The sequence below is a fragment of the Epargyreus clarus genome, unplaced genomic scaffold (assembly GCF_041222505.1).
Source record: "Epargyreus clarus isolate Ecla_fem2 unplaced genomic scaffold, WU_Ecla_fem_2.2 ptg000009l, whole genome shotgun sequence".
NCBI classification, from domain to species: Eukaryota; Metazoa; Arthropoda; class Insecta; order Lepidoptera; family Hesperiidae; genus Epargyreus; species Epargyreus clarus.
The window spans coordinates 11,363,605-11,435,693 of NW_027332217.1; the positions used below are offsets into that span (position 1 = coordinate 11,363,605).

The 72,089-nt window shown below is 35.0% G+C and overlaps 4 protein-coding genes and 1 non-coding gene across 5 annotated transcripts; all 5 read right to left on the reverse strand.

Annotated features, from left to right (window-relative positions):
- Window positions 1-15,107: 15,107 nt before the first annotated feature.
- Window positions 15,108-17,323, reverse strand: LOC140744996 (uncharacterized). Its single transcript, XM_073076735.1, has 4 exons — window positions 17,161-17,323; window positions 16,402-16,532; window positions 15,878-16,033; window positions 15,108-15,336 (listed from the first exon to the last, which is right to left on the reverse strand). The coding sequence occupies exons 1-4, from the start codon at window positions 17,172-17,174 to the stop codon at window positions 15,185-15,187; spliced, it is 453 nt and encodes a 150-aa protein (XP_072932836.1). The 5' UTR covers window positions 17,175-17,323; the 3' UTR covers window positions 15,108-15,184.
- Window positions 17,324-17,680: 357 nt separating this feature from the next.
- On the reverse strand, window positions 17,681-17,752 carry TRNAE-CUC (transfer RNA glutamic acid (anticodon CUC)). The gene has a single exon. It is a non-coding gene; the product is annotated as a tRNA-Glu (tRNA).
- Window positions 17,753-21,572: 3,820 nt separating this feature from the next.
- LOC140744995 (protein takeout-like) lies at window positions 21,573-30,857 on the reverse strand. The gene is made up of 5 exons (XM_073076734.1): window positions 30,699-30,857; window positions 26,573-26,789; window positions 23,513-23,643; window positions 22,532-22,684; window positions 21,573-21,774 (listed from the first exon to the last, which is right to left on the reverse strand). Exons 1-5 carry the CDS (start codon window positions 30,763-30,765, stop codon window positions 21,623-21,625), a joined length of 720 nt encoding a protein of 239 aa, XP_072932835.1. The 5' UTR covers window positions 30,766-30,857; the 3' UTR covers window positions 21,573-21,622.
- A 7,358-nt stretch (window positions 30,858-38,215) lies between these two features.
- Window positions 38,216-42,491, reverse strand: LOC140744997 (protein takeout-like). Its single transcript, XM_073076736.1, has 5 exons — window positions 42,403-42,491; window positions 41,599-41,815; window positions 40,710-40,840; window positions 39,827-39,979; window positions 38,216-38,442 (listed from the first exon to the last, which is right to left on the reverse strand). The coding sequence occupies exons 1-5, from the start codon at window positions 42,467-42,469 to the stop codon at window positions 38,291-38,293; spliced, it is 720 nt and encodes a 239-aa protein (XP_072932837.1). The 5' UTR covers window positions 42,470-42,491; the 3' UTR covers window positions 38,216-38,290.
- Window positions 42,492-47,488: 4,997 nt separating this feature from the next.
- LOC140745115 (circadian clock-controlled protein daywake-like) lies at window positions 47,489-51,053 on the reverse strand. The gene is made up of 5 exons (XM_073076888.1): window positions 50,990-51,053; window positions 50,485-50,701; window positions 49,511-49,644; window positions 48,513-48,665; window positions 47,489-47,643 (listed from the first exon to the last, which is right to left on the reverse strand). Exons 1-5 carry the CDS (start codon window positions 51,039-51,041, stop codon window positions 47,489-47,491), a joined length of 711 nt encoding a protein of 236 aa, XP_072932989.1. The 5' UTR covers window positions 51,042-51,053.
- Between the last annotated feature and the right edge of the window lie 21,036 nt (window positions 51,054-72,089).

Genomic DNA, 72,089 nt, shown 5'->3' on the forward strand with positions numbered 1-72,089 from the left:
ATCTCCTAATAGAGGCACTACACCTCTGATATTACATGTTTCTCTACTCCTATTCCGAAGGTTGTAGATACATTTAATTGCAAAGTAATTGTATATTTAAACTGTATAAAGGATGTTTAGAAATGCGATCATAGTAAAATGACGTATGTGAATAACTTGAAATGGGTGCCGTGTAAAATTTGGTCGATATTACAAGTTTTATTTAAATTCATTCGTAAAGCCCCTTTTTTGTATACCAGATGTGTATGTAATATTGTGTCGTTTGACCTATGATTACAATTTTTCGTGTCAAACATTGTAATTTATTCCCCGACACTTTCAAATAACATTGCGCTCATTATAACATTCCCACTACAATACCGTGATGTGGTCTAACGCTTGTCACTCACTTGTTACTAATAACAAAGTTTATGCATGCATGCACGCGAATTTTACAAGCCACGCCCCGTTCATGGAAACAATACTAGCAGTTTGAGGGTTTCACCTCATTTATCAGCACATGTTTGATATAAAAGTACTATACTTTTTCAAACTTTTAATAGGATATTTATTCCTGTTATAGGATTAATTTTCGAATGTCCGAGATATTTAAGGAAGTTCTGAGCAATATTTCATGGTTATTTAGTCTCCGATTTATGATGTGCGTTGGTTGTCAGTCCATGTTAGAGTTTGAATGAGTAGACAATGTTGTAAGAATGTTACACATACATGCGGGTTTGGATTTAATCCATGGGTCAGATGTCGATTATTTAATCTGATATTAAATTGTCTACTGTGTTATGGTAGAATTGTGTATATAGAAGAGATTTAAAAATCTACATATGGTGCGGGTTTATCAGGGACTAATTATAAACAAGAACGTAGCAATGCACGAAATGCTAAAAATGTGTTTATGTTGATAGTACACCCCTTTGTAACATATTCAGTTTTAAACAGGAGAGTTAGCCCTTGTAGTGTTCTGATTTAAGGGTTTGGTGAGACAGATAATTTAAATAACGCAGTCCTCAATCGTAGCAATGACTCTGTACCTTAGGAACTACTCCAATCATATTAAGAATTGATAACACAGGCCTTTGGCGAAAGTTGGCCATACATGAACAGGTGCACTGCATGCTCATTTGCATCATTATCCGTTCTTTTTTAATACGTATTTCGATTTTGCCATATTAATAAACGATAACTGATTAAAAGCCATTTGTCTTTGACAAATAAGAGTAGACCCCACAATTTCACAGTTCGAATTTAATGACACGTTTCGTGCGAATGCACACGGAATGGTACCAACTGTCACAGGCAGCGATCACGTTCTGAAATACTTTAAAAGCAGTGATAGCCTAGTGGTTAAGAAACGCGGCCTCTCGATCGAGGGGTCCGAGGTTCAAATCCCAGGCACGCACCTCTGATTTTCAAATTTATGTGCGTATTAGAAATTAATTATCACTTGCTTAAACGGTGAAGGAAAACATCGTGAGGAAACCTGCATACCTGAGAGATTTATAAAAAATCTTAAAGGTATGTGAAGTCTACCAATACGCACTTGGCCAGCGCGGTGGACTATGGCCTAATCCTTCTCATTCTGAGAGGAGATCCGTGCCCAGCAGTGGGACAGTAATGGGTTGATGATGATGGTTACGGCTAAACTTTGTACCTTTCATTTGCACTCGCATAATTTTCATAATAGTTTTAAATGAAAAAGCCTGAAGTGAATTCTAGTGATTTATATTTTCTTCTTATTTAATGTTTCGGCTTAGTTTGTTAAAAGTTTTATTTTATAAAGTTAACCAAACTTCTGAACTTATTCATTATGCCTCAGATTGTAGAATTAAATATGTTTCTGCTGTTTTTACCTGCTTAGTAATAAAATAAATATTATCTTCAATAAATCTTCCTTGATTCAAAACCCGCGTATTTTAATCGGTCTGAAAGTGAAAGATTCCAGGTTCGATCCGTGCCCAAGAAAATATTTGATTTACGAATTCGGACAATATTAAAACAAAACGTCAGAGCGAGATTTCGAATAATGAATATATATGGTACTTTTTAAACTTTAAATTGGGAGAGATATGTCCCTCCACTATAAATGAACGCAACAAACTAAAATAGGTTGTATACGTATTGATTATTTTTTGCAAATACAAATGGAACAAACTAACAGACAGCTATTCTGGGTATTTGTGATACACTGAATTTTAGTCCACGAACATTCATGTAAGAAGCATTATTTTTAAAACTGTGATTTCTTAAAATTTAATTCACATGAACGCTACATATTATTTGCTCTCTATAATCTTATATTATCTCTTATTTAAGTGGATTACACGTCAATTTGCTATCACAATTTCATAAAGTGTACAATCAGCTAATATTAACCTCCTAATAACTCCAAAGGTTTCAGTATTCGTATCGGATTTTTCCATCGCTTACTTCAATTAGGTTTATCTATTATCGGATAAGTCGATGCCGGTCTGGACCCTCCAAATTACTGATGTAATTGCTGATGCTGTGCTCAAGAGAAAAAATGTGACGTGTCATCGTGAACACGAGGAAATGACAATTTTAGGCAACGCGTAGTTTAAAAATAAGGATTCCTATACAAACGTTTGTCATGCAAAAAATGTTTGGTTCTCATTAGTTCTTTTGGTTTTTTGGTCTTTTTTGCGCAGTTTTTGCTGTTACAGCAACTTGGTTGAGATGACCGGCTATTTTTGTATGATGTAATGTTATTGTATTTGTAGTTTTGTATTTGATTTCCTATTCTGAATCAATGAATGTAGTTAATTAGCTTAGCAAATGTGAAACATAATTTTCTTAGATGGATTTTTCGTCATGGATTTATGCCATTTTTTTTCGATTATTCATAACATTTTATAGTATTTAGCAATAAAAGATACCTTTATGTATGTGAACTGTACAAGCGGGAAAACCTACATGTCATATAACATTGGACATGCGGATTCCCCCTCAAATTTATGGGATAACGCGTAGATTGATTACATAACATTTTGTTTTAAGCGTTGGAAATTTTCTTTGAAAACCTTGTATATGAAATTGCTTCAGTTGATCATTTAAGAGAAAATGTTCAAATAAATTTACTATAATAGACCTAGAGTAACAAAGTAAAAATTTCTAAGGAGAACAAAAACGTTATCTTACAGGGTTTCTTAAGAAAACAGTTTTGTCGCTATCGAATCAGATAAAGTTCCCTCACAATTTCCTCGAAACAAAACGGCCTATTCGTTAGTCATTTAACAAGAGTGACGTCACGCAACGGCCGCGGCACGTGTCGATATCCCGCGATGGGGACCATTTGCGAAACGATTTACAAAATGTAACTTTGGTTTATAGCTGACTGATTTGATGTCACGAATTGAATTTGTGTTCTCGTATAGTGAGAAACTGTTTTTGTTACATTATAATTGCATTACATTACTATTCCATTACATTGTTACATTTTTTTATATATATATATTTTAGCCTAACGATAAAGCAGACGTGCTACCTGATGGAATGTAGTCAACGTCGCCTATGGACATTTGCAACACCAGAGGAGTCGCCAATGCATCGCCGGCTTTGAAGGAGAGCTCTTTTTGCACCTTTTTTGTAGAGCCCCATGTCATAGCGCTCTGGGAATACCTCAGGAGGAAGTTTTATTAATATGATTGAGCGAGAAGAAGGTATAGTATGGATTTAATCTTATCTCTTTACATGGTCATGAATTTTTCTTTGTCGATAGTAAGTCTGAAAAGAAAATAGCTGCCATTATGTCTGAGACTATTATAAAGAACTTTCAAAAATAGATGAACTTTACGATATTTTCTGATACAATTCGTTTCCAATTCGAAAATAAACACTATACAGATATCTAAGTTTTGTTGGGATACTGGGATTCGCACCCAAAATCATTCAATCGATCCGATCTACCTTAAATAACACAGGTCATTTGTTTGGAGTTTAAGAGCGTATGGTGACGTCATGTCGCGGCACGTGCCACGTCCCGCGATGGAACATTTGCTGAGCGATTTACGAAACGTACTAGCGGGTTTATGCTTGAGGGATTTAGGGTACCTTAGTGAAATTATAGACTCGATGTTATTAAGGGTATACAGTATACATTATTAAATATTTAGAATAAGTTCAAAAGATGATGAAAAACATTGCTCATGGAATGACATGTTCGTTTGCTACTTTGGACAGAAAAAAATATATTTGCTAATAGATGTTGAAATAAGTACCTAGTGATAGTAGTGTAGTAGTGAAGTACCTAGTGGTTGAAAGTCGGGCTTTCAGTAGGAGAATCCAAGGCTTTAAACCTCAGACACAAAACCTCGGAATTTTCAATGTTTGAGTATTAGAAGTTAATTATCACTTTTGTAACTTGGCGAAAGAATATCGCTAGAAAACCTACCAGAGAGTTCTTAAAAAAAGTGTGTGGAGTCTACCAATTCGCATTTGGCTCGCGCGGCGGCTTATGGTCTAAACTGTCTCATCCCGAGAAGAAAACCGTTCCCAACAGTGTGTCAGTAATGGGTTGACGACATAAAAGCAAATATCATGACTACAAACTAAACCCACTAACACTACCTACAAGGTAAAAATATTGTTAAAGTGATAAAATTATACGGAACTTGTAACACAAGATGTAATTTTTTGCTAGTTGTTATCCATTTTCGTTGTTACCGAGTCCCCTAAAGGATAAATCAGTGTCATTGATTGGCAGTTAGCAACGCCCCGGACGATATGTCTCCCCAATAATTGTGGGTTCACGTATTTTTTGGGGTACATTTAGTAGGTGCATTATGGTAATATGTGATTTTAATATATTAGTGGTTGTTTGGGAACATGGTCTGTGAAATCAGAGTGGTCGGATATTTATTTTGTAAGCGAAATCCAGAAATAATAATTGTGTACATTTTGTTACTATTTTCGATTTTTGCTTGCGATTATTGCGGCAAGCTTGGAATAGGTTTATTAATCATAAAAATCTAAAGCGCACAAAATCATTAAACATTAAATAAAAATTCATACAAATGATACCTAAACAAAACTTAACCAGATAGTGACTAGCTCGTTTTCAAACATCCAAACAGTTCTCGGAGCAATTTAGAAGGAATTTAGTAATAATTCGAAGGAGCAGAGATTCAGATAACATGAAGCATTCCGCTTAGTCAGCGCGCCTATTACATCGTATCGTTCGTTACAGATTGCATCTGGAGGTAATCATCTATTTGTCAAAATAAACAGCGGTGTCCCGAACAGATATACTTTTAAAGGACGTTACATACCTCAACGTGTCTTTTTGGGGAATATTTTTTACCGTTTGTGCGTATGTGGAGTTGTAAAAAGTTTTTTTACCATTTATGAATTTCAACAAATGGTACACATTTACACAAAGACACAAAAAATTGTTATTACAAGTGTTAAAATTTACAATATTAGGTAAATATTTTTCTCACAGTTGTGTTTTGAAGATTTAGTAAATATAATTATTTGAGCAAGAAAAAAATAAAATATAATAATTTAACATCATATTTGAATTATTTACATATTTTGATATTCACACATATATATAACAATTCTTGTATTGACAAATTTTGTGGTCAAAATTCTCTACGAAAGTATGCCATCAGATGTAAACCACCCTTACGCAATCCCACTCGACTCTAATGATAGAACAATGGTTTGGGAAAATTATAAGCCTGTCAGTAGAAGCCGACATACGACTTTTTACTGCGACTTTTCGATTGATTGATTAAAGTCGCATGTCGTTGAGATTTGCATAACTTTAGATAAGCAGCTTACACATGCTTGATACGGTATGATTAAGATCAATCAAATATTACAGTGACTTATAATCCTGTGATAAATTATTAGCAATTCTCTGTAAGACGGCTTGCCTTGTGTTTGTTATTTGCTTTACAATCTTCATTTATAACTCTTTCAAATGAATAATGAATGCTGGTTTACTTATGTAGTATCATGCAGATCATATGGGGTAAGTGACAACTACCGGCTATTGACATGTGTGATAAACCCCAAAAAAGATTAGAGTTTATGCGCTGCTACTCTTGAGGATAAAGTTACAATGCCTCATATAAATGTACCTCACTTACCGCTCCCTCCAAACCACCAAACACAGCAGTGCTTAATACCTTTGTTATAAGTCCTGAATCAAACCACTTATGGTTCTTTTGCCTAAAAGTCTTTTTAGACTTTACCCTAGTACTTATATTCTATAACCTTTTACCTAGTGTCGCTGTTAGTATTATTATTATTATTATTATTTTAAATAAGTTTTTTGAATGTAAGAATTATGCGCCGCAAAGCAATAATGTATGTTTACTTGGTTTTAATCGCAGTAAATTTATAATATGTTTTTATATCCTTCTGCTGAGCACAAGTACCTACCTACAATTCCTTTCAGTAGTATCTATATTGTTATGTGATAACCATCTCGACTTTTTATTATGATTTTGTAATCAATCCAATGAGCGTACCTAAAACTTTTCAATCTTAGCATATATTCGAAATAATTTAATTCCGTTTCTAATAAATACGATTCCGTAAGGAAAATTTCACTGTGAAAATGAGAGACATTTAAAAACAGTACATTCTATTATTCAATTTAATTCTGAGTCGTAAAACATTCTCGCAGTAAATCGTATTATCCGAACATGAAGCTGTCATCGCTGACTAAACGCTCTCCGTTGGTATCATATTAAATCATAGACTTAGTAAAATGTAGAAAGGTAATCACACCTATTTCTGCTTAATAACAGCGGTTTCAAGCGCTGCTATGTTCTGGTTTGAAGGGTAAGGGAGACCTACTTTTCCGAGGCATTCCACCTTTGTCTCCAGGTGTAGTGGCGCATCTGTGGCCGACCTCAGGTAGGAATCTAATCTTATCTGGCGAAGATCACAGACGTCCATGGGCGGCAGTAGCCACTTACCATACGGTGGACTGCATGCTCGTCTGCTACTCTTATATTATTATATAAAAAAAAAACAGGAATTTGGGCATCACTGTAGCGCGCTAGTGCATTCGCGTAATATATATGTTGGCATAAATTTTGATTCCCCAAACTTGTACTGTAGCGTATTTATTAACAAACGACGGTGCAAAACTTAGTAAATAAAATTGTTTCTTAAACGACAATGTTAATGAAAACACAATAAAGATAATCAAACATTTTTAAATCAGCAATTTTTATTATCAACTTTGCCACATGAATCAGAATTAATTTCAAAATATTATTAGAACTGTGATTTTAAAATCGCGGTCGGTTACGTCGGTCGCTCAGTAACATTTTTATCTACGCATGCGAATTTATAATTATTTATTTATAACTAACTCATTATGTCACTTTAAAGATAAAGTTCAATCAACGATTACTTCAACGTAACATACAAACTTTATAATTTTAAAAAGCGTGCAAGCAAGGGGTACTTAAATGTGTCACCATATAAATGCATACTTTTTAGATCTTCAATATTTTTCAAGCTCTTAAATAATATAAAGAGAATGTCTATTCTATATTCACTCTGCTTTTATACCATAAAAGAACAATTATTTCAAATCTTCACAGAGGCGAAGCATAAAAATGTCAGCGACGAAGTGAATATTTGTAACATATGGCTGCATTTCAGTTTCGGGAGACAAAAACAGTCGGCTTCATATCGAATTAGCGTCAAAACAGTATGATATGTTTATGATGTGAGTCTAACGGGTTTATGGGAGTAATGTAACGTTAGCGTTAGTTATTATGATATTTGAAGTTATAATTTGAAGCTATAAAGCTTTTGAATTGTAGGATAAGTTTGAAGTAGTATTCCATTGTAAGAGATGTAAAGACGATGATCTGTTCTGCAGACACAGATTTCTGCGGATTTTTGACTCATTACAAAGATATGTAATGATGTATATTATTTTGCTATTGTTGCCTATGCAAATCAGTAATTCAGCTCAGATAAGGGTCTAACGTGTAGTCGCCCCTAGAGGCGTTGATACCCCTGAGGACTAAGTTAGAACGTCTCGGATAAGTGTTAGCAGATTAAAACAGGAACATAGCAGCGCTGAACACAGCTAGCCTAATAATCCAAAAAAAGTTGTGGCGGTGGTACCTCCAGACTCGAACGTCAAACCATCTTTCACATTATAAACTAATGATATTAGGAATACAATACATTTTTGCAGTTGAATAAACTTATTTTGTTCTTAGTCATATAATGGTAACAAAAAATACATAATATAACAAAACTTTTATTTATTATAAAAAACTTGGATTGTTTAACAAAAACTTAGATTTAACAAAAGGGGCCTCAACGGAAGACGCTGGCGCGCAGACGCATTCACTCGCGCGGCTCCAAAGCAACTCTGCTTTATTCTCAAAAACACGGCGCAAGGCATAAGCTCAGGCGCATGCGCGGTATCCTTGCACATCGTACGATCGCTCCTGATTGGTCAGGCGCCGGCAAGGACATCGTACGATGTTTGGGGATCCGTCGGGCAAATCGAACCTTCCTTTTTTAAAATAATAAAACCGAAAAGTGTTCCCGCGCTACATCCTCCCCCTATAGCCCTACTTAGCGCCCTCGCAGTTGGGCTAGCATTCCGCGATTAATCGACGAGGCCTACCGCGCCTACGCTTTTCCCTCACTGGAGGTTCGATTGGACCTACAAATGGCGTTAAATGCGAGACGTGATATCTACCTATCTCATCATCGCTACGCGTACTTTGTAGCACGTAGGATGTGGGGCTTACTTTACATTTGATTTTGTATGGGCCGTCGCGACGTGGCACAAACTTCACGGACTGTCCGCGACCTACCTCGTTCTGCCCCTGAGTCCTTAGTAAAACTAAATCTCCCACTCGATACGCGGGCGGCGTCCTTCGTCCCTTATCAGCGTTCCTTTTCTGGGTATCCTGCGCTCTCTCATGGGTATCTCTGGCGTCTTCCAACGTGCAGGCTATCCTCTTCAGGTATGGAGTAATAGCTGGCACAAAATTATCATTCTCAACGATAACTCTCATATCCGACGCAGAATCTGATGGTGCTCTCAGCTCTCTCCCAAAGGTAAGATAAGCTGGGGAAAATCCGGTGCTAGCAGTGATCCCAGAGTTCATAGCGAACCTCACCGACGCAAGATGCAGATCCCACGTAGAATGGTCTTGACCTACGAGTATGGCCAGCTGAGGTTTGAGGTCTCTATTTTTCCGCTCAATCGGGTTGGCTTGAGGATGATAATATGGAGTGAGTGACTGAGTTATCCCCAACACGTGACAAACCTGCTGCATCACCCCACTCACGAACTGCACACCATTGTCACTGATTAGACGACGTGGCACGCCATACCTAAGAAACACCTCGTTGGTCAAAGTTAGAGCGCACTCGGCGCTGGTGGCCTGCTGCAGTGGAAAAAGTTCCACCCAACGTGAACTTACATCTTCCACAATCAGGATCCATCGATTCTTCCTAGACGTCTCAACGAGGGGTCCGAAGAGATCCACAGAAACTACTTCGAATCGTCTGGACACGGCCGGAGTTTGCAACAATCCCGCCGGCTTCCTGTTATCCGCCTTATATCTCTGGCATAGTGTACATCCTTTTATATAATTAGTCGCAAATTTGCGCATGCCGGGCCAATAAAACCGCGCGCGCACTCGGTGCAATGTTCGCTCCACACCTAAGTGACCTGCTGTAGGTGCATCATGTAAATCCTCCATCACTTTCGCGCGCTCATGCTCTGGCACTACTAGACACGCTTCTTCATCTTCGTCGGACTCCAAGCTGTACCTGTATAAAATGCCGTCAGATATAGTGAAACCTTTATCTGACCAGGGTCTCCCCCTTGAGGGTTCGTCAGCTTCAAGATCGTCGATGATCTTGCACACCTCTGGGTCCTTTCGCTGGTTTTCACGGACGTCAGCTTTGCTTCGCCTCGGCATATCTACAATTGCCATATACATATCGGAGTCCGGATCTTGCGCACATGCTGGGCGTGACAGCGTATCTGCCACTACGTTAGACCGACCGGGCGTGTATTCGATGACAAGGTCGAACTCCTGCAACACCAGAGCCCATCGAGCCAGTCGTCCGCACGGTGACCGTTGGCTCATAAGCCAGCGTAGTGGCTGATGATCTGTCCGAACAGTAATCTTCGCTCCTTCTATATAGCCACGGAACTTACCTACAGCCCATACGACCGCCAAGGCCTCGCGCTCTGTCGTCGAGTAATTTCGTTCAGCGCTAGTAAGGAGTCGGCTCGCATACTCTATCGGTCTTTCGTCAGGGCCCTCCCCCTGCATCAAAACCGCACCTAAACAGTATGCACTGCTATCTGTGCAAAGAATAAAAGGTTTCGTCTCATCTGCTTGTCGCAGAATTGGAGCACTTACCAAAAGATTTTTAATATGCTCGAACGCTTGTTTTTCTTCAGCACCCCACTTCCAGGAGCTGGTCTTCTTCAATAGGTTCGTGAGGGGTCTCGCCACCTCTGCGTAATTATTGATAAAACGACGAAACCAACTTGCAGTTTGTATAAAACACTTTAACTCTTTGATATTATTTGGGCTTCCCATACTCTCAATCGCAGCAGTCTTTTCGGGGTCCATTTGGATACCTCCCGGAACGATCACATGGCCCAAAAACTTTACCTGATCACACGCGAAATGGCTTTTCTCCCTGTTAACACGCAGCTTGAACATTTCCAGTCGCTCGAAAACCGCTTCCAGATCTGCTAAATGTCTCTCGAAGGGCCCAGGAGATAGTACTACCAAATCGTCCAAGTAAGCAAATAGTTCAATACCTTTCAGGTTAGATCGAAAACGATCAATGAGCCTCTGAAATGTAGCTCCTGAATTACGCAATCCCATTGGCATACGTTTAAACCTATACGTACCTAATGGACTCGTAAAAGCTGTCTTGTCTTGATCTTCAAGTGCCACGTTCACCTGATGATATCCCGACCTTAGATCTAATGTCGTCATGAAATTACTAGTCTTGGCTGCATGCAGTATGTCTTCCATGCGAGGGAGCGGGTACCGGTCTGGCTCGGTGACGGCATTGAGTTTCCTGTAATCAATACACAGTCTCCATCCACCCCCTTTCTTCGATACTAGTACGACATTAGAGGCCCAAGGGGACTCACATTCCTCGATGACGTCATCTCGAAGGAGCTTCTCTAGTTCGTTCTGTAGAGCTTCTTTCCTATTTTGGGATAAACGATATGGCGGCGACGCGATTGGCTCCTGGTTTGGCTTTACCTTTATATGATGTACTGCGAACTCCGTTGCAGGTCCATTCAGGGCGAACTGCGCGGTTCTTCGCTGTATAAAATCATCTAAAGTACGTCTCTGCCGGTGAGTAAGTTTGATTCCCTCATCGGCGCGCAAGGAGAGATCTGCGGAACTGGCGAACATCAATTCTTTCGCGGGGGCGTTCCGCGAGTGCTCTTGCCTAAAATAATAGTGACGATCGGGTTCGTCCGCGAATATCCACTTACCCTGCGCAACGTCCATCACTATACCCGCACGGGACAGAAACTCGATACCAAGGAGTGTCCTAGTATTATCGCCAGGCAGTACCAAAAAATCCGTCTGTATCTCGCGACCTTCTACGGTCACTGTAACGCTGGCTTCCAATAACTCCCGTTCTACTCGAGAGCCATCTGCTAAACGTATCCTATATTCGACATTCCTAAATTTTATGTTAGAGTCTAATAATATTTTATACAGGGACGGACTGGCTATGCAATGTGTAGCACCAGTATCCATAACTGCCACACCTCGACGACCCATAACGCTAATATTCAATAACGGTTGAATAGCACTCTTACTTGTAACGGTACTAAAATCGACATCAAAGTAGTGTTCGACGTCAGACTCGCATCTGACGTCGTACGTGCACTTGACCTCTGACCTTCCGTCGACGTCAGAGTCCTGTACGCTGTCGACCCTATCATTGACGTCAGACCCGTGTCTGGCGTCGGACGTACACTCGAAATTATACCTACTTTTGACGTCTAACTTCTGTACATGATCAAACCTACCAACGACATCGGACTCGTGTCCGGCGTCGGACGTACATTTACGGTCACATTTACGCGCGGTGTCCGAACCTAACATTTTCGTTCTCGTCGCTTCGACAACAGCAACGTGGAAATCTGTGGGCTTAGCGTTATAATTATTACACACGTCGCATTTCGACCTAATCACGCCTACTTTCCCACAACCATAACACTTAATTACTTTATTCGGTCCACCTACTCGTGACTGATTAACACACTCATCTACTGAATGCCCGAATTTTCTACAAGCGCTGCAACGCGGTCTCCTTGTATTACGCGGTAACTCAGTCGAATCAGTAAGCGCGGGAAAACTTTCATTGGACTTACCCGAGGTTCGCTTTGCACTTGCCTGACTGGATTTTACTTCTCGTGCCGCGTCTTCCGCTACCCGTGCCCTCTCAATCAAATGATTTAAATCTATCACACACTCGCGGGGAACACGTTTGCGAATACGCCGGTCTAGGAGTCCGTACACAATGTCTACTTGTAACTCGTCCGCTAAACGATATGGCAATTGCGCAATAAGGGACCTAATGCCATTAATAAATTTGTCACTTTGCACTTCTCTTTGCTCGCGGGCAAACACCTCACGCAACACTTTGTACGCTGGTCGAGGAGCACCATACATGGCCCGCAAACGCATCTTCGCGTCCGCCCACGTAGTCACGTAGTCTCGTACGCCGCGCCACCACACGGCGGCGTCCCCAGAGAGGAGCATAGGCAGGCCTCGCAGCGCGTGCACGTCGGAAACATTGGCGCACTCTTTATACACTCCCACGGAGTCCAGAAACGCCTCCAGTACTTCTGGGTCGTTTGATGCGCCGTCAAACCGCGCCGTACACGCGGTGAAGTTGCCGCCTGCGGCCGGTACTGCCCCGTGGTCTATGAACGACGACGTCATCGCAGCCGTCGTCGGACTCGTCGGGCCAGCCGCTACCTCAGGAGACGACGCCTCGGAGTTCACGACTCCACGAGGCGCCGCGAGTAGCGCGTTGATAAGCGCCTTATTTGCCTCCGCTTGCGTCTTCGCGATGTTTTCCAGTAAGGTGGACAGAAATTGTTCAGAAGGTCCATACTGCGTCGGCGCCGTCGCGCCGGTAACAGGCTCTTCCTCAGTGGAGCTAGAGTCCTCCACTGGAACGACGTCCTCCTTCTCCACAACACGCTGTCTCGTCGTCGGCATTTTCCACTATCCGAAACTAAAGAATACGTTCGGCCGCTAAGTTGGGCGCCAATTTATAACAAAACTTTTATTTATTATAAAAAACTTGGATTGTTTAACAAAAACTTAGATTTAACAAAAGGGGCCTCAACGGAAGACGCTGGCGCGCAGACGCATTCACTCGCGCGGCTCCAAAGCAACTCTGCTTTATTCTCAAAAACACGGCGCAAGGCATAAGCTCAGGCGCATGCGCGGTATCCTTGCACATCGTACGATCGCTCCTGATTGGTCAGGCGCCGGCAAGGACATCGTACGATGTTTGGGGATCCGTCGGGCAAATCGAACCTTCCTTTTTTAAAATAATAAAACCGAAAAGTGTTCCCGCGCTACAATAATTATAAATTCGTAACATTATTTTGAGCAATCCTTATGATTTTTTTTCATTTCTATATTGTTTTGCCTTTTTTATTTCTTATCAAGGTGAAGACAGATTTTTGGGTTTAATACCTCAATTAAACCCTAAAATCTGTCTTCACCTTTACAATTATGTTACAAACATGTTTTTTTATAACAATATAAATCTTATTTGGGACATTTATTACTTACTTAAGCGGTTTGTACTATAAGGAAAAGTAAAAAATATATGTACTGCTACAGTATTTATTTTTTTCAACTCAATCTTTTATTATACAGGTACATATGTACAACAGATTATAATTTCCTGTTATTTGGACCTCTGACCATGTCCAAAAGTCGTATTTTTATTGCACGTGATAATAAAATATCTAGTCAAAATTGCTTTTAAACCTGTACTTTTAATTTTTCAAATTATGTATGTCAAATAAATAAATTATTTTATTTTTTGCTTACTTTTGCATTTGCTTAGATAGTAAGAAAATATCGTGAGAAATCCTGCACGCCTGCGATATCTTACGAAATGGTTCTCAAGGGTGTATGAAGTTTACCAAATAGATAATTATAATATTATTTACTATCCTCGTGAATGTAGAAGTGGCAAAGAGACAATAGGGAAACTTGTAATTATTATAAAAACAAAAAAAATCGTCACTACGGAATATTTAAATCGCACTTGGCCTACGCGGTGGACTATGATCTAAAACCCTTCTAAGAACAGACACGTGCTCAGCAGTGGGACAGTAAAGGGTTGACGAAAATAATATATCGACTATGTTATATGCAAATGTATTGCTATTCGTGCTAATTTTAAGTATCTATTATTATGCTTTATGATCTTGCTTTTATTATGCAGTTTAATATTAATGTAATGTAATATTCAACTAAGTACCTTTTATTGCTGGAATATTATTTTAATAGAGATCAAAGGAACGCTATAAAATTTAAAGTATTACTCATTACTTAACAATGTATGGAATACATGTGCACTATTGTAGACGTCAATTACTTTTTGCTACAGAATATCTTAGTACATAATAACTTTTATTACGTAAAATTAGCAAAATTGTATACACATAGTATAATTATGTTATTTTTGTAAAATTATAACGTAACGTAGTCTAAGTTACAATAAACGCAAATGTACCTAGTTATATCTCTTATAAATTTCGAACTCTAATTATATTATTGGAAGTAAGTATAACTAGTTTAAACCAATTCCATCACAAGACTTCTCTATAAAGTTCTCAAATGTATTTTCCTTTTTCTCCTGCGAATATTAGTAAAAACCTCTTTTTCTAACATATTTTTTTGTCGATTTATTCGTAACAGTATGTGTTTTATTATAAGATAAAAATGGCAATATTTTGAATTTGACCTTAGCTTTTTGCATTGAAAGGGAGAAAGGTTATTTTAAAGCACAAATAAATAAAAAATACTAAATTACAATATTTATAATATAATGTACACTTATTTACATAAAATATGAGAAATATTAAATAAGACTCACTCTAAGGGAGGTAAGGCTGTTCTTAAGTCAACGTTTAATCTAATGCTAAATCTTCTTCAGGCACTGCATCGTAGAACTGATTAATGGTAGATGTAATTGTCCCCATGATACTGTCAAAGATTGGCTTACCAATTTCCAACACGACATCATTGGAACCGCTGTCAATCACCTCTCGTGCTGCCCGAGCTGTTAAACAGAATAGATTATTTAATATATGTAGATGTGGGAGAGAGACAGTAGGGAAACTAGTAATTATTATACAAACAAACAAAAAATTAAAGTAAGTAAGGAATAATTCCTCATAAAGGTTAAGTAATATGGCCTCGATTTAGACGAATTCAACTCAAATTGTTATGTTCTGATCCGTCAAACTCTTTATGCTGCAGAGCGTACCAAAGATTGAATTAATATGATAGAATCATAATGCTATTACCTATATACTATATCAGAAATCCATGCAAAATCCTTGTTGTGACTTAATACAAAATTATTATTACTAACAACTACCTTACGAGCATATATTGTATTGCATAAAATATTGCATTAGCGTGACAATGAAAATATATTAATGAATTGTTAGAGTTTTGTGTAAAATTTGGAAAAAAATACTTTTATTCAAATTAACAAGGTTCAACTGCGCATATATGGGTATTTAAATTACATGGATTTCTTCAAAAAAAACAGCCAATATCCTAATTTATTATTATTAAAAGTATTTTTTGCTTACCTAAAAGTTCATTGCCCTCAAAGAGATTTTCGAAAACCAAAGTCGACTTGTCTCGAAGCTCGAATGTGTACTTCCAGTCTTTCACATGCCAATGGATTTTACCATCGGGTTTCGTTGTTTTGGCTAAGGCGCAGGTGACGGAAAATACTCCTTTTCCTATTATAGATTGAGATGTTCTTTTAAAATAGTTTCTAAATGTTATAAATGTCTGATATACCTACAGGTTTGCTTTAATATTACTAGTATTAGTATAGCCACTTACACTTGTTCCACATCTGAACACCTTATCCGAAATAAAACTTGGGAGTCTTTAAAACAAGTGTGACATCTTATGCCTCGTTATCACATATCAACGTTTCATTACTTCAATGTAAAATTAGGTATGGAGTCTTAATTTAAATTGATTAAGTATTGGAAGAATCACAGCAATTACTGACTGTTACTATTATTTAATTGGCCTTAAATTTGGCGAAAGGATATATTCTACATATTTCCAGCGTATTTAAAGTGTAATGTGTTCTTACTTATTATAACTTTGAATTTGCCATGTCCTCTAATAGACAGAAATAGCAATTGTCCAGACATGTCATAATGTCCGTTCATCTCTGTTGAACACTCAGCTTTCACATAAAGCCTAGATTTTACTACATCGCGCCTGAAAAGAAAATAATAATATGATTAGGCTTACTCGCCGAAGGCAGGAATTCCATCCACAACTACTTGGCTTGTGGAAGTTGTCCATAGTTTGCTTTATATGTTAATTTTTGTTACAAACACAGACCTTGGGTACAAAACGAATAAAGTCTGTTGATACGAACGTGCTAAATATTGGAGAAAGTTCGCCTGATGTCCTTCATAAATTTATTCACATATTTATGGTCGTAGAAAATAAAAAAAGAACTGTTTTTTAAAGCCGGCGATTCGTATGTGCTCCTCTGGCATTCCTAATATCCAGGCAACGGTGTTTACTTTTCATTAGGATGTCTATCGATAGTTTTTAAATAAAAAATGTTACGATATTTTGTAATGATATGCTTGAAAATTAAGCGATTACTGCAAGGTTAATTATGTAAGGTTTTCAGTTATTTTTAATAAGGATCATTTATTAACTTTTCAACCTTGATGTTTAATTCATAATAGTATTTAAAACATTATTCATGGAAAATAACATAATAATCATTATCTGGTAAAAAAAAAACCTTTTTTAATTATTAATATCAGTGCTGTATAATATCTAAGTAGGAAGACGGGATAAATAAATGATTTTGGTAAATATCACGTACGTAATGGTTATCATTAAATCATTCACTTGTTTAAAAATAATATATAAGATATAAAAATCCGTATTTACGTCAGTTTTGTTTTACTTTGACTTCTAAAATGGTTTTCATTTACACATTCGCAAAAAGTTGACGTTGGACAGTTAATTATTATATATCCAGGATGTAAACTATAAAATGTTTAGCAACTAAGATATATTCTATGCAACTCGTGTGAAAAATAGCAATATAATGCTAAATAATATGTAACAAATTGTCTATTATATTATTATTGCGAATACAACAATTGCTTGCTAAGTACAGAATAATGCATAATTATATCTACTTATTTGCTACTTCAACTTAAACTAGTAGAATTATTATATAAAATGTTAACATGGTAACATTAACAAAAAAATGTATGTAAGTAAAAACTGAAAGAAAAAAATGTATTTTATTTATTAGACAACAAGAAATATAAATAAAATTCGTAATATAAACTAAAAATAAATTGTAATATGATTTAAAAAAGTGAAATCAACTTTTCCGATACCGGGAATCGAACCCGAGCCTCCTGGGTGAGAGCCAGGTATCCTAGCCACTAGACCATATCGGATGATGACAAACAAGCCAAATTTTACATTTAGTAGTAAATTAAAAATTAATGCTTAAGATAATATAATTTTTAATTTTTTTTTTATTGGATTTATTTTTTTTATTTTATCATTTGTCGTATCGCAAACATACAATAAATAATTAGTAAAAATTTTTAACAAAAAATACAACCGACTTCTATGTCACTACAAAGTAAAAAATAATTGAAATAAATGTTGGTTTAGTACATATTTCTGAAGTCGGCGCTCAATATATTTCGTTGGATAACGATGTAAACAGCGTGTCTAATATGAGTTTGTTGTTAAAAAAATTTTTTCACCCTTTTTAGTGAATACATAAAAACATTTCTATTAATACAATATAAAATTGTATAAAAGTGATCATGCATTAAGGTAAGCTCTGAATTTACATTGATTGGAACCGCCCGATCGCAGGGCGCTTCCGCGCCCTGCTCGCTTAGTTTTATATTGTCTTACATGTTCCAACCTAACCTAACTAAATAGTCAATGATGAACTGGCTTTGTAATTTCATTAGAACCTACACCAAATATCTTTAAACACAACTCAATTATTCCTATCGGTTGAGGAGTTACATATTTTGACTCCAAGCCACATTATCAGACCCTTAAATAGTCAATGATGAACTGGCTTTGTAATTTTATTAGAACCTACACCAAATATCGTCAAACAAAACTCAATTATACCCATCGGTTGAGGAGTTACATATTTTGCCTCCAGAACCTGCTCTGATCCTCATCATATTTAAATGGGACCAACTTGTAGCAATTTTCCACACACGAAATTAAAGGCATTAAAATAGGTTCATAAACGGCGAAGTTATGGCTGTTATATTTACATGGGTGGAGGAGTTCCCCTCATTTTCTCCAGAACCCATCTATGGATCCTAACCATATTTAAGTGGGACCAACTTCCAGCTCGTCCCTATACAATAAAAAAAGAATTATTAAAATCGGTCCACTAACGGCGGAGTAATTCGTGTACATACATAAAAAAAAAAAAAAACATACCGGCCGAATTGATAACCACCTCCTTTTTAAAGTCGGTTAAAAAACAATTACCCGACTGCTTAAAAACATAGCTCAAATCACTCCCACAACTTAGAATTCCAACGACATCTCATATGGGATAGTGCTCAAGGGCGTTGCAAATATGTCCGAATGATACAAGTTAACCGAAAGTTCCAAGATGTCCGAATTGATGTTTTGTTTATTATGATTTATGATCCTTAGAGATTGAAATAAACAATTATTATTATTATTATAAATAATGAAATCAGCGACTTACGCTCGAAAAACCTGACGCGATAGTTATTAGACGAATTTAGTTATTTAAGCAAATTATAGGTAAAGAGGATAGTAACCTATCACCTTCTGCAATGAGCGTAAACGTGAGTTATGATAATGACACTTACTTGACTTTCTTAGCCACGCAATCCTTAAGTCCAGCAAGTTTTGCATGAGTGAGTATCAGCTTAAGATTTGGTGAACTGGCGTCTATCCTGTCAATAGTCAAAGGATCCAGGGTATCCACGCCAAGATTAGGTATCCCGACTCCAAGAATCGGGATCGCCACTTGAGTTGACTGTAGGATACATTTGGAATCTTCCGCCTTGCACTTGTGAATAAATGGTGCTATTTTAAAGGACAAATTGAGAGCATGTTATGATATAAGGTAACCATTTTTAATTAAATTCTATGAATATTTATAATCAAAGGGTTTCATAAATTTACCACAGTACTATTTTTTTCCAAGAAGGTAGGTACTTATTTTTTAAAGACATGGGTATGTAAAAACCTTGTTGAAAGAATCTTTTGGAACAGTTACACAAAAAGTAATGGTTTCACGTGCATAATTATCAATGTGTATGTTTTTGTTGTATTTTTTGTATCCATAAGTCATTTTTATATGATTAAGTATAGATTTTCAGTTAATGAAAAGGTAACAATAACAAAAAATAATGTTATGCAACAACTCATGCAATGCATGTATATTCTTTAGTTAATGAAATTCAAGTAACAAAAATACATTGAAACATGTAACCAAAACGCATTACTATAGTGGTAACAATACAAAATGATCTTAACTTTTACCTTCATTCGCACTAGTTAAATATAATAATGCACCAAAAAACAAAATCACTGTTAAACCCATTTGTTAGCTTCTGAAATGATTCTAAAAATTATATTTGTACATCTATTTATACTTTTATATCATAAGCGTAAAATAAATAGTGAAGTCATTTATTTACTTTTCCATTATATATGTATGAGAACAACGAGATATAATTAGGAACAACACGCTAAAAAAACAAACACATAATACTAGGTACATATTATAGTAAGTACCTACGTTATTTTTCACTCTATATTTCACATTGGAAGCAGTAAATAACTATGCAGCCACCCCTAAGGAATAAGATGTATGTTTCAAATACGAGTCACCAGTTAATAAGACCCTTCCACCCAAACGCAAGAGCGTCTTTAACCTGCAATTAGAAAGAAAGAAATAAATATTTATTTGTAAAAAATACGACAAAATTATGTGGCATAAATAATAGTAAACATAACTTTCAAATCAGAGCATTGCTGCAGGAAAATTTAACAAAAGGGTCCACAGCCACACTTAGCCTCTCCGCACCAAACCACGGCCACTGATTTTCAGTGTCTTAATTCGATGAGTGAATTAGGCGTAGTGGTGGTCCTTGGTCCACACTGGCTATAAACTTTATAAAGATCATCAATTATATTTTGTAAAAATTTAAAAATGACAATAATATTAATTAGACCACAGTAACTGCTTTAGTTAAAGGTACGGGCACGCTGTATAATAACAAAGTTGGCGGGGAAACAAATTCACTTAAATGATAAGGGTATGTTCTGGAATTTAACTTTGGAAGTTTAATCTTTGCAGATGTCTTAATGTTTGTTTTATGTACAACTGTAAGCGAAAATGCTTTTATGTCTGGAATTATTAACGGTCACTTTAATGACCTGCGTGTCTTCCAGCGATTATCTTATGGAAGTTTCTAATTCGAACCCTGGTCAGGTTTATAAGTGTAGATTTCTATAGTCATCCTATACTGATTTCAATATGAATACAAGACAAGAAAGACAAGGAGACCAATATTCATATTAAGAACAGGAGTTTAAATTGATTGTTTATTTGTGTTTATTCGAATATTAATCTCTAAATTCTCTGTGGGTCAGGCTGATACTGTAATCGCCAGGCGACATGAGTAGAATCCTCATTCAAATAACTTGGAAAGATTTTTAAAAATGTTGAAAATAGGTTAAGAAAGTTAGAACACTAATTCTACGCAGTTAATTACAGATCTTCATTAGAGACTGCTTACTAAATTGTTGGCTTACGTCTTACGTAATTTAGTTTAAACTACATTCATCATGACCGTGATAAATTGTTTTGCAAATAAATAAAGATCAGTACAAGTGTTTGACATAAAACTTAAACCAAGTATATTTAGATTAGTGCAGGGAAAATTACTAATCATTACACTAGTTGTAGCGGAAAATATGGATGTGTAAACAGGGATGTTTGTTTAGATGCTATTGCAGCTATACAAATATTATTATATTTATTTGTGTTATAATACTTAATGTTACTAGGAAATGTACTTTTACATATAAGTTTTATAGGAAGTCGATTGAAATTAGATTTTTTAAACTTAGCGGTTCCGATGTAGCGTGATAGACGAACAGATGGACAGACATCGGAATCATAGTAATAGGATCTGTTTTACCCATTGGGTACCCCTAGAAGGGAAATGATTAAATCGACAAAAATCACCAAATACAATTTTATTGTTACTTAACACCATAAATCAACATTAAAATTAGTCTAATGATAGTTGATCAGCAGACAGTGTGTGGAACATCGACTTGACGTCGGCGAACACTTCCTTCATGGTGGCATCAATCATTGGGGTACCGACCTCCATTATAATTTCATTGCCATTTTCCTTAATTATCTCACGCGCTGCATTAGCTGAAATTAAAAATAGTTATAGTTAAAAAACTAAAACCACGCTAAAGCCACACAAGGAAAATCACTAATCCTAACAATCCTCATGAATGGGACAAGATGATTAAAATCGGGTATTTTCTGTCTTTCGGTTCTTGATAAGTGTTCTGAATTTATAATTAATTGGACCGTTCAAAGTGGTCAAAGTCAAAGTTCAAAAATTCCGTTTACATACGTATGTATTTATAAATGTTGTATATACAGGTGAAGCTATAAAAGCTTGGTAATTATAGTTAAACTTTAGTACTGGCTCTCCTTATGTTATTGGTTTAGGACCTTATTTCATCGTGCTACTAGCTAAGGTTTTTTTTTTATATTGTTGGCTTTTTTATCCTACCTGTTGTCTACAGATGCGTGAATTCTCCTGAGGACTAAGTTGAAACGCCTCGGAAGAACCCATTAGTTCGTTTCCGGAGACTCCACCCCCATACCTACTTCTGACTAAACTAACACCTGTGTTCAGCTCTGTTATGTTTCGGTTTGAAAGGCGTTGCAACGTTGACATACTTATCCGAGGCGTACATACTTAGTCCTCAGGGGTACCAACGTATCTGCAGCCGATATAAGGGTGGACTCTTATCTAATAGTATGATTTTGTTTACTGATTTTCATTAGATAAACTACATGGTCGTTTGCTACTTCTATACTATAAAAAATATAATATCGCGAAATGTATTTATGCAATGACTACTCGTACAAGTGTATCAATATATCCTTTTACCTAAATCCTCGTTTCCGTCAAATAAGTTTTCGAATTCGACGTCGGATTTGTCCTTCAATGCGTAGGAATATTTCCAATCCCTTGCATCCCAATATGTTTTTCCATCTTTTTCAATGTCGAATATGTCCACTTCCACGCTGAATTCGGCTTTTCCTTAAAACAATAGTATGCTAATTGATAAATATGCTTATTGGCATTATTTAGACACATCAGTACAAATAACCTTACTATGTAATAAACAGAGTTGATTAAGCTAAAATTTTCAAGCCAACGTATAAGTAATTAAAAAAAGAAATGCAGTGTGTGGAAAATATACTTAAAAATAATTTGTTTTAAAAACTAAAAAGAAAAAGAAAGAAGTATAATATGAGGTTAAGATAGATTGAGCTATGATCACGGAAATAAAATGTATCTTGAAAAATTAAACATGGAGCATGCCATCTTTTTACGATAGTTTATGTTATATAATTTTTGTACGTATCATGACATATAACTTATATGTACTTAACTGCAAAAGGTAATGTTGGAAAAGTAGCGTGCTTATGTATGTATATATTTCTCATTTTTTGGCATGTTTTGCCCAACCCAAACGGCTTTTAACATATCGACGACGAATCGGCAATAACTCGTAACTCAAAAACGCTACTTTACATAAGAAGAAACGCTACTTTAAAAAGACATAGAACGTTTTGGCTACACTTTAATATTTTGCTCAATTTTAAACCTAAGGTCCTTAAAGCTTAAGACACCAATGTCTTAAGGACGACCTGTGATACGTCATTTTAGGTCCAAATATGCAAAAATCGCTTTTTCGTAAAAAAAAATGAGATACGAGTTATTGCTACTACATCGTCGATATGAGGTGTCGTTGATTTCGTATAAATTGTAGGCGTAACATAGGATATTTTTAAATCAGTCGGGTTTATAGTTTGAATGACAATTGTGTTGTTGTAATAGTAACAGTTCTACAGTAATACTTACTCAATGTGACATGGAGTGGCCCTTTTCCTTCCATAGACAGAATCAACAGTTGTCCTTTCATTTCATAGTTTCCCTCCAACTGCACAGAGCTTACGAACTTCAAGAACATTTTGTTCTTCGATTTGTCACGTCTGTAATCAAATATTTGAGCATAATGAATGTTTGAATACCGTAAGACCTTCCTTGATGGATATATCGATATTAGGTATACAGGGTGTCCCGTAAGTACCACGACAAACTTGGGGAGAACATAGGTGAGGGTCTGACCTCTCTGGGAAAAAAAAAAATACATTAATAAAAGTTTCACCGTTTTTGCACTATCAATTGATTTAGATTTTTTGAGAAATTCAGGCCTCTTCATCTTCTTTCGTTAACTGCGTGTACAAATTTGGTGATGCAGTGTTTATTTTTTCTGTTAAATACTATCAGATAGTTGGTCTATCATATTGAAATGTAAATTGGTTAAAAGATGTAAATGAACCATGAAAAAAATAGGGATATTTTTAGATTTTAATTTTTTACAATGTTCCCTCAACTTGACTCGTCGCGGTGAAAAAAAAGTGCACTGGACTATAAGTGTACATTGCGCAAAAAAAAAATATGTCCAGTTAATAGAGATTTCAAAAAGGTACCACATTTACCATTTAAAGTTGAAGAAAAAAAGTTAAGGCCGTTTTTGCATGAAAGGGACTGAAACCAACTAAAACGTATTAATCGAGTTTTTATTTAAATTACGGTTTCTACCGACTCACAACGTGTCAGGCAGTACTAAATCACATTATTACCTGGTTACACACTTAACTTAACAACTAACTTAACTTAAGTTATCAATTTGGCCGGTATCTTTTTGTTTTTTTTTATTTATGTACACAAATTACTCCGCCGTTAGTGGACCGATTTTAATAATTCTTTTTTTATTGTATAGAGACGAGCTGGAAGTTGGTCCCATTTAAATATGGTTAGGATCCATCGATGGGTTCTGGAGAAAATGAGGAGAACTCCTCCACCCATGTGAATATAACAGCCATAACTTCGTCGTTTATATATATATAGATATATTCGTGTGTGTACAATTGCTACAAGTTGGTCCCATCTTAATATGATGAGGATCAGAGCGGGTTCTGAAGACAAAATATGCAACTCTTCAACTGATGGGTATAATTGAGTTTTGTTTGAAGATATTTGGTGTAGGTTGTAATGAAATTGCAAAACCAGTTTACCATTGGCTATTTGTGGGTCTGATAATGTGGCTCGGAGACAAAATATGTAACTCCTCAACCGATGGGAATAACTGAGTTGTGTTTGAAGATATTTGGTGTAGGTTCTAATGAAATTACAAAGCCAGTTCATCATTGACTATTTAAGGGTCTGATAATGTGGCCCGGAGTCAAAATATGTAACTCCTCAACCGATGGGAATAATTAAGTTGTGTTTGAAGATATTTGGTGTAGGTTCTAATGAAATTGCAAAGCCAGTTCATCATTGACTATTTAGTTAGGTTAGGTTGGAACATATAAGACAATATAAAACTAAGCTAACAGGGCGCGGTAGCGCCCTGCGAGCGGGCGGTTCCAATCAATGTAAATTCAGACATGATCACGTTTATACAATTTTATATTGTATTAATATAAATGTTAGTATGTCATCACTAGAGATGGGCAAAACACCCGGTTTAAACCCAGTACTGGGTTTAAACCCGATAAATACCCGTTTATACCCTCCCACAGGGTATTTATTTGGGTATTTAATAATGATTTCATAAAATCTGTAGACAGTTTTTAAAATAGTTCAAATATTTATTGAATAGATATACTAGAAGTATCTACGGTATTTTCAACGTTTTTGCATTTTTTAATGTTATATTTTTGAGGTTTTACGTTCTTATTAGTGATCGAAGGGTTTTACCTACTTTTTTACCCGACTGCCACAGAAGGGTTAGGTTTTTCGCGTATATTTTGTATGTTTGTAAATCTTTTTAATACATTCGGATCTGGTTAAATAAATTTCGACAGTTAAGGTGTCGTTATATTTGTCTAAAATACTAAAGTATCATATTTTCATACATAAGAGTTTGAAAAAAAGGTAAAGGTAGGCTCAAATATAAAAAAAATAACGTTTTGTATGAAAAAAAGGGTTTTTTCTTTACAATGATTTTTTTGATTTGAATGAACTCGTTCGAGTCCCGGATTTTCAAAAAATCAAATGATGTAGTTTTCAGCTTTTTTCGCCGATGCTTACAGTTTAGGATTTGGTCCTGAAGGCTCATTTCAAAATTTCACCCTATAATAAATATTTTGTATACTGTACGCAGAAGACGACATATTATTATACTACTTTTTATCAGGGAAACATACACGTTTCCTAATACAAGTCGACCTCACAAAAGGAGGGTTCCGTACCACCCAATTGTCATATATTTTTTTCATAGCCATAAAAGTAATTGTCTTGTGAAAATTTTAACTGTTTACGTATTACGGTTCAATAGATAAAGCGAAATATGCCGAAAAATAGCGGGTCCTTGTATGACGTCTCCCATTTATTTTGATGTTTTTTATTTTTAGTTTTTGTTGTTATAGCGGCCAGAGGATATTATATTCTAGAATAACGACGGGACGTGGACATTGTTTCAAATTTGCATCAAAAGCATAGGCTGATTGATTGGCTTCTTACTTAAGTCTGCTTCTATAATGGCGTGATAAAATACGCTTTCGCTACGCTTATACACTTTCTACACTCACAGCCCCACACTAGGATTCCCTGTATCGTGGGTGCTATGGACACACACAGAGACAAATACACAAACACCCAGACCCAGAAACAGAAATCTAAATTCATCATTTAGTAATCTGTCTGGCCGGGGATCGAACCCGGGACCCGGCCAGACACGCCGGGAGTCGGCGCTCATATTAGACACGCTGTTTACATCGTTATCCAACGAAATATATTGAGCGCCGACTTCAGAAATATGTACTAAACCAACATTTATTTCAATTATTTTTTACTTTGTAGTGACATAGAAGTCGGTTGTATTTTTTGTTAAAAAAAATTTAAGATACTAACTTGACTTTCTTAACAATGGTATCTTTCAATCCTGTTATAGTAATGTCGGTTAAGATCAGCTTCAGGTTAGGGGAACTCGCGTCGACCCTCTTGAAGGTGACGGGGTCCAGGGTCTTCACATTGTACTCCGGTATTCCGGCAGCGAATGGAGCTATCATCGCTTGGGCAGACTCCTTCGCGCATTTCGTGTCTTCTGTCTTACATCTTGTTACCAATCCTGAAAAGAAAGTTACATAAAATACCGATTGCACAGAAGCTCTAAAGGATTTAAGCTAGTATTAGCTATTCCTAAGGTGTGAAGTCTTCCAATCTACGCGTCCCAGTGTAGTGGACTTTGTTTTAAACCCTTATCATTATAGAAGTGGACAGTACACTGCTATTGTACTAGTTTGAAGTTTTTAAACAAGAAAAGGAACCTTGCCATCTGCCATACCCTTTGGTATATCTTCAGTAGGTACATAAAGTTCTGATCATAAAGTAAATTACTGTTTTTGTCCTAGCAAAATCGCACCTATCGATAACTAATCGCTAGAGATCGAATTATATGCAATTGCATATTTGCATATGCAAATGCATACGCCACTTTTTTGGCGTTATAGCATATTTTACTACTTTTTCATGAATAGTACTTTTATCGGTAGTTATATGTATTCGGTGTTTTGTTTTTACGGTAACATAACTGTAAGATTACAGTTGGGTCATCACCCAACTGTAATCTTACAATGGACCATCGCCCATTTATATTATTTCCCGTTAAATAAGTAAACAGTTGTAAAGATCATATTTAAAGTACGTACGTCATAGTCATACCATTCAAACTTACCATAAATAGGTATTAGACTAATATGACGATTAGTTACGAAATACTAAAAGTTTCATAGACGATGACCTTGATTTTACAGAAATAAGAAAAAATTGAAGTTTTAATAAAGGTATAATTATTTCAAGGTTTCCATTTTGTTCATTATTTTCAGCTACTTATTAAAAAAATGTCTTCATAAAATTTTTTTTGTTTGGTAGATATTATACAATATTCTCATATGTTCCATTTTGGTAGCATAAAAATATGACGTGTCATTTATTATGGTTCGCCAAAAATGGAAAATATTTCTAGATTTGTCCATAAAACTTTGCCGTAATGCCATGACTAAATACTATATCGAGTTGGGTAAATAAACGTAAAACTTAATAATAAATAGTAATTTGATTTTGCTCTTTTAGTGCATATTTCGCCGTTTTTTAGTGCTTGTTTGCATGCATATTTCAGCATTTTGATAGTGTATATAATCCGATGTCTACTAATCACAAATTATGCGAAAACCATGAATATTATATTATGGTACCTATTAACTGAATGATTAAAATTCTCTACCATCTAAATACCTGCACAGTTTTTTTCGGAAACTATTCATAAAATGTTTACCTGATCTGATCTCTCGCTAATATTTGCTACATACAATTTTGTTTTTATTTTTACACAAGAATACATAGCCACGGCAACAATGACCGTCAAAATACACGTACATAATACAAATACATAATAGGCCAAGGCCGGGTACTTAGCCAAATGGTTAATGAGGAAATATTATGAAGAGCTTCATAAAACGTGGTTTTTTAATATTATGTTCGCGATTCTTATTTTTTAATGGATTCTGTGCTGACCTAGTGGTAATTCGGTCTCTTGGCACTAGTTATGCCATAGTCGTGCCATTCAACTTATATTATGTTCACGATTTTGAATTTTAAATGGATTCTGAGTTGAGCTAGAGGTAATCTGGTTTCTGTCACTAGTTGTCCCATTCAAATTTCAAAATCACACAATTTTTTTTATTAAGTACGTATTACACTTGGATTTTGATTTAGATGTAAAAAAACTATTCAGGTATTTTTAAAGAAGAAGCAAATGAACCTGCATTTACTTCTTCAATCAATAGCATAGCATAGCATTAGAGTCCTATGTGGGGTTGGTTACATATGCATTGCTGAGGACTAAGTTGGGATACTTATAAGTATTCAAACCAAAACTGCAGCGCTTATCACTGTTGTAGCGATAGTACCTCCGGAGTCGAACCACGGAGAGCTCTACACCTTTAAATCCCATTCGGTGACCACTTTTTATACCAAAAATATGGGATTGAAGTACATTTCTATTCATAAAACTGAGTAGACTGACTAGACTAGCATACAAATATTATAACTAGTACAACAAAGTAGTGTATTAACATTTCTAGAATATAGATTATAGATAGATAGAATATAGATATAGATTTCTAGAATATAGAGCATATAGCATATAGCACTCAAACACTAGTTTGAGTGCTATCGCTAATAGCACTCACCCGTGGTCCCGACAAAAGGCGTCTAGAGGTACACCGGGGGGTTTTAGCCGGTAGGAGTCCGGCATATCCTCTCCGCCACCCCCGCAGCTGAGAAGAACCCATGAAGGGTTTTCCCACGTAAAAAAAAAAGGTTCGAATCCCAGGCACGCAGCTCTAATTTTTCAAAGATATGTGTATATTATAAACGAAATATCACGTAGTTTAATGGTGAAAAAAACATCGATAGAAAACCTGAAAGATATTGGAAAAAAAAGGTCTCCACGGTTTGTGAAATCTACCAATACTTGGGCAGCGCGGTGGACTATGGCGTAATCACTCTCATTCCGAGGAGACCCGGGCTTAGCAGTGGGACAGTAATGGGTTGACGACGAAGGCCTATTTGGACTTCTTGAAGCTGTACTTACATCAAGGTCGCTGGGCCTAAGCGAATAATAGTGAGGTTTATCGTATAATTTCCTTATACTATATATGGTAAGTTGTCGATGCAAGTGTAAATCGGGAGTTATTAACTAACTCAAGTTTAACTACAAATCTACTTGAGGCTGGTACTGACTGGCCTTGAGCAAGTATGGAGTAAACACGAATATGCAGTTTAATAGAGGATAAGTGGTCACGGCCGCATGTAGCATCTGTAAACAATCTCAGCTAGGATCGGATTCCAAAATGAGAGGGGCTTAGATCATAGTGCACTGCGGATTGGTAGACTTCACACATGTTTGAGAACTTTTTTTAATTTCCCACGATGTTTCCTTCACCGTTGAAGCAAGTGATTAAACTATTAAATACGCACATAACTCTGAGAAATCAGGGGTGCTGGGATTTCAACCCCGGGCCTTCGGATTGATAGGTCGAGATGCCCTGGACTACCATTGTTTATCGACAAAAAACCGACATAGCGCCGGAAAACAGATGAGTATTCGTGGCGGGTACCGAATTCACTCGAATAAATTATAATTAGCCACATACTTGTATTCGCGTATATTTGAGTACTCCCAAAACTTTCCATGAATGATGTTACTAAAGCTAACAATAATAATATGTTAATTATTGCTATTCTCAATAACTCGTTACGTGACATCAATTCCCTTGTAATACAATTCTTTTGTATTAAGTGATAACAATTAAAATGTACTTACAATTATATCCGGCATTATACCATTGTATTTTTATTACGTAATAATTAATCAATATATCTTTGGTATATTCTTATATATTTAAGGAGTCCCTAGCAGTTAATCATTATTTTTTTCTTTCAATTAACTTCAGGTAATTAAATTCAATAAAATAATATAATACTCAAAAGCATGCGTAGTTATTTATCCCATCTATTAATTTAAATTAAGTATGAATTGATGGTCTCAATACAACACTATTTTTAATCTTATCGTAGAAATCAAACCGGTCTAACTTTTAAAAATAATTTAAGTTCACCTCCATTTATAAAAAGAAACTTAAAAAACTAAAAAATATAAAATGGAAATAACAAATTAAAAAATATCACAAAATAGTTTTAAAGTTGAGTATTAAGTCAAAATAAAGGTATTTAAATAACTCTTATTAATCATCTTTATTTTATCAGCACAAATTGTATTATTTATAATTTAATTTTACTTAGTTTTAATTTACTTAGTATTATTATATTTTTACTATTATTGTGTTATTTGATGTTAAATAAAATTTAAATAAATAATAAATACATGAATTTTCCAGAAATAATCTTAAATTTCGTACGGTACTAAAGAATTTGTAATAGATATTAGCTTATTATTTATTTATCAACCACCAACCTGATTGAACCCCGGACAGGTAGAAAGCACCCAACACAGCAAATAAAATCACGCCCCGACTCGCCATTGTCGTCTTTGAAAACTGAGTGTGAGTTGAAGTTCCTCACTTTATATAATACGAGTAAATGCAGAGATTATCAACAAAGTAAAGCACAATAATCGGATTGGTCATAACTCGTTTTTGCAGTGTTATTAACAACAGTACAAGAAACGCTACGTTTTATGCATGTGTTTATTATTTTTAGAAAGACTATATGCACTTTTTGGAGTAAGTTTAAGTAAAATCCTAAGTAAGTCTTTGGTTTTAGGTTCAAAGTCTCTACTAGGTTTTGCGTGCCAGTTTTGTACCCTTAGTATGAGTTTATATGTTTTTACAAAATTGACTGTTTTTGTATTTGTTTACGTATTTCTCATACATTTCCAATCAGTTCTGATACAGTCCGCTAGGGGCATATATATATAGCATGCAGTCTATCTGATGGTAAGTGGCTACTGCAGCCCATGGACATCTGTAATCAACCCCAGATAGAATTAAATATTCCTACCTAGGTCGGCCACAGATACCGCGCCGCTACCCCTGAGGACTAAGCTGGAACGCCTCGGAAAAGTATGCCTCCATTACCACACCCTTCAAAATGGAGCACAGCAGCGCCTAACACTGCTGTTATTAGGCAGAAATAGGTGCAGCGGTGGTGCCGCTGGAGTCGAACCACAAAGGGTTCTACCACCTTCCTAATTCTAGTTTAAATTACTACAAACATAACAATAGCTAAACTACCTTTAAAGTCTTACACCTTTGTATACAAATATAAATACATAGTAATAAAATGTCTTAACTAAGGATGCGACTGGAGCATTCAACTCTTTTGACTTTGAATAGAACCTTGAATATTCCGAATACCACAAACACGAGTACGTGCTACGAATTTCTGTAATTCATAAATCTTGTTTATCGGTCCTTTACCTATAATAAATTGTACACTGAACATTTCTGAGTCCACAAGGCATAATCTAGGTCCGGATTATATTTTAACTCCAATTTAAAACAAGAGGCATACCACCTTATATACAAAACGAGCTTTTGCCCGCGGCTTCGCTCGCGTTACGAAGTAATATTTTCATCCCCTATTTTATCCCCTTGGAGGTAGAATTGATCAAAATCCTTTCTTAGCGGATGCCTACGTCATAACATCTACCTGCATGCCACATTTCAGCCCGATCCGTCCAGTGGTTTGGGCTGTGCGTTGAGAGATCACTATGTCAGTCAGTCACCTTTGAGTTATATATATTTAGATTAGATTAAGATTATGGAAAGTCCGTTTTGTTTCAACTAATAATAATTTTCTAAAGGCAATAGAAAATTTTACGAGGAAATCGGTGTGGGTTGTTGATGATAAGGTATGTTTCAAATCTACCAATAGGATTGATTGATTTTGATTACTTAGCTTACTTAGCTCTGATACCTAAGATATATTTTTTATATTAAGGGATACGACTAAGAATCGGAGCTATGCGAGCTGAGCAACGCAGTCGGTATAACATTTTCATAGCATATCTTTTTGGATTACCTTATCTTCGTAGCTTAACCTCGACTTTGCACAATTTCTGATGGAAAGAAACCTTAAACGGTTAATGGTGACAGGACTATGGGGTCAGTCAGCTACCGCACTCGATGAACAAAAATCAGTTTCTGATTTGTGACTGGCTCTGTCGGAACTGGGGTAATTTGAACTGGGAACTATTTAATTGTATGGATTTGTAAATGAAGGTTTGTAGGCATCCTAAGTGAAATATATATTATAAAAAAATGTCAATTCGATTTAGTGCTTTTGATGTTCGGAAACACTGTATATATAAAGTCTTATTGTTTTGACCTCTAGAACCAGGTAGTGAGTTATTTTTAAATATACGTACATATGCAAAGTAAAATACAATGGCAAGGTAAAATATTTATACCTATAATCTGCCAAAAATGACATTTTTGAATAAGATGTTTGTAAGACAATATGAACCGGTCTTGTGTATTAAATAGCTCAGATGTGCTCGTGTGTAAACCTTACCTTGAAATTAAGAAATAAATAATTGTAAAAAACCTATAATTGATTTCCCTGATGTTGTTCAAAGAACGCATTTTTTTTCTTACCCAGATAATATATTTTTAAGTTTATGTATCTACATAAACATAGGAAAATAGATGTGTTTTCTATTTTTGTTTTGTAAAAATACTAATAGTATTGTCATAATAATTTCTCTTAATTACGTCGTCGACGACCCAATACTGCCCTTGCTGGGCATGGGTTTCTTATGGATTTAGAAGGGATTAGGCCATAGTCCACCGCGCCTGGCCAAGCACTTATCATCATGCGCCTATGATAACTTTTTAGAACTCTCTGGCTTCTTCACGATGTTTTCCTTCACCTTTATAACGAATAAATCTGTAAAGAATCTCTAATACGCACATAGCTGAAAAACTTTGCGTGCCTGACTCAATTAACGTCAATTAACATTTGAAGGCATTAGTGTAACCTTATCATTATATTGTTAAAATAATATGTCGAGATACCAATTACATTTAACCAAAATTATCTCAATGTTCTTTGCCCAACATATTTTTAAAATTTGTCGGTTTTTGTTGACAATTTTTTCAAAGCATGTGTGCTTATTTCGAGGGATCTAAACATAAATAACAAATAAGAATATATATTTTGTATTTTTGTCTGAATGAAGCAATTTTCACTGTATTAAATTATATTTTATTGAGAATTTCAGGATACTATCACTTAGGATACAAATAATATTGTGAGAACCCTCACAGAATGTTTCAAAGTTAGCGTAAAGGTTAACGTACATGCGTTTGTCGGGGGTAGTTCTAAAAAACGCTGAAAGCGGACTACGCTCCTACCTACCAATTTCCTTTATCTGCTCTTGCTATAAAAACGTTCGTAACATTTGGTCATTACGCTCTTGATTTTGATGCGTCTCGGTGCACGGATCGCTGTCTGTTTCAATATCCTGTCCATGTATTTTAAATAAATGACAACACATTTTTAATAAATAACTTAAATTGCAATAATTGTGGTATGTAATTACTCACTTGATACCTATTGCTATTAATTATTTTAATTGTCATGAAGGTACGATTATTTATTTATTTAAGTACCATTTAGCCATTTTAATTACTTACTTTAAATAGGTTATTACATTCAAGAACACTTTAATCTTAAATGACATTGATATATCTTTGTCCATCCGTTTTCCTTCTAAATCCACGAGATTTAATATTTAGTTTGTTGAAGTTTAAAGTGTGTATGTTTTAATTATTTTACATTTGCATTTTGTTCTCATTGAGTTGATTTTTTAATAAATATATACAGCACTACGTGCGTTGCCGGAATTTAACTCACACAAGCTCATTTCATGGTCCTTAATCTATACAAATTCATAAATACTATCACACATATTAATTACTGCTTAATCCTTTACTAACCTTCGTTCATCTATGTTTAATCAAATGGGACTCTGGTGAACCTCGTTATATAAGTCATGAATGTACTTATATTAGTAGTACGTATATTTGTGAAGGTGGTAGAACCCTTTGTGGTTCGACTCCGGCGGCACCACCGCCACACCTATTTCTACCTAATAACAGCAGTGTTAAGCGCTGCTGTGTTCCGGTTTGAAGGGTGTGGTAAGGGAGACAGACTTTTCCGAGGCGTTCCAGCTTAGTCCTCAGGGGTAGCGGCGCATCTGTGGCCGACTTCAGGTAGGAATATCTAATCCTATCTGGGGTTGATTACAGATGTCCATGGGCGGCAGTAGCCACTTACCATCAGGTGGACTGCATGCTCGTCTGCTACTCTTATATTATATATAAAAAAAAAGAAAAAAAAGAACTCGATTAAAAAAGTTATCCATGGATGGCATTGACCACTTGCTATCATGTGGACTGCATGATTTTCTCGTTGGCTACTTTTCAATCTTATAAAAAATCCTCAACATTCATTATTTCACTGTTAAAGCAACTATCATTCATTTCTCATTCGCACATAACATTTAAAATCAGAGGTCTGTGCCTGGGATTCAAAACTCTGACTTTCGTTTGGAAGACCGAGTTACAAACTAGGCTTCTAAACGTCGCTTTATGTAATTTATTTAATTACTGCGAGAAAATAAGCTGTTAATTTTATATTATGAAACCACGTGATGAACACTTATTCTTACGCTGTTTGTCCACTACACCGTCACCGAGCCGATACCGACAACGAGATATCGAGACGGGCCGATTTTAAGTTTGCCGATTTTAAGATCATGCCCTGGGAGCGGCCGTGCTCCGACAGTCTCAGTTCGGAGCTTGTATATATGCAGGATATGTAGAAAACTTCGATAGCGTGATTCAGAATACTCGTGGCGCCATCTCTTGTCAAATAGCGGGAGGTCGCCACATAAGTATGTAGGGATGACGGTGCTCGGGTGACGGACGTTCGGTGGACAAGCTGCTATTATAAATGTATGAACGCTAGGTACTTCGGCGCCGTCATTAATTATCGGTATCGGCTCGTTATCGGTGGTTGGTGGACAAACAGCGTAAGGGTGTTTAATATAAATAAATATAAAGTGTAAACAAGACCATAGGTAGCGTTTAGTGTTGTATATTGTATAGGGATGGCTATCAGGTCTAACTGGATATTACTTGTTATGTTTTCCTGTAAATACCAGCTTAACATGATATAAATCTGCGTTGAATAAAGTCAGTTTTGCTTGTTTTGTACACTTAAATAAATAATAGCTGCAACACTTTTTGCGTCCTATTTTGAGCACGATAGGTACTCGTACTTTACAAATTATTAAGGTCTCATACAAGGTTGGCGAGTGCTAAGTAGTGATAACAACTTGAACATACTACTTGAAGTGCCTTCCGAATTTTGTCCCAAGAGAGCTCAACTTTAGGTACTTGAAGTTTTTTGATACTGGTAAAACCCTTTATGGTTCGTCTCCGTAGGCACTTCCGCCACACCTATGTATTTACGTACCTTAAAACATCAGTTGAGTGCTGTGTTCAGATGTGAAGGGGTGTTAAAGGAGACATACTTCTCCAGATATTCCAACTTAGTCAATGCATCTAGGGCCGATATGTTAAGACCTTTTGGGGTTGATTAGAGATGTCCACGGGCGGCAGTTACCACTAACCATCAGATGGACTACAGGCTCGTATGTTGCATAGTATAAAAATTGTAATTTGTAATTATTGAGTTGACTACATTTGTAAGTAAGTACTTTGGTTAGTAACCAAAGATTTTGTAAATATTGATGTAATAAGTCTTAGTCATCGATTACTCTTACTAACAGTTACATAATATTTTATGACAGTGCAATAACAAAAGTACATAAAATAATGCAAAATTGCGTTGTTTTAATTACTTTAGTTAAATATTTCAAGAATTTTAATGTTTTTGTTTTAAATAATAAACACAATGTACATTCAAAATATATTTAAAATGAAAATAATATTAAAATGTAATAATTTTGTTTACGTACCTATATTTAGTTTTCTTTGTTTCAAATGTTTTTAGTATTCATAAATTGCATTACAATATCCGTTGTACTCTTTATTAAACCACTTCATGTGTAAAATTAATTGCAAAAAAAAATTAACAAAAAAATAAAACCGACTTCTATGTCACTACAAAGTAAAAAATAATTGAAATAAATGTTGGTTTAGTACATATTTCTGAATTTGGCGCTCATATTGAACATGCTGTTTACGCTGTTATCAAACGAAATATATTGAGCGCCGACTTCAGAAATATGTACTAAACCCAACCTAACCTAACCAATTCAATACGAAACACTATAGGCGAGGCTTTATGAGATACTAATTATTGGCTAGGTTAGGTAGGAACAGATAAGTAAATAAATCAAACTAGGTGGTAAAACTCTGCTAGTGAACCGGTCCAATTTACCTTAATTCAATAGTTAAGAAAAGAAAAAGGAGTTGAAGTTCAAATTTTTCATCATATGTCTCTGTCTAGCAACTTCATTACAACAAATGTATATTCTATATACTTTACATGGGAGGCACATCTGCATCATCAGGATTGAAAGAATTGAAGGTCATATCTTCCATCATATGTCTCTACTCATGACCTCATCATATATTCGTAAGCTCCAAATGCCTAACTTGTATGATTGAGGCAGGAGGCACTTCTGCATTATCAGAGTTGAAGAGTAGAAGGTCAAATTTTCCATCATATATCTCTACCTATCAACCTTATTGAATATTCATAAGCATCAAATGGCTAACTTGTATGGTTGAGGCAGGAGGCACCTCTGCATTATCAGAGTTGAAGAGTAGAAGGTCAAATTTTCCATCATATATCTCAACTTATCGATTTTATAAGTATCCATAAGTTCCAAATTCCTAACTTGTATGGTTGAGGCAGGAGGCACTTCTGCATTACCAGGGTTGAAGAGTTGAAGGTCAAATTTTCCATCATATCATGTTAACCTAGATACTCAATGTTAATTTTAAGTTTCATGAGAATTGAGTGGGCAGAAGGTAAGTTGTCATGAAATATGTAAAAAGCAGGGGTAGTGATGATGAGTTCCACCCCATAACTTAAATTCTAATCATCAGAGCATACTAATGTTAAGGTAGGAAAGTACCGCAACGAAACTCCCTTTCATATGAAAAAAAGAAAATTAAAATTGGTTAAGAAATACTCGACTTATTCAAGTTTATATGAAATCGGGTTTTTCCAATTTTCCGGGAAAACTGGCGGAAATTTTCAAATTTCCTCGAAATGGGACCCCCTGTGAAACTAGCCACATACAATGGTGTATGAATCATGTCGATCGGTCGCGGCATCGTGAAAAAATCGCCGAACAAACATAAAAATATATATATATATATATATATACGGTCGAATTGAGAAACCTCCTCCTTTTTTGAAGTCGGTTAAAAAGAATTTTAATTGTTTGGTTGGCAACAGATTTGTCCAACAGTTGTGTTACAAAGGTGTCATGTAAAACAAACTATTCTATACTGGATAATTACAATTTTACAGTCATCTATTTTATACAGTACTATGCCGAAATTTGGTAACACTGCGTAGCATTCGTAGCAGTTGGCTAGTAATAATTTTGATGGTGATTACGACAGTGGCATATTTTAACAAATTAAAATAAAACAATGATATCATTTATTTTCTAACTAAATAAGTCTATTAAATATAAATAAGTTTACGTACAAGTTCAGGGTTTAGCAATTTATTGATAGACCCCATGGTCCGGTGCGAATGGTATATATATTAATCGTCAGCCATTTTGCCCATAGTATGTGTATCAATATATTGTTATCCTACAATTTACATGATGAATAATATAAGAATCGAAATGAGTTTCCATTTCATCTTACGTTTGATGTAATAATGATATAAGTAATATCTTCCTATAATAAGTAATTTAGAAGACGAAATTTTTCTTATGTACAATTGATTTTTTGCTTCGAAAATGAGACTTTCTCAAAATATTTTTTTCTGGGCTCACGATTGAAACTTATTTCAGATTTAAGATTTTTATATCCTACCCTTGATTTAGTCCAAAGCTAGGTCTTCGATAGGAATATGGGAGAAGAATTTCTCAATATTGTGTAATATACTGTCGATGACAGCCTTGATCACTGGGCCACCGACCTCCAGAATGATTTCGTTCCCACTCTGCGATATCACCTCACGGGCAGCTTGGGCTGTAACATAAAGTCAAGGCGTTAAATTTCTTCGCCTTCTCATTTCTTCTTTTGAAGGTGGTAGCACCCTTTGTAGTTCGACTCCGGCGGCACCACCGCCACAACTATTTCTGCCTTATAACAGCAGCGTTAAGCGCTCCTGTGTTCTGGTTTGCAGAGAGTGGTAAGAGAGACATACTTTTCCGAAGCGTTTCAGCTTCGTCCTCAGGGGAAGCGGCGCATCTGTGGCTGACCTCAGGTAGGAATATCTAATACTGTCTGGTGTTGATTATAGATGTCCATGGGCGGCAGTAGCCACTTACCATCAGGTGGACTGCCTGCTCGTCTACTACTTTTACATTATATAAAAGAAAACATTTAGTAATTCGTAGTGTGACATTAGTTGTTCTATTACTATACCTATTTCGGACTTATATCATCAGTGTTGCTTTGTTGTATCTGGCCGAGAAGACACGTCGACACGGCATTATCGAAAGTAAGACAGACACTTATGCAAAGCGTTCCAACTTAGACCGTAATTGTAACGCATCTGTGACCGACTTTAGGTAAATTTTAGATATGAGGTATTCGTTGTCGTCGATAAGTAACTGTTCCGTTTCTGTATAATTGTATACTTGGAAAAGTGATAAAACTCGTAGTATCCATTCATACGTTGCTACGTATCTTTACACAGCAGCGATAAAATGCCGGCAAGCAGTGGTTAAGCGTGAATAGCGTCGCTGCAACTTCTATTAGATTTAAGACTATTTACAACGCAGCTACAAAAACAAACAGCACAAAGACGTATTTTTAATTACATTACAAAATGTGGTCCCTGAATATAATCTGCGCATTTTCATACAAATTTGCACTGGCCCATGCAGTCGTTATCGTGGGATTGTGGTACGTGTAAATTGTCATCGTCAACCTATTTTTGTCCCACTGTCGGGCAGTGTCTCCTCTCAGAATGAGAAGGATTAGGAAATAGTCCACAGCGCTGGCCAATTGTGTAATGGTAGACTTCACATACGTTTGAGATTTTTTTATACACATCTCTCAGGTATGCAGGTTTCCTCACCATATTTTCTTTTACTGTTTTAAGGAAATGATAATTAAATTCTAATATGCACATAACTTTGAAAAATAGGAGTGCGTGCCTAGGATTTGAACCTCGGACCCCTCAAGGAGAGGCCGAGTTTCTAAACCATTAGGCTATCACTGCTTTTGTGTAACTTGACGTGAAGTGTAGCGTATTCAACTTAGGATTCCGTTTTGTTTACAGTTGTTCCATAAGTTTACTAGGCGGCAATTACTACAGCTGTTAGCAACCGTATCTGGTAAACGTCACGTTACTTCTGTATATGAAATAAACGAACGATAAAGAATTTGAGTACAGTTTAGGTACCTAAAACTTCATTTCCATTGAAGAGATTATCAAAAACGACGTCGGATTTGTCCTTCAAATTAAAGGTATGTTTCCATCCTTTGATTTCTATGTACGGTACATCCCCTTTTTTCACTTCAGTTACGTCTAAGTTAACATTGAATTCAGCTTTTCCTGAAAAAAAACACATATCTTCTGATTACATAAAATACAGATGCTACAACATTAAATACATAGTTAATTGTATCAGGCGTTACTTTGCGGAAATCCATTCTATGAAGTTAAGATTAAAACTACTTCGCAACAATCCGCTACAAATATGTATGATGGTATCTATTTTCAACCATGCAAAAAGACTCACGACTAACCGTCGTAGAGTCAACTTACCCTGATGATGTTCCGTTTTGTAGTGAAACACGTGTTGGTGGTGGTATGTATGGTGGTGTATATTTTTAATATCTTGCATCTGCATGCATCCTTTGAGGGAGGGAGAGTGGTACATACAGCATGATTTAAATTATATGCCATCATACATATTTGTAACGGATTGTTGCGAAGTCGTTTTAATCTTAACTTAAAAATAAATACAACTAGAGTAAAATTCACGCTTTTTGATAATTATGAAATTTTACGTGTTTTTTTTTGTAAAAATAATGTCCCTTATTAATTGTCCATCCTTAACGAATTGTAAAATTTAAATTTTTGGTAAGCTATAATTAGTAGATTTATACGCATAAAACTCTAAAATTAAAGGCTTTGAAAACAATGACCAGACCCTATTGTAACAAAGTGGCTCTTTTGCGTGTTAGACTTTTAGCCTTTCCAGTGACGATCTAGTTCTTTAGATTAGATCCCATTAGTACAGCTGGTTTCATAACCTTAGTTGTAAAGTAGTTATACTTACTAAGTGTTACATGGACGGGTCCTTTTCCCTCCATAGGTAGAATTAGGAGTTGACCCTTCATCTCATATTGGCCCTCTACTTGACACGAACAGAGGAGCTGCAAGAAAATGTTGTTCTTGGACTTGTCTCGTCTGAAATTAGAAACATTCAATATCTATATATATTTAAAAGAATGTTTGTCTGTATGTCCTTTATATAATCGTAAACTATACATTTGATAATGTGATGATCTTTAGCAAAGTTGTTGTGCATTGAGCCCAGGAAGGTTTCTGAGTTAGTACGAACGAATTTTCGACCGATGGCGCCACTATCATTCTAATGAAAGTACACATTTTCAGTTACATGTATGTCATGTTATATTTATTAAAACGCAGACGAGGCCGTGAGCACTACTAGTATGTAAATAGAATTTAAATATCCGCCTCTGATTTTAAAATAGGAAAATATATTTTTAATTGATTTTATTTATATATTGTTGCTGCATACGACCAATGCGGTGGATAATACAGGCCCCTCTTACTCTGAAAGTAACGTGTTGACGACAGTATAATTGATATGAAAACTAAATAAAATGTTTCATTCCTTGTGTGGTATTTGTAACTATTGAATTGAATTTAAGGGTCCCTTTACGAGAAGAAACACAAATCTCTTTCTTTTAATGCTTCCATGTTCCATGTTTTAATTCTTCCATGTTTGCAAAAAATTGCATGGTGTTGTTTTTCTTCTTTAACATATTTAATAATATATTTTCAAGGTACCAAGAATAAAATTCCTTCGGTACAGGTTAAGTTTCAGATTTTGCTACAGTTTTTATTTAGGTTATCTGTATTGGTTAAAACTGCTGCTTTGCATAGTTTTGTTAAGACTAATTATTGATACTATGACTTACTTTATTTTCTTCGCAGTGCAATCTTTAATTCCCGTGACAATAACATCTCTTACTATTAGCCGTAGGTTTGGAGAACTTGCATCTATCTTCTTCAATTTGATGGGGTCCAGTGCCTCCATCTGGTATTCTGGTATACCGGCAGCGATCACAGGGATCAGCTCTTGCGCCGATTGCCTTGCGCATTTGTGGTCATCTGACTTACATTTTCTTACTGACACTGGAAGTAGAATAAAAATGAATTTTAAATCACCCGTAGTGGATAGTTGGCCAACAATGGAATTTACAAAATTGAGCATTTTTGTTTTGAATAGAATTATAAAGGCACTTTGATAAGCAAAACAGATTATTGTTTATTTTACTCATCTAAGTAATGGGAACTAAGTTTTCTGGTTAGATATTTAAGTACGGAATTTAAAAGTTCAGTTTCCGACGCCGATAACGTTACGGTTACACCTATTCCTGGTTTAGTAATAATGTTCCTATATTCTGGTATGAACGGAAAAATCACTTAGGAACGCATCTTTGGATGACCTTAAATAGGACTTGAAACCTAGTTGATGGATTACACACAATGACATTTACCATCAAATAGTCTGAAAAATCGCATTACACTTTAATTTCATAAAAAAAAAACATTTTCCTAAATTCTATTGAAACAACAGACTTTCAATATAACTTCTAATCTATCTAGAGTACAATGTCCATGGATGGTAATCCCATAAAATCAACCAACAGGGTCTATTTGATAAAAAAAAAGTGATACATGTATCGTCTTAGCGGGTTTTCTATAATTTAATGACATACCTGATCCAACATCGGAAAAACAAATAACTGCCATTGCCGTCACCGCTAGAAGCTTACGAACAGCCATCTCTGTTAGTTTATGTTACGACTGAACGTGTGTTAGATGTACTAAGTAATATATACCATTAAGTATTATAGAAATAATTAAGGTCAAATGTCTGTCTGTGATTACATACAGGTTATCATTTTCAAAGCTTATTAAATGTTGCATGACACAAAGTAATCATAAAACAAGTTTTTCTTATTCTTGTTTTTCTTCTTATTCTTCTTCTGCTAATTTTGATTTGGACGGGTTCATTGTCAAATTCTAGAAATTTTACTTGTAATAATATTGCCTTTAATTCTTTTGTGTTTCATTGCTGGGTACTTGTCGTCGCTTCAAGCTGAGAAAGGTATGAGACGATCGTTTTACTCCTCTGGAGTAACACAACGCAACTGTGGTTGTCTTCAGGTGGAATCTCTGCTCCATGAAGTATGAAGTTGTTTAAAGACGTTCTCGAGAAGCAATGATGACTTCTGGTCAGGTAGATTTCCTACACATTTGCCACATTGATCTTGAATCGAAGCAGTAAAAATTCTATCTTATCCACGGATCAAATTCAACAATATACGATTTACAAGAATCTTACTTCATCTGGAGCTTCTTTAGACGTTTTTATCTTTCAAGTATCTTCTTTTATAAAACGCACTAATACACAAGCGCTGAATAGAATTAAGTTAGTTCTTAACCACAAAATATTTAGCTTTTGTATTTAAAATATGAGATGAACGTACGCAAAGCAGCGTGCAAAAGTTAGTTAAAAGATTAACGATTAACCAATATCATCAAACTGGTTTTTATAACTCTATAGGAATTAACACTTCTAGCTCAACGTAAATATTTTTAAAAGTTTAACTTACTTTGCTATGGTATTTTTTATCGATTTAGTATTTTGCTTCGGATATCCGACAATCGACTCTAACTGTAACAAAGTTGTATATGTTCTTAAAAGCAAACTCGCGTATGAATGATCTCTAACATCTAACATTTAAATGTAAAAATTAACAGGTCACGTCACTTGGAGTTGGAATCAAAATGGTGTATAATTAACACAATTATCATCAAATAAAAAACTCTACTGCCTCAAAAATAAAGCATATGTCATTCACAAAACCATTTAAAATCGAACGACATCTCATATACATAAGTACTACATATTATATAGTATAAAGTACGTTTAAATTTGGTAAAATTTTCTGGGGTTCAACTTCGGCGGCACCAGCGCCACACCTATTTGTCTCATAACAGTGTTAAACGCTGTTGTGTTCTGGTTTGAAGGGTGTGTTAAGGAAGTCCTCAAGAGTGGCGGCGCATCTGTGCCGACCTCAGGTATCTATCTAATTTAAATATATCGGGGATTGTCGTACATGTCGTTTGTTATACAGATGTCCATGGGCGGCAGTAGTCACTTACCATCAGATGGACTGCATGCTCGTCTGTTATTTCTATATTATAAAAAGGTGGACTGCATTTTTGTCTGTTAGTTCTACATTGAATATTAAAAAAAACGAACTTAAAAATATACATAGGTACATAAGCTCAAATACATTATCTTCCGCAGTCAGATAAAAATTGCTCAAGACAGATCTTTGTTTAGTCTAATTAGCCGTCCTAAACGGTGGAAGCCTTGCCTGTTATCTTATTTGCATAGTCGAATACAAGAAAACCCTATAGGATGGCTATTAGAACTTCCGTTTCATCAGGACCCCAGTACTAATAGGAATCCAGTATAATTGTAACCTAAGTCCCATTTAATATCAAGAGTATAAAGTAATATAGTATAGTAAAACAAGCTTAGTATACTGAACTAAGTATAATATTTATCGTTATATTTGTATTATGACTATATTTTTGAGTAATTCAAGAGTAGATGACTGGAAAATTAGTGCTGTCTCACTCGCACTGGATTTGCAACTTTGTTTTCATGTTAATTATACTACAAAAGAGTCGATAAAAGTAACCATGACCCTGAAATATAATTATAATATTCACATAATTTTGCATATAAAATCTTTTTTTTTATTTACTAGTATATGCACTTTGTTGACTTTGCACGGTGACTATCATCTGACTCCGTAAAACAGGGATTCTGAACCTTTTCAGCATGGACGTATTAACATATTTTATGTCCTCTCATTGACCTTTAAACATTTGATAGTATAGTCAATACCAGCAATGGTATGAGAGAGAAGCGTTCACTCTGGATACCAAATATCAAGGCAATCAAAAAGGCTATTAATCTCAAAACAATAATCTTTGAAGTAATTCTGAGTAAGAAGGTCCTCCTATGCCTGGCTGGAAAATAAACGCAAAACGATGTTTATACACATAGCCCTACTTTAAGATTCCCTGACTCGTGGGTGCCATGAACACAGAACTCAGAACAGATATTTAAATTCATGATTGAGATATCTAACTGGCCGGGTCTCGAACCTGGGACCCTTTGAGCGTCAGACCGGTATGGTCACCTCTCCGTCACGTGGGCTCGCTATCACGGGCTTTATAATTTTTTAATATTAACTATAACTTTTTACTTATCTATAACTTCAAATACATTATTTTTACACAATACTCAAACATAGAGATGGACAACAGTTTTATAATAATATTATATATTATATAATTACCGCGTCCTAGAAAATTAATTGCGAGAAATATAAGAGTAAATATACATATAGTAGTTATGAAATCATTGTCAATATTTGTTTATTGTTCATCCATTATTACTTTATAGGTACATCAAACAAAAGATATAAAATAACTATAAAATATCTTATATTTTTTGTAATTTCTGTACTATATTTATATAAAAAAAAGATTTTTAATGGGATTACATAAAAAAACCTTATAAATACCTGCAAACATAATTCAGTAAAGTAATATTTTTGTCGTTTATATACTCCTTCTTAAGTATAATATGCCATTGGTAATTCAATTTTTTATCGACTCTGACCTTTTTATATTTTATTTAAAAACATTTCTTAGAATTAATAATAATGTGAATCAATCACGAGTGAGAACGTAAACGATTTGTTTTCTTATGTAAATGTTTCTATGTCGTGTAGTACTAAGGGACGCGGTATAAATTAAATTTGAACTATAAACCACGAATTGTACCCCGCGGTCTCACCTGCATTGCAATGTATATTCTATGGATTTCTTCATGGGCTTTATTCTTTATAACACCAGCAAGCTGTCAATAAAACTTCCCTCACAATCGGTCTGGGAATTAGCCGGAACAAACAAAGAGACAGACAGGTAGACAGACGCTAAATTGTGGTGAAAATATGTAATTCGACTAACGTAATTTATTAAAAATCTTTATATTTATTTTTGAATAACAGATCAAAATTTGATAATTTCTAGTAGGCATACATTGTGAAAATCGGTCTCTGGTGAAGATGAACAGTTTACGTAGGTGAAGTTGCTACACCTATTAGTTTTATAGCACAAATATTTGTGCTTCGTTATTATTAAAAGTATCTATAGGAAAATAATTACCATTTAGAATATTTACGATGGCAAGAATACAGAGTGATCTCGAACTTTGACCGGATCATAATAAAATTGTTATTACCGGTAATAACTCGTATATTGTGGATCGAAGTTTTAACATAACATTAATATTATAAAAATTAAAAAAAAAACTTGTGTATTTTAAGTATATTTTGTTCATGTTTTTTTTTTGTATTCTTGGAGGGTTCAGGTTAATTTTGCATAAGTTGTTTTTATTGTATAGAAAAAGCGAATCATCAATCAGTCCTTCTGACGATTAAGGGTCACATCTGTAATCACCCTTAATGAGATACTATTGCTGGGAACACTTTAATAAGTACGTCTAGTTCATTTATATTTTTAGACACAATGCCACGACACAATATAATTATTGTATTAGCAAACTACAAATTAAAACCACTTATCATGCGTATTAAAATGCCTAAATTCCGCGATAAATTAGTATCCCACCTTCAAAGTAGTCTTTGTGGTTCGACTCCGGCGGCACCACCGCCACACCTACTTCTACCTAATAACAGCAGTGTTAAGCGCTGTTGTGTTCCGGTTTGAAGGGTGTGGTAAGGGAGACAGACTTTTCCGAGGCGTTCCAGCTTAGTCCTCAGGGGTAGCGGCGCATCTGTGGCCGCCCCCCGGTAAAAATATCTAATCCTATTTGGGGTTGATTACAGATGTCCATGGGCGGCAGTAGCCACTTATCATCAGGTGGACTGCATGCTCGTCTGCTACTCTTATATTATATAAAAAAAAGTCCAAAATTATATATCTATTGCTAGGACGTTGGACATATAGGTAGACCTCACATATCTTTAACAAATTTTATTAACAAAACTCTCATATAAATTCCTTTACGATGTTTACCTTCCTCGTTAAAGCTCTTTGACGTAATAATTTTATATTGGTAATTTCGTAAGTTACAAGATACTGTGTGCCTTGACCCAAATAGCCATCCCATTGTTGACCTCAAAAAAGCTGATACGGCTCCAAAAAGGTCCGCTACAAAGATGTACTCGAACGAAAACTTACAAGAGCGTTGTTGGCTAAATTTATAGCCACCCTAAAAGGAGTTCAAAATATTTATTTTCGTATAAAAAAGTTAGTACCTACTTTTTATATTACTACGAATATTTTTCTTTCAATGTTTCCAGGTTTCATTCAGAAAATTAGCAGTCAGTGAACTTTTTTTGTTGATGAGGGGGAAAACCTGCAAAAGGTATGCGACGCCGTGGGAGCGAATCTAGATTTTTACTCACTAAAACCCTGCCAGTGACCGTCCTCAGCGGTACTCAGAAGACTTCGGGTTCTCCATCAGAACTTACCTTTGGTTGATCACAACTGCGTTGCTGGATAGGTTTTGGAAATAAATATTTAAATATGAAAACTTTTTAATATAACTATTAAATCAGTATAAAACACAACTGAAATTGTAGACTTTATTACTTTATTTATTTATTACTTTACCAAATATTCTTATTTCTTATTCCTAAAAATGCAGAAATATTCTTTCATTTCATTTAATCTAAAAATATTAAATTAATAATCGATGATTATTTCTTCCAAGGGTTCAAATTTCAAATACTTATTATAACCTTTTATTATTGCTTTAAGGTTCTTGCTAAATACTTGCTGGTCAAATAGGCGTGCTACATTTCTCCAATTCTCATGAGCAAACTTATGGACAGCATCCGCTGAAAAATACAATAAAAATACAATTTACGATGTCAAACAAAAAAACTGAGAAAAAAACAAAATTAAAATTAAGGTCTTTTAAATTATTTTTGATAAGATCGATTTGATAAGGGACGACACAAAATTTAAATTCAAAGCCAAAATATTCCGTGCGTACTATAAAGTCTTTAAATCATATTATGATATACAAAAGAGATAATGATCTTAGGTGGAGCAAAAATAAATAAACATACGAGCGATAAAATTTTGTCAAAACAAAAGTGTTTTATTTCTTTTATACCCGACCTTGGAGGGTAATGATTATCGAGCTTGTTTAAGTATGTCTCTGGGATGCCTTGCAACCCAAACGTCTTGACGAATTTTAATGTGTGAGGTGTCGATAAGCATTGATGGCCTACTGGTTGAGAAACTTGGCCTCTCGATCGAGGGGCCCAAGGTTCAAATCCCAGGCACGCACCTCTGATTTTTTAAGGTTATGTTCGTATTAGAAATTAATTATCACTTGCTAAATGGCGATGGAAAACATCGTGAAGGAACCTGCATACCTAAGAGATTTATAAAAAAAAAGATCTCAAAGGTATGTGAAGTCTACTAATTCGCACTTGGCCAGCGTGGTGGACTATGGCCTAATCCTTCTCATTATGAGAGGAGGCCTGTGCCCAGCAGTGGGACAGTAATGGGTTGTTGATGATGATTGATGAGGTGTCTATAAATTCGTCTGACTTGTGTGAGTGACATGGAATATACATATTTTGGGAGAAAACTTTTTATTTTTATACTAATTTTCTAGTTGTAAAATATATAAAGTCAAACTATTTAATATAAGAATCTCCTTTTCATAGTGGATTAAAAAAGAAGTTCAACTTACATAAACGTTGATTGCCTTTGAAAAGGTTTCTAAAGTCAAACTTGATTGGTCCCAGCGCTTGTACCTTCAAGGTAAAGGTTGTCATTTTCATATACGTTTGGCCATCCCGTTCATAAATTTGCAAGTTTGCGTCGACACCAGCCCAATATTTAGCTGTAAGTATAATAAGATCAAAATATAAGTGAATTGTATAACTATTGAATGGATTTAGTGAATAGTTTACACGCAAAAGCACATGACATCTAAGTACTAGTTATAATGAATTGAAAGTTATATATCTATCGATTTGATTCATATTTTTTTACCATGCTTTTATTTGCTTGGGTTGTGTCTATGTATGTAAAGGGAATCTTCGAACTCGATTTTTACCCACTTTGAATGGTCCGATTAATGTTAAATTTTGAACAATTATCAAGAACCGATGACAATGCACGATTTTAATCATTTTATCCCATTCTCCTCGTCACGATCGTCAGGAATTAGGATTAACGATTTTCCTTGTGCAATTTTAGCGTGGCTTTTAGTTTTTAAACCATAATTATTATTTATTAATACAATGCAAGTAGTACAATACAATAGTTTAATACATGTAGTAAACGAGCATACATCAACTGATAGTAAGTGATTACTACCGCCGATGGACATCTGTAACCCTAGATTTGATTTCTACGAGTACCTGAGGTTAGCCATATATGTTGCTAGCCCTGAGAACTAAGTTAAACACCTCGGATTAGTATTTCTTCTTACAACACGCTTCAAACCGGAACATAGCAGTGCCTTACACTAAAGTAATTACACAGAAATGGGTGAGACCACGAAACAATAAATATAGTCGGATAGACGGACAGACAACGGAAGCTTAGTAAATAGGTTCCAATTTTACACTTTAAGTACGAAACCGTAAAAAGTATATATAGCATACATATAGTTTTGATTAAACGAACTTATTTTTCGTTATATGCATAAATTAATATAGATGGTATCTAAAAAGTACATACAAGTAACGACTTCGTATGTTCCTTTACCCTCCACAGGCATTACAAGTAGTTCTCCACTTATTTCATAGTTTCCACTCATAGAAATACTGGGGCAATCCAATTCGTAGGCAAACTTCAAGGCGTCCAAATTTAGGCTGAAAACATTGTTTTATTAAGTGTTAGTTACCGTACTCCCCCGAAACGACTTTATGGATTTTCACCAAATTGTATATGCATATTCAGTAGGTCTGAGAGTCGGCTACTATCTATTTTTTCATACCGTAAGTGATAAGGGTTGTTCACCCTTACACATTAATTTATTTATATGGCAACACAACGTTTGCCGGGTCTGCTTGTAATAATATAGACGTAGCAAACGACCATGCAGTCCACGTGACAGCAATTGGTTCTTGTCGCCTAGGGATATGTGACATCAACCCCAGATATGATATAAGTCTTGAAGGTGGTAGAACCCTTTGTGGTTCGACTCCGGTGGCACCACCGCCACACCTATTTCTGCCTAATAACAGCAGTGTTGCCTAGTAACGCGCTGTTGTGTTCCGTTTTGAAGGGTGAGGTAAGTGAGACATACTTTTCCGAGGCGTTCCAGCTTAGTCCTCAGGGGCTACCCCTGAGGACTAGGCTGGAACGCATCTGTGGCCGACCTCAGGTAGGAATATCTATCCTATCTGGGGTTGATTACAGATGTCCATGGATGGTAGTAGCCACTTACCATCAGGTGGACTGCATGCTCGTCTGCTACTCCTGTATTATATAAAAAAAAAGTCTTGAGGTTGGCCGCAGATTTGTTTACCTTTAAGGAAAATCACATTTAGGCAGAAAAAGGTGTGGGGCTTGTGTCCAAGGAAACGTACCACATAAGGTTTTAGGAGATCATCCAACAATATGTAAGTCAAACCGCATTCACACCCCTACACTGCCGTTCAGTGGAACGCAAGACCTGACACGCTAGAAATAGGCTTGGCGGTACTTACTTACTACTCTTCAAAACGCAGTTCTTGAATCCACTTGTAGAAGTGTTAGTAAATTTGTATTTCAATAGTGGGATTTCGCCTTCAATGACCTCTTGGTAGATTGGATCTCCACTGTTTACACCTCTGGATGGTACCCCCCCAACCACTATAGGAAACGCGTTGCCAATGGCTCTTGATAGACATGCACGGTCTGCCCTTCTGCATGGTCCTAATGTAGCTGTAAATGAACATTAATTAGTTAACAAACGCTTATGTTGAATTACTGAAGCTTCAGCCAGTTACTTCGTTAGATAGGTTGTTTTCTATGTAATGGAAGAAATGAACAAGAATATACTCGGTCATATCAGAAGACAATCGTTTAAAAGTTGACGTAGTCTTAACAGTTGTGTCCCTGCAATTAGGGTAGCAATATAAAATAAAATAATAGCAAATTTACAAATTATTAATATATTTTTATATTATTCTATATGTAATAAAAAATAAACTTATTTTAATGAATACTTACCTGGCAAAGCTCCACAAATATATAACAGAGTTAAAAAAATTGGACGAAACATTTTTGTACTTGTTCACTTGATATTCAAAAATTTAATGTTGCTTTTTTATTCGGGTCCTTATTTATAAGCCTTATTTATAAGTAAAACAAAGAACACGTTCACCCAGGATGGTTTTTATAGTGTTGTCGTTTTTGGACATTGACTTTGAATATTTAAGATAATTTGTTTAAAAAAAGTTGCAAAAAAAGCGACGCCGACTACTTTCTGGTATCTCTTTATCGCTCGGTTTAATAAAAAAAGAACCGGACGACTGTCAAAAATTAAAATATTTTTTTATATATTTATAATTGCCCTAATGTTAGTAATGCGGTTCTCATCATGTTTTTTCTTATAATATGTTAAATATATTTAAATTAATCACAAACAAAGCCAAAGGTGTCGTTTATTTGTAGTGGTCACCTGTTATGAGTGGCGGTCATCTTAAGCTTTTCTCAACACCTCAATATCTTGTCGTAAGGGAGATACTTTTCCGAGGCATTCCAGCTCCGTGGTAGCGACGCATCTTTCGCCAACCTGAAGTAGGAAACTCATATTATCGGAATTTGATTACAGATGGCCACGGGCAGTAGGCTCTTAATAAATGCTCGTCTGCTACTTCTTATATTATAAAAAATGTTATTTCGTAGTTGAGTAGAGTTATCGCTTTTTTATATTATAGAAGTAATAACGACGAACGAGCATGTAGTCCGTCAAGTATAGAGTAAAATTAATCCTAGATCAGATTGGATTCTTTAGGCCGGTCACAGATGCATAACTAGACTCTTAAGCACATATTTGGAATGCCTCAAAGAATATTATTTCCCACACCAGAGCCTTCAAACCAGAACACAGTAGCGTTAAACACTGCTGTTATTAAGCACACAAAGGTGCGGCGGTATGTCCTGAGTCAAATCACAAAGGCTTCTACCACCTTTAAACATAGCTAATTGATCACGGTGGCTTATCATGTGTCATTTTAATTTTTCAAATTAATATCCGTTATGTAATATAAAACAATATTCTTGTTAAAAGGAAGTTTAAATTGTTCATAATGTTCCAAATTACAATTCAAAATTGATTTACAACAAAGACCAAGTAACATTTTTTACACGAAACTTATGCATATGTTTTGGGAAGGGTTAATGATTATAAGCCCACTAATTTAACTTGTATTTTCTTTGTTATTGTGTCAATTAGTCAAAATTATATGAAGTAGATAGTAGAAGCCAGTTGTAGACAGTAGAGCAGAAACCGTGTATATAATAATGAAACTTAAGAAAAATGACATTATATTTTATTTTTCTAAAATATAAGTTTCCATTATATTAGAACAAGAACAATATATGAGTCTAATTAACATTATTTTCTTTCATCGTCACCATCCCAAGTTCTTTTTTATATACATACTTATTATGTTTAACTTATTATGGGAATATTATAAGTAATCTCAGTGATTACCTACCCTAATAAGTGCCTGTACAAGGATACTGAAAAAAATGTTCCAAACTCCGTTCAAAAGATCGCAACAAAAGATTTTGTTTCCATTTTCTATAAAACAGAAAAGGTAAAACGAATGAAGATAAGGTCTTAAATTAGAGCGGGCGAACGAATTTCACGGAGGCTGTATTGAAAAAATTAGGCTTCTTATCAACCTTGTACAGGGGCTGTTGAAAGATTGAATATAAATAGAATTTGGCGAACTTAAGTTCAGATAACGTACACAAATTTTAAGGCGAGCTCCTATCCTGAGATAAGAGGGAAGTTTCAACAAAATGGATCGAGTTTTATCAGATTTTCGTTGAATTTGTTCGCGGATACACATTGAGGGACGATATCGCATAAAGTTTCCTCTTTATGTGAGGAATTTTAATTAAAATAAATCTGGACCCTTAAAAGTTGGGTCGGAGTTGAGCGAAACTATCGGTTTCGTTTACTTTATATCCGGAAAACTTCGTATGTCTACGTTTATTTGTGTCTTTGATGTTTGATGTAGTTTGAAATAAAGCTGCCAATCCCGGGACAATAAATCAGATTAGTTTGTTATCTTCAGTTGATATTTTTTTATTTAAATTAATTAGGTTTAATCTAATAAGTTAAAATGGTCACGGCTGCCTGTAGACAGGATAGTCCTACCTGAGGACTAAGCTTCCTGCACGTAAATTAGCCTTGTTAGACCTTAAAACCAATTGAGTGTGTTATTCTTCTTCAAAAATAATTCTGCAAAAGTTCGATTAAATGTTAAATTTTGATTTTGTAATAAACACAATCTATTAGTAGATATTTCTATGTAAAATTATAATGTCAATTTAAATCAATTATTTCAGAAGTTTTCGATATTTTTTTATTTAAAAATGTTTTATTTCAAAAATTGGTTCATAGGTATATATTTTTTTTTATATGTTTGAGCCTAACGATAAAGCAGACGTGCTACCTGATGGAAAGTAGTCAACGTCGCCTATGAACATTTGCAACACCAGAGGAGTCGCCAATGCATCGCCGGCTTTGAAGGAGAGCTCTTTTTGCACCTTTTTTGAAGAGCCCCATGTCATAGCGCTCTGGGAATACCTCAGGAGGAAGTTCATTCCACATCTTGCACGTACGTGGCAAGAATGTCCGTGCAAACCGAACTGTGGAGGACCGCCACGGGTCCAGTTGGTGTGGATGGAACTTCATCCTTCGGCGAGTGGTGCATAATTATTTCAAGCGCTGATCGATATGACGTACTGAAAATGAATTAGCATCAACATTAGCTATATAAGTCAAGAAACATAATTTAAGGAAAACACGCTTGAGAATTTTCCGTATCACATATCTAAATATTAAACATAAGAAAACATAGTTAACTTGGTCAAAATATTAGTTATAGGAAGCAACGCCATCTATCCACGAGTGGCGGAACTACAACGTAATACAGCCTTCCGACGTAGCAAATTGTTGCGAATTGAGTGCGCTGATGTAAAACCAGCTAGTTTGCGGATTTCTATAAGTAATATTTTGCTGATTCTACTAGTTTGTTTGAAGTAATTCTTGAATAATTATACGGGATTATTTTCTTTTTATTTAGAAATGATGTATCTTCATATTAAGTCATCCTTATAAACGCGTTCTGCTCATGGGACTATGATTTTGTGGATGCCAACGACACACAAATATGTACTGAACATACACAAAGACAAATATAAAAATACTCCGAACCAGAACAGAAATTCATCATTATGTTGTTGGCCAGTCAGGACTCGAACCCGGAACCATTGAGCGATATAAAGCGGTATTCGGAGGACCGTTCTGCCACATGAGTTTTTGATTTTTATTAAAACTAAATGACTGAATTATGTTCTTTAATGAAAAGTCAGAGTTATCATCTTGATTTTCAAACATTAATGAATGGTTGGATTTAATTTAAGGTTTTTGAAAAAAAAAATCTTTTTAATTTTGGATCATCTCAATTTCAAATGCGCCAGTTCAATTGCCTCATTTTATTTTATCGCATTTACCGGACTAAGATATTCTTTTTTTCGGTCGACATAATATACATAATTTGTAATTTGATAAATTTAAAGTCAGCCGGTAAAGATCCAAACCTTAAAGAAATTACAAAAAAAAACTATTCATAAAAATAGTTCACAAATAATCTTCTTCACTGTGTTGCATATCTTTACCAAACTTATTCTAGGGATCAATGTCATTCACCAAAGAACATCTCCCCATTCTATTAAAATTCCTATTTTAACATATCGTCAGCGTATAAAATCGAAACCGTTTATTTATAAAAGCATTTTACAATAAATTGCAGAATCCCATTAACTGCGCAAAAACTCTCTTTATGAGATGATGTGTGGCCTGCGCGTACGCAAGTTATTGTTCCGTAATCCCTATGGGTTGAACAAAAAATTGTGGGAACTATTGCGTTGTGGGATAGTGACGTAAGAATAATTATCGATAAATAGATGACTCAATTCTGAACTTACGACTCTAAACATATATTGAGAAATATATCCTTATAGTAGAGAAATATATCGTTTGGTGGGCTAAGAATTCCGAGATCGATTTTTCCGTTACGTAATATCCCACTTACGAGCACGAGGCTTACCCTCACATTAAGGAGAGTGTAGGTCATATTCCACCGCGCTGACTTTTTGGTCATTTTAAATGTCAGACTTCACATAACTTAAATTTTATTTTTAATCTCATATGTGTAGGTTTCTTCGCGATATTTCTTTCACCGATAATGCAAGTGATACTAATTTGTAATGCTCATGTATCAAATAATTTGTGGCGTAATTGATTAGGCTATATATCTAATAAGGCAAGGCTGAAACTCTGAATGCCGAATTTTGATTCCATTTCTAAGTGTATCTGGATGTTTGTGTATCCACATCCATTTTATATTATACGTTATCACACTGTTTGTATAAACAGTACATTTTTTTCTTAAAATCATATTCCACATTAAACGAAATCATGTTTTCACAAAATGCAACGTTTCGTCGCCTCGTATCATGTTGCGTTGTTTAATGTTATGTAGTGCTCGATACTAAAACATCGATACGTCCAGCCCTAATAGCCTCTAAACTGTTCAGTTGGCATAGATTCGGCTGAATAATGACGCGCCCACCTCAGTCCCATTCAGCCCACATTGACAAAAGCGTGGCAAATACCCATTATTAATGTTGCAGCGGCCTGTCAACATGGACTCGTATGAGTTGATTATTGCTGCGGTTTGGTTAGTTATACAAATTATTTGTAGTAGTTTATTTACACTTCTGATATATGTGAGATTTTGTCTATTCCTTTTTTCTATGAATGAACCAATAAGCATAAACATGTACGTATTATTTATGTATAGCAGTAAATGATTTTTATGATAGGATTAATAAATGTGTCAGAATAAAAAATAATAATAAAATGAAAAACAACATAGAAGCATGATAGCATTAGTTCAATCACATTATTTTTAAAATATTCGTTAAAACTATCAACCATATTAAATTAAACAAATTATTAATAACATACATTATTAAATTTCGTATTACGGTAGCCTTTTATTATTTTTCTACATAATTAAAAAAAAAATTTAGTTGCGTGTCTTATACTCTAGGGGCAAATTCCCTGCTTTGTATGTCAGTTGTTGGTTCCACGATGCATACAAAGGATTTTTTTCTCTATCCAATAGTATAATAATCAAAACAGTCTATAAATAACACACGCCCATTCTGGGTACAAAATGAGATTGCCCTTGCAACTCTGGGGGTATCTTTGATTGTTAATATTTTCACAAATAAACCTTACAAATCTGATCATAAAGTGTGCTCCTCGTTTATCTCAAAACATTCCTTAGAGTTTAATTATTATCATCAGTTAGGTTGTGTTAGTATAATACATAGGACTTAAAAGACGTTATAGGCCTAGAAAGGGGTTTCTAATATTCAATAATATAGAGCATCATTGTGTGTTTCATAATAAAACAGATTATACATTTTATTTGGAAGTCCTACTCGGTATCTACAGGATTTAATCTTAGTCTTTTGCAATATCCACGGGCCGTTACGAAATACTAGTTGTTCTAGGTGTTGATGAAATTGAAATTAAAACGTACCTTTGTTAAACGGTCTTCATGAAACTAAATCACAAGATTCATGTTAGCAGAGAAACAAGTGTGGTACTGAATATTCCATTGTCGACACCTTTAAAATATAATTACGTTAGGGTCGTGATAAATGCACCGGCACTCCGGTTTTGGATTGAAACACCTGGCAAAAACCTTGTTATTACAAGTACTTATCTTTCACAAAGTTATTGCGAATGTGATATTTATTTTACGTCTTATCGGAGCTAAAGTAAAATAGCTTTAGACCCGAACGTCAAAAGTTAACAAAAGTTGTCAGAACGAAACGCGACGACATCTAGAACAACATCAATTTCTTTGTAAACATCTAGGGAAGTTTATTTAAGGGTAGCAAAAAAATTGCGGTCGGGTCCCAAAGCTTTTCTTGCAGTGATTAATCCAGACGATAAGAGCCACAAAGACTTACAAATGTGTGCCGAACAGATTCAAGATTGGAAGCGGATAAACTCACTTTTGAGGTAGAAAATGTTTTTTGTTGGTACATATCTGTAATCTGTGTTTGTCGCACGTGTTTGGACTGGCGATTATTTCTCGGTCGCCGGTAGTTTCTGTAATGGTTGCTCCCATCTTGATGTTATCTTCGTCATAGTCGGGTGACATCTGAGGTAAGGATTACATAAATAACGCGTAATATCGCCGCAAATGTTGCGACAAATGCTAAGAATGACGGTTGGGAGAAATATGAAACATCCATTTGCGTAAGTTATGTGTGTCGCTCGCTAGTATATAGTTCTGTAGGCGTTTTGATAGTAGTTGTATAAGTACGTGCGAAATAAAATTGTTAATGTACTATCGTACGTTATGTTTGGATGAAAACTGAAGAAGAATTATCATAAAAGATTGATCCACAAAAGAAAAGAAAACAATAAATACAATTTCATTATTCAGAAACAGATCAAGTTATTAAGATTATTTGTAATTGCTCTATCAACTTTTTCCTCGAATATACTAGTCGTAGTCATAATTTCACAAAACTTAATTCATTTTCTTCGTGTATATTCGTGTATATAGAATATTTTGCATATTTTGCCCTGTGTCATGTCCACCTTATTCAAAGTCACGCATCATTATTACGTACACGAAACAATCTTTGAACTTACACCAATTCTCAAAACACTTAGAACAAAACTCTCATTCCAACATTAATTGCTCATAAGGACACGCGTCGTGTGTGGCTTGATCGCTGATCAAAATCACGATAATGTCCTAAAAACTTATGGGACATAACCGGCTTGTCGTACTAACGATGGGTTAGCTATAAAATGTACTAACGGGTTAGCTATAAAATACACAGAACGTAAAGAGCAGTTTTAGTAGTTTTAGCGTAGTAGTTAAGTCGGTACTTAAAATCAAGCATAATCTCAACTTCTCAAAATCCGTATTGGTAGGAAGATGCTACATTGGGTAGACATTGATGTTAAAAATTTAGTCAAGAAAATAAGGAAATCTGATTTCTTCCATCTGACAAATTGCTATGACAATGTGATTGAAGCAAAAATAAAATTCTAACATTAGCTACGGCTATCTTTTGAGCCAAGAGAACATACAAATTGTTTGGAATATCATTTACCCATGTGATATAAGTAATTGATCAAATGATTTACTGATTTAATTCGCGTTTCGCTGTTCGTTTTTACTACGACTATAAGTTTAAATTCTTGTGGCTTTGCGTCACGATGTCGTTACATGCAGTCGTTGTCCCAAAGCTTGATTATCTTTGTACAGTGATAGACCGTGAACTTAGTAATTGCTCGTTGGGACCACAGATTAAGTGAACGACATCCCTTTTAAACTTCGGGTGGTATTGTGCTTTGGGTTGATGGTGTTGAGAAATATGGAATTGACAAGAGATATTTTTGGAACTATTACTGCCACATAATAATGTTTTTGGGTTATACTTTTTATTGCTTAATTGTGATAAATAATAATGTAGACAGTTTCTAAATATTAAATTTTAAAAACGAATAATGAAGTTACTTCCTAAGAATAATAGTTTATCTTTTTTTGAATATTATGTTTCTTGGAGTTGATACTGCTTTAGTGTTTTGCTAGTGTAAAACTAGAAAACGTCATGCGTTTAGAGCTAATCAATACTAATTGACATTAATTTGTCTCTTTGAATGAATTTTACGGCAAATAGATTCATAATACTTACATTATTAAGCTAAACAGCGGATGATTTGCAGACGCACAACGTACCCACTGCTATTGTTACTAAGTAAATACCATTTTTGGCTTAAAGAGACCGGAGATCCATTGTGAGAGTTTCTTGCGGATGACAGTCTATATAAACAGTCTTGAGGCCTATTGTCGCAAGCATTAGACGAAGTCCTTTAATCTATTGAAAACAATTTCGCACGAATTGTTCTGCACCGTTATTGTCAACGTTTGTTTTGTACTTTGTTCAATCGCTCGTCCAATCCGAACTGAACTGAAGACTTTCGAAGATGAGTCTGTACCAACTTTTGATTATCCCAAACAATGGGATTAGAAATTATTTCAGTTCGAAATGACGGACTTTGGAACAACTCGGGCTTTACTTTGGTTAATTAAAATTCGGAATAAGTTGTTCAAAACAGAATTTTGATTATTCTGTTGATCTTAGACGATTTGCGTTAACAGATTTAAGTGCGTAATTGATATTTATTAGAAACAATTGAAGTTCCCGAATGTAATTGGCAATGCAATTATGATTTGGCTTTCCTTTCAATTCTTGGAAAGCGTAATTTAAAAAAATTATACCAAATTATATAACTGTTCCATTCAACGGGATTAAAGTGGTTTTGGAAATAGTGCGGTTAATTGAAATTCCAAATAAGTTTCAAAAATGGAATTTAGATAATTCCCTTGAAGTAAAAGTGATTAATGATGATTTACTCATTATAATTAATGATATAATTATTGATTGTTTCAAAGATGGTGCACGTATATGTTCTAATTCAAAACATATTAGAGAATAGTCTAATGATTAAATCATGCGCGTTAACTTTAACTTTTCCAACAACCACATCAAATTATATCTACGTTAGCATCCTATTGGCATCGAAAATGGTTACAATTATTTTTCTAATGCACAAAAGATGGTGCTGTACATATATAAAGCTACCTATATAGCTTAAGATAAATAGGAACCAGTGTATCTACAAATACTGCTACTGATTAAGAAGAACGATAAGATGGAAATGGATGTGGTGATTTCACGTACATATGGCAACTGTACGTTTTCATAGGATCTCATTCGTTATATTGACGCGATCATTTAGTAGTGCCGTTGAGAAGCAATACGTCGCTGTTAATAGGACTATTAGTGGAGACTAGCTGTCGCCTGCGACTCCACTTGACATGCGAGGTTCTATTAGATATATTTAATTTGTTTTTCGATTCACTTAAATTACTATCGGAATATTGCTCCGATTTTTATTGAATTTTATCGTTGTTTTGTAATGTAATATATAATTAATACCTATAATTATTTAGGGGCTCCAACTATCTAGTTTGTAAATCACAATATTTTTTTACGATATTAGTTAAAAATCCTATTCATCATGTCCTATTAATACAAATTATTTTCACAGGATCAAGGATCCACGATTTACGGATGGAATAAATTAATTTCTAGAACAATCTTTATAATATTGTAAATAATACTAATTGCTGTATTTATTTTATTAAATTACTTCTTATCTTACGATTACATGTAAAGTGACAATTTTACATATAGATATTGAAATGAGACAAAACTCGTTAGAAAAACATTAGAGCTTCCTGTACATCATATCGCTAAAGATTGCTAATATTCTATTAACTCTTAAGATACCTGAATCGTCTATATCTCAGCACATAAATACCAGAAACTATGAGCAACGATAAGTGAAAACGTTGTACTTATTTATTAGTGACAATTTTGATCGAAAAATCTTGTCTAATTTGGAAAGTAAGACTTGTCTATGTGTATATGGAATGGTGAAAGATACCTAATACAAGCTATGATTGTTGGAAACTAATCTGAAAACCTTTTGACTTTAATTTGTATACCCTAGTGTTATTTGTTAAGGAAGTAAAGTTTTCTTTGCTTTCCACACTAACCTGGATACGCTAACGGTCTCAACTTTTAAACGTTACAAATAACCGCAAAAAACTGAAATAAAGTCAAAACTTGCGAACAAATTGTTGCCGTATAAATATAGCTTAATGTACCGGCAACCGGACGTAGAACTATGAAATTATTCACGGCTTATTCTTTGAATAAAATCCGCTGAAAGCGTTTTATAGCCGTAGAACCAACTTGCGATGTAAACAATGTTAGCAGGTGACCTAATTTTAAAACAATGCCGATTTGTAATTGGAGAATTTGGACAATAGAACGAATAGTACTGAATTGTAAAAAAGTTACAATTTTTTTACAATAACGAAGGAGCAGACGAACATGCAGACCACCTGATAATGAATGGTCAGATACAGATGCGCCGCTACCCTCCAGAACTTAGTTGGAATGACTCGAAAATTATGTTTTCCTTACCACACCCTTCACTTAACACATTAGGCAGAATAAGTGTGGCGGTGATGGTGCTGGATTCGAACCACAGAGTTTTCTACCACCTTTCAAAAACAAAATTCAAATAAATGCATTCCTTATTCAGTCACAGATTTAAAGAAAAAATACGCGTACGAAAAAATACCACGCGTAAGTTACGCGCGTGTAAGTTAGATTTTTTATAGAAGAACGCATCTTTTATGTAAGCTTTAAATATTTTTCTTTATACGCGTAGTGAGGCCTTTATATAGGTCACGTTACACTCCAGTTATAAAACGTAATAACCGCTTTTTATTTTACCCTCATTAAAATTGTTCATTAAAAGTATTGCGGGCCATAAACGTATTTGTTTACGGCCTCAGTTTCAATTTAAAATGCGTGTTTATTTGAGTTGAACCGATAATTTTGTAACCGTTATTGTTGGAAACCGCTACTGTTATTTGGGACCAATTGTTTTTGTGTAATCACTGCAGTTAAATCCGACGTGTTTTATTTCAGTGGTGTGTGTATTAAATATTTGTTGGAAAAAAACATCGTTTGTATTTTGGTTATTTTTTTATTTAGGTTATACTTAAATCTGAATAAATCGAAACGCCTAGTATTTTCTGCGGTCTGCGAACGAGACCATGATTTGTTAACCATGGGATGATGTCAATAGGTACTAAAAACCCATTATTTTGTAACTGTTAAGCGCATATCTTTCGAATGAGAATAGCTAATCAATAGACCAACATTATAATCGAGTGATAGACTTTAAATACTTTTGATAACATTTCTAAAGCCCTCCACGGAATACATGTAGAGTTAATTATTAAGTTTTCTTCCACCGTTCATGGTCATTACCATTATAATAACGAATCTCATACACATAACTTGAAAAAAGAAACTTACATGAAAATCTTATTGAGCGAAGTCTACCAAGAGTATGAAAAACTAACCTAACCTTTCTCACTCTGAGGGGAGATCTGAGTTCATCAGTAGAGCATTAATGTTTTGATGATATCAGCTTTATTGTTTATAAATATTGTCCAGTAACATGACTGACCTGAGAGGACCGTGACCGTAACATGGTGGGGATCGACCCTAACGCCTAATTTCAATTGTGTCCAATGGAGCGTGTTCACGACCGTGACTAAACGCATAGTCTTCTTGTTCGGTATTTTATGTTTATTCTGTCTTAGCGTAGATGTCCGGTTTTTACCAGGCGGTCGATAACCGTAAATCCTTCTTTATAAAGAGACAGTAATTTAGAGTGTTGTTCTATGCAATTCATTTGACGTTGACGATTTTGAGATCATTTTGAGACGATTGTGAGATGTATGTAACTATGAAAAGTTAATCATTAATACGATGCAGCTTTTAGAATCAGATTATTAACCACCGCTTAACGGTGCTGCAGTCATAGGTATGTAGTATACTATTCATGGAAATGGGGCCGCATAGTCCAAAAAAATCCTCCACTAGGTCTAAAATTAGGTTTCCAATTAAATAAAGTAAGGTCAGGCGATCAATTCTAAAGAGTTATGTAATTGTTATTCAAATACTTGTAGCAATTAATTGGCCAAACGTTGCCAGTCTCTCTAGAGTAAGTAGATTCTATGAAGCTCATCTTTGCCTTACATTATATCTCCTTAAAGTAAAATTATGAACATTAGCTTTATTTTACCGTATTTTTTTGTTTGTTATTTGTTAGGCGTACTAGAATTATACCGTTTTATTGCGCAGTTGCAGTTTACAGCGAACAACATCGTTAAGCATATTGGGAAACTGTAAGCCTTCAATTTTGTGTAAGCATTAGTTTATTTGTATTATTAGATCGTTTCTATGCTAGAGTACTATCATAAACGTGCTTACCTCGCTATCCAGCGTAAGCCTTGGAACCCCTCTCTCCCCGTGTTTGTATCAAAATAGGGGGAAATGAGGGTGAAACTATTAGTTTAGAGGGATCAAAGTATATTGGTGCATTTCGTACACGGAGCACGTTTAGCAATTAATTGGAGATGCGACTGTCCAGTTCATTAGAGAATACAATTGCAGTGTATTGCCATTGAGTGGCGCAATTAATTGTACATGCATATTTCGTAGTTGCTTAGTGACTGTTAATGTGACGGAATGTTCAGTTGGCTTCCTTTTTCATTGTTGTAAAGCTAAAGGAAATTAATAAAAAATATTAGGTTTTTGAAATTGAATGAATAACAAGCATATTATTTTATACTTTAAAGTTTATTATTCTTGTGTAGGAATAGTATTGACTTCAACATCGGGATGTCGAGGTATCCTGTCTTACGAAAGTAACGATGTGATCAGCATCTGACAAAAGTGTTGTTGGTCGCTGATAGTGACATTATTGGTAAAAAGTCGATGGGAATTACGACTTGTTTGGTGCTACTATGCTTTTATATAAATTGTTTAGGTTTTCAAAATTAATGAAGTTGAGTGAACTGATGTGAATAAAATGAGGATAGCATGACATTGCATGATACTGATATATAAGACGAGAGGTTCGAGACAAAATAAAACCATTCTAAAAATAAGATTTCTGTTTAATTAGTCTTGTTGAGTACATTCCAACGGATTAATTGGATCGGATCAAATTCAGCGACTGATCCTATGACTTCTGTTTTAATATTAGCCTGTTAGATATCCTTTAAGCATTTTGGACTTTACTATCTATCTCGCTGGGAACATAATCAGCTAGCTGGCGGTATCAATTTATGAAACAAATTAATGAAATAGGCCTCTCGTGTGCAATTCAAACACGTCCATAGTAGAGAGGAGAGCTAACACTCTTGTTGATTGATTTATTGAGAATTCCACTAGAGAAGCGCTTTTTTAATAATTCCCCAGTGCGCTTATATTTCGAGTTTTTTGTTGGAAAGTTACTTTGTTCGGAATACTTTTAAATTTAAACACATATTTGGTTATGTTACTTTCAGTATTTTTATCTTTGCATGAAATTTCTGGATGGATATAAGACTGGAATGAACTACAAAAAGGCACTTACCAGAAAATAAGTTACGTGCATTATTTATAACATTAGGTTCGTGAACGTTATATTTCTTTTTATTTTGAAAACAAATACTTTGTCAGAAAATGTTTAAAAAATATGTGTATTATTTAGGGTTTTTATGTTAAAATAAACTTAATACTAATTAATTTATATTTAATAAATAATTGTCATTTCTAAAAACTATGTAGAAGCACGCGTGGAGCTGCGCGCTTATCCTTGTATAGAATAATTATATAAGAGTAGTGAGTAAAGTTGCAAAAACAGTTTCCGGAGACCCAGAGTCCATCCTGTTATTACACAAGTTTCGATCGCCTTTCTTATAATATCTTGTAAGTGTTTACCTCCGGGACCCAGTTGTTTGCTTGCCTCACTTACTTATTAGTTTATATTAGGATACTTTCTTGGCACATGACAGCAAACTTATCGGGAAACGAATAATATTAGAAACAACGTTGTTTATTTCTGCCATTAATAAATAAATGTAGAGTGCTGCTTTAAATAACGGTTTTAATATATCGAAAGAATATTATCATCAACAACAGCAACATCTGTTTAAAAATAGGTATTTATTTATATTCGAATGAAAATAATTTTAAAGAAACTTTACAGTAGCTATAGGCCGCACCAAACTGTTAGGCCGCTATGAAGTTGTTGCGAGCAGGAGTGTAGTCATACAATTTGCTATACGACGCAATTCATTTCTATATTCAGAGCGGACTAACAGTTTTACGTGGACCATACTATATTAATCTAATTAAACTAATAACGTTAGTTTTATCATTCTTACAATTATCTTTAAGAGCCGATGAGTGGAGCAGAGATTTTGAACAGTGACACATATCTGATTTACCTGCGTTTCTCATAGAGATGATCCGTCTATGTCAATCTCTTTGTTAGGACGCGTTTAGAGGAACCGAACATGGTCACATTGTCGCCATAGTACGAGAGTCGACTGCGTGATGTCCATGCCCATTTTTATCATCATTATCAAAATATCTTTTAACAGATAATTATTCGAAATATGAAAATTTGGTTGGAAGTAGTTTATATTCAATTTAATATTATAAATTAAGTTAAAAATATGTATCTTAAATACATTGTTTGTATAAAATGTTTTGTTTATCATTCCTTGAACTGAAATATAAAGCGTATATAATTATAATTGATAATTTAAATTGTAATAAAAAAGGACAAAGGAAAAGTTTGTCTAAATAATAGGTACTTGCGATCATGTTTTGGTGGACAATGTACCGTAATCCTTCCTTTGATAAATAATTAATTTTGTAGTATAAAATAGTTTTGGTTAGTAAACAGACAGATTAAGGAGCCATGCAGTCGGATCTTAGACTACGATGGTTCTGAGGATGAACAAAACGGTTCATATAACTAATGACTATACGACGAAATGACTCAGTGCCGAGGTGGGAAAGGGATTGTCAAGAATCCAATGTGGTATGGAGAATATGAATATTTTTGTGTAGTACCTTTATTTGTATAAAAGCAGTGATAGCCTAGTGGTTAAGAAACACGACCTCTCGATCGAGGAGTCCGAGGTTCAAATCGGAGATTTACAAATTTATGTGCGTATTAGAAATTAATTATCACTTGCTTAAACTGTGAAGAAAAATATCGTGAAGATTTATAAAAAAAAATGTGAGCCGTCACGGGACGCCTGGCAGATGTGAAACATCGACATTATTTTGTAAAAGTAATATGCAGAAAAGAACATATTGTGATAGGAACTAAATATGTCATAATGATAAAATAAAATATTACGATTTTTTTCCAGATAACGATGACTATTTATTGAATAAACATTTATTTTCATTAAATACAAAAATTTACGAATTTATTTCAGATCGTGACTACTTAATTTTGCGCATGGCGCGTCGCCACACCGTACACACTATTGCATATAGACTGTATATATATACCATCGTATAGCGTGGCGACGCACCGCCACGCCAGAAATCGGTTTTACGTGCGGCTATAGATGTTTCACATCAAAAAAAAGAAAACTTAAAGGTATGTGAAGTCTACCAATCCACACTTGGCCAGCGCGGTAGACTATGGCTTAATCTCATTCTGAGAGCAGACCCATGCCAAGCAGTGGGACAAAATGTGTGGTAATGGGTTGATGATGTTGACCTTTATTTGAAAATATTATTTTGCTATTAATGAAATTCGACAATCTAAGACCTATTTGGGTATTATATGTCATCCTGAATACCTATATAAATTTTTTTAGGATATAAACAATGAAATTATTTCCATTTAATTAAAAAAAATTACAAAGTAAGAGTCCTACCTGCTGTCGATCTCGAGCGCGTAGCTACCCCAAAGGATAAAGTTGGACTTGGAACACCACGGATATATATGTCATCCTTACCACAACATAAAAAGGTGTGTGTAAGAAACAACTTTAAACATAAAAATGTACCTAACAATACGTCTCCACATATTCCCTGTCCACACGACACGCTCAGCTAGATAAAGATACAAGTAAAACAATAATTCTTTTCATTACCTCCTAGCTTTTATTTCACGACGGTATGAATGGTACGTCTTCATATCGAGACAGAAAAAATCCCTGTGGGACGCTTTACCGCTCTTTATGTCCTTTGTACAATGTAACGTTATTAAACCGTGGCTATTACTATATAACTATACTTTATGTAGTTACCAGGATAAGCTTAGAGATCCTTTCCACTAGTGATGTGTGTGGTACCTATTTCTGTCCCATAACAGCAGCGTTAAGCGCTGCTGTGTTTTGGTTTGAAGGGTGTGGTAAGGGAGACATACTTTTCCGAGGCGCTTAGTCCTCAGGGTAGCGGCACATCTGTGGCTGGCCGTAGGAATATCTAATCCTATCAGGGGTTGATAGAGATGTCAATGGGCAGCAGTAGTCACTTACTATCAGGTGGACGGCATGCTCGTCTGCTACTCATCTGTTATAAAAAATACCTAAGCTATGAATGTTTGTCAAATCCTCTTATAAGATTGCTTGATTTTCATTGTAACTTAGCTTATGTTTTTTTTTTTATATGGAGGAATGCGAGCTAAGGATTAGAGCAGATGCGAGCGTTGTAGTTATTTTATTTTCATAGCACATTTTTCACCTAGCTTAGCTATCTAGTCAAGTTTTTATATAGAGGAATGCGAGCTAAGGATTGGAGCTATGGTTAGGAGCGGCGTAGCATTTTCATACTAAGGCTTAGCTTAGCTTTGACCTCGCACACCGCTTAACCACCTTACACATCAATGGTGAAGGTATCTTTACGCTTGTCTTGGTAGAGCGTCATTAGTTCTCTAACAAGTAACTGTATAGCACTGTAACTTTAAAGTATTATTTAAAATATTCAGACAGTTTCACAAACGTATAATAGTAACATTCTGTGTGTTTGCTAATAACTTAAACTTATCTTGAATTAATTACCAAAATGGATGTATTTCTAGGAATGCTTCCGAACGTAATAATTATGGACTCGGTGATATAATATGATGTTAAATTGGCACTTTATAAAATATAAAATATATGGTATCTAGGATATCGGAATTCGGTCGTGAAGTGTTACAGAATAGTAACACTTAAGTGTTACTACACTATCAATGGTATTGTTACTCTGTGTGTCTTAGTGTGTTCTGTATTCTTATTATGAGTTTTTACGTTTTTAAAAAACTGACTGTTTTCGTATTTGTTTACGTATTTCCCATACATTGCTAATTAGTTCTGATACAGTCCGCTAGAGGCGCTGATTGGATATGTATGGGAAAATACACGTAAAAAAATAAAGTACGTAAAGTATACGTAAAAAAATACATCCAGTCATTTTTGTAAAAACGTAAAAACTCATACTAAGGGTATTGTTTTTGCCTTATTGCGTTTGGTAATGTTAGACCTCAAGCTTATTAACTTATTATTCCAAAGTTCCTTTTACTGTCTGCCCATCTCTCTTTATAAAGGGACCTACTAATAGTTCAACCTACTTTTGAAATGAACACAAATTAGCGTCACTCATTCTTGTCAGAAACTTCTAGAACAATCACGCTTTAACGAAGCTATTATGAGCCGTGAACTCACTACCTCAGACGCACGCGATATGCTTTTGGAACAAGATATTAGTCTTAATTGTACAAAAAATATTGAAAAATATTTTTAGTATAGGCTATACTTGTCGCGTTATGTAATTACGAGTACCATAGATAAGTATAGATATTTCACCCCCTTGTAATTAAAGGAAGCCATTAAATGGCTTAAAGAGCTGATATTTTTGTCAGCCATTTAATGGCTGTGATGGTGTAATTTACGCGGAATAATGCCGACATGCGCAGTTAAGTGGTGCAAAAACACGAAATCGAAGAAAAAGTGCGGACTAATATCGTTTCATTCGTAAATGCTCTAAAAACTACATTTTTTAATATTTTTCTAACACGAAAATAGATGTCAGTGACAATTTCAATTGTCAAAACTGGTTAGGAGTGTGTAATCTTTACTAATCTGTCTTAATTGTACAAAAAATATTTAAAAATATTTTTTACTATAGGTAATACTTGTCGCCTTATATAATTACATACACTTTTTGGGTTGGATTACATATGTCAATGGGCGGCGGTGATACATTTTCAATTACATATGTCAATGGGTGGATTGCTGCTTGCCTCTTTATTTTCCTAACTAGAGAATTACTATATAAACAGAACACCCATCTGCCTAGAAATATAGCCTAAATCACTACTACAATTTAGGCGAATACAACGATACTAGTTAAAATTCTTCTAGCCGTTTGGGTCACCGGGCAACCTAGAATAACACATACATATGTACAGTTACGAGCATAAATATATGACTATGGGCACATGAGCAAAACTAACGCCCCAAGAACGAGTTCAGTAATATCTGCCTGCACGAACGCAGTAAAAATATCTGACACTAGATGACCCGGCAAACTTTGTAATGCCTCAAAATCTATTTATCAAATATATTTCATATAAAATATAGCCTTTGTTACTCGTGGATAATGTAGTTTTCGAATGGTGAAAGAATTTTTAATATAGGTCCAGTAGTTTTTGAGCCTATTCATTACAATCAAACAAACAAACAAAGTAACAAAGTTTTACTCTTTATAATATCAGTATAGATTAAGAGACATAAAAAATATGGTATGACAATGTTCATGAAATAATGATAGGATATTATTATTTTCATTATATTTTACCAATAATTCACGGGTCCTTAAAGAGTAAAAAGTTTTAATTTAATCCACAACTAAATAAGATTGTATACTGTATATGTGAAAGGCACAAAGCAATTTTTCTTCAAATTGTGTCCTATTACCCTATATGTGCCTGTTCTATGAAGCTGTTCTTTAAACTGTTTGACACCTGACGGTTCGCGAAAGTTCCAAGTAGGGCAAGTGGATGGGATAAGCTATATCGATAGTTTTAAGAAATTGCTATGAAACGTAAAGTCATAGTTGAAGGGGGATTAGCCGCTGTTAGTTATATCCTGTTGAGTTCTGGTTGTAGGTACTTCCATAAGGCGATCTAACTTAATCCACTGAGGTTTAATCTTTCGGGGTAGCAACTGTTAACGATGGCAGAGGTCTAATGCTATTAGTTACTTCTATTTATCCAGAGGTAGACAGCTTCTTTAAATATTTTACTTTTATAAAAAAGCGCTTTAACAAACGAAAAAACTATTTTAAGTCAAAAATATTTATTTTTATCTATACAGATGATAATTTAACATCGCAAATATCTTCAGACCGATCACATCGACCCAAAATTAAAACACGATATAAAACGGAAAATACCGACCACCCCATCCCTACACACAAATTACCGTCCCATCCCTAGATTGACGCGTTTGAACCGATGCCAGTGGAGACGTAATTACTTCGCGAGCAGTTTGTCAGCCAATTAAACACCTTTGCTTTATTAACAAACCGCACTGAGCGTAAATAGCGAATCAAAGGCTTCGCTGCAATTCGAATTGCTACTTCATTTACACCTCATAAAGGTTTGCTATCTTTATAAATAGCTGACAGGTTACTAAAGTTTTTTTTTATAATATAGAAGTAGCAGACGAGCATGCAGTCCACCTAATGGTAAGTGGCTTCTGCAGTCCATGGACATCTGTAATCAACCCCAGATAGGATTAGATATTTCTACCTGAGGTCGGCCACAGACGCTACCCCTTAGGACTAAGCTGGAACGCCTCGGAAAAGTATGTCTCCCTTACCACACCCTTCAAAACGGAGCACAGCAGTGCTTAACACTGCTGTTATTAGGCAGAAATAGGTGTGGCGGTGGTGCCACCGGAGTCGGACCACAAAGGGTTCTACCACTCTTAAAGTGTGTATTATATTTGAGATATTATAGAAACATGTGAACAGTTTTGTACTAATGAGTAATAATAGCTTCTTAAGATTAGTCTGCACTTCTGAGGTCCAGGTTTGATTTAGGCATTTTCGACTTTGGTGATTTGTTAGAAATTTGTATTATTAATTGTTACTTGAATTATGAGAAAACCTCTTATGACCACCATCTTTGGGCCATATTTGTTTGTAAATTCAAATCATAGTTAGGTACTGGGGTATAAATATAGTAACTTGGGTTACTGAAACGACCCTTCCATGTTAGGTGCCTCTACCTTGGGACACGAGCATAAAGTGATAAATTAATAGATTCTTGGATCGAGTGAGATCTCGAATATACTTGTTACTCTACATATTATACTATAAAATAGTAAAACACCTTGTACAATTACTATGAAAACTTAATATTAATAGAATTTCAGGATTATTGATCCCTATCCCGTATTAAAGAAAACAAATGAGATCTTATTGACATGATTCAGAACAAATCGGATCCAAACACCCCACGTATCACACTCACTGATTCCACCTATATCAATACCAAAGCATCGTCATATGTCATATATACCTACATATCGTACATTAAACCCGATTAGGGCGACCCTGTCACAATACGACCCAATGAATTTTGCATCTGTTTACACGGATTAAATTCGTACGGATGCCCAAAATTAATTAGTTCTACCTGGGACGTGTAAAGGAAACGGTGGTTCCGTAATCTTAAGGTTTTATTACACTCGTAAAAGGGATTTTAATTAAGGGCAGACTTTCCTCCTTTTAATAGAGATGAGTCCCTTGATGTGATGTGGCGGTCCTTTGGTACACAAGATTGCGTATCTGGACCAAAAGACCGGAATTACGATTGTTTGACGAATGCAGGTAATATTACCGACGAGTTTAATGGTACAATATTAGCAATTTGTGGTCGTCATTTGGGTCGCTAAAAATACCGTTATTATTTATTAAATAAAAATGTTTTATTTTTATAGGTTCTATAGGCACTCACAAATTGTCCTTTTTATTGTTGTTAATTTGCTGCCAGATCTGATTGTATAATCTCGAAAGAACGATGAATTCAGAAGTAATGCTAAAGGTTAAACGTACATTCGTTGGTTTGTATTTAGTCTAATTTGGATTAATTTTATTTTTTGCGTAGATCATATGAAATGAAGCTTAAGTTACTGTGAATGTTTCTGCCTTGACTTCTCATCTCAAAACAGATATTATTAGTGTTACATAAAAAACAGGCAAACAATTTATTTCTATACATATAATTAAAACCAAAGAAATAACACCTACCAATAACATATAACCGTAACAGAAAATTTAATTAAACTCACACCACAGCATCTGAACTTGGGAATCAGCGCCGAACCGGAAAGATCCATGACGATACGAATTTAATTATTACAAAAACAAACCAAAGATTTTGAAGACCGAAAGTTATATGAAATTGATTGCAAGTTTGGAGAGAGGAGAGTATTAAATAGTACTTGGATGATACTTATACTCCTATTATGAA

Coding starts and splice junctions, on each gene's coding strand:
- LOC140744996 (XM_073076735.1), bottom strand. Junction 16,034..16,401: donor CAAATTCAAAGTTATAATAA/GTAAGAACACAT, acceptor AATCTATAATAG/GAAAAGGAGTATTTTCCGTC. Junction 15,337..15,877: donor TGAGGGCAATGAACTTTTAG/GTAAGCAAAAAA, acceptor TCTGTTTAACAG/CTCGGGCAGCACGAGAGGTG.
- LOC140744995 (XM_073076734.1), bottom strand. CDS start 30,765: ATGGCGAGTCGGGGCGTGATTTTATTTGCTGTGTTGGGTGCTTTCTAC. Junction 23,644..26,572: donor ACCATTGTTAAGAAAGTCAA/GTTAGTATCTTA, acceptor ATTTGATTACAG/ACGTGACAAATCGAAGAACA. Junction 22,685..23,512: donor GCCACTCCATGTCACATTGA/GTAAGTATTACT, acceptor TATTGTTTTAAG/GAAAAGCCGAATTCAGCGTG.
- LOC140744997 (XM_073076736.1), bottom strand. CDS start 42,469: ATGGCTGTTCGTAAGCTTCTAGCGGTGACGGCAATGGCAGTTATTTGT. Junction 40,841..41,598: donor TGCACTGCGAAGAAAATAAA/GTAAGTCATAGT, acceptor TTCTAATTTCAG/ACGAGACAAGTCCAAGAACA. Junction 39,980..40,709: donor ACCCGTCCATGTAACACTTA/GTAAGTATAACT, acceptor GTTTTTTTTCAG/GAAAAGCTGAATTCAATGTT.
- LOC140745115 (XM_073076888.1), bottom strand. CDS start 51,041: ATGTTTCGTCCAATTTTTTTAACTCTGTTATATATTTGTGGAGCTTTG. Junction 50,702..50,989: donor TATTTGTGGAGCTTTGCCAG/GTAAGTATTCAT, acceptor GTTCATTTACAG/CTACATTAGGACCATGCAGA. Junction 47,644..48,512: donor CAAAGGCAATCAACGTTTAT/GTAAGTTGAACT, acceptor TGTATTTTTCAG/CGGATGCTGTCCATAAGTTT.